At 47.3% G+C, this 70726-nt stretch overlaps 3 protein-coding genes, 1 long non-coding RNA gene and 1 other non-coding gene across 8 annotated transcripts; 1 reads left to right on the forward strand and 4 right to left on the reverse strand.

The window, feature by feature from the left end:
* Positions 1-4875: 4875 nt before the first annotated feature.
* LOC139831628 (uncharacterized) lies at positions 4876-14876 on the reverse strand. The gene is made up of 6 exons (XM_071820940.1): positions 14770-14876; positions 5784-6426; positions 5612-5684; positions 5250-5513; positions 4923-5173; positions 4876-4890 (listed from the first exon to the last, which is right to left on the reverse strand). The coding sequence occupies exons 1-6, from the start codon at positions 14874-14876 to the stop codon at positions 4876-4878; spliced, it is 1353 nt and encodes a 450-aa protein (XP_071677041.1).
* Positions 14877-37298: 22422 nt separating this feature from the next.
* LOC127303666 (uncharacterized) lies at positions 37299-38422 on the reverse strand. Of its 2 annotated transcripts, XR_011745114.1 has the most exons (4): positions 38378-38422; positions 38074-38192; positions 37832-37921; positions 37299-37708 (listed from the first exon to the last, which is right to left on the reverse strand). It is a non-coding gene; the product is annotated as an uncharacterized protein (transcript). The 2 variants fall into 2 exon arrangements; XR_011745113.1 differs by having other exon boundaries at positions 38074-38416.
* A 29-nt stretch (positions 38423-38451) lies between these two features.
* On the reverse strand, positions 38452-39476 carry LOC127300264 (protein DETOXIFICATION 16-like). Of its 2 annotated transcripts, none has more exons than XM_051330360.2 (4): positions 39208-39476; positions 39024-39112; positions 38819-38875; positions 38452-38614 (listed from the first exon to the last, which is right to left on the reverse strand). In XM_051330360.2, the coding sequence occupies exons 1-3, from the start codon at positions 39459-39461 to the stop codon at positions 38871-38873; spliced, it is 348 nt and encodes a 115-aa protein (XP_051186320.2). In that variant the 5' UTR covers positions 39462-39476; the 3' UTR covers positions 38452-38614; positions 38819-38870. The 2 variants fall into 2 exon arrangements, with proteins under 2 accessions (XP_051186320.2, XP_051186321.2); XM_051330361.2 differs by lacking the exon at positions 38452-38614 and adding an exon at positions 38621-38739.
* Positions 39477-42208: 2732 nt separating this feature from the next.
* Positions 42209-43874, reverse strand: LOC127300265 (uncharacterized). Of its 2 annotated transcripts, XR_011745112.1 has the most exons (4): positions 43303-43874; positions 43017-43074; positions 42818-42907; positions 42209-42653 (listed from the first exon to the last, which is right to left on the reverse strand). It is a non-coding gene; the product is annotated as an uncharacterized lncRNA (long non-coding RNA). The 2 variants fall into 2 exon arrangements; XR_007851037.2 differs by lacking the exon at positions 43303-43874 and having other exon boundaries at positions 43017-43156.
* Positions 43875-50212: 6338 nt separating this feature from the next.
* Positions 50213-51213, forward strand: LOC139831307 (uncharacterized). Its single transcript, XM_071820608.1, has 3 exons — positions 50213-50322; positions 50423-50686; positions 50766-51213. Exons 1-3 carry the CDS (start codon positions 50253-50255, stop codon positions 51209-51211), a joined length of 780 nt encoding a protein of 259 aa, XP_071676709.1. The 5' UTR covers positions 50213-50252; the 3' UTR covers positions 51212-51213.
* The last annotated feature ends 19513 nt before the right edge of the window (positions 51214-70726 follow it).

The raw sequence follows: 70726 nt of genomic DNA on the forward strand, positions 1-70726 counted from the left end.
GCTAACCCAGTGATGGTGCCGAAGAAACACACGACAGTCCTTCGCATGTGCGTCGACTTTACGTGTCTCAATAAACATTGTCCAAAGGATCACTTTTCCCTCCCGAGGATCGATCAAATTATCGACTCCACGGCTGGATGCGAACGTCTTTCCTTCCTGGACGCATATTCTGGTTATAACCAGATCAGATTGAAAGAAGAAGATGAAGTAAAGACCGCGTTTATTACACCATACGGCGTGTTTTGCTACAGAACAATGCCCTTTGGTCAAAAAAATGCGGGAGCAACATATCAGAGGATGATGCAGAAGTGTTTGGCGACACAGATTGGGAAAAACGTGCAAGTGTACATCGATGATGTCGTCATAACGTCAAAAAAGGGGGCGACGCTGATCGAGGATCTCAAGGAAACTTTTGACAACCTCGAGAAATTCTGCCTCAAGCTGAACCCGACGAAGTGTTCTTTTGGCATCCCAGCAGGAGAACTTCTGGGGTTTTTAGTTTCAGCAAGAGGGATTGAAGCAAATCCCGACAAAATACAAGCTATAGTAACAATGAGAAAGCCAACAAAGTTGAAAGAGATACAGCAGCTAACTGGGCGAGTCGCAGCTTTGAGCAGATTCGTCGCCAGGCTGGGAGAAAAAGCGTTACCATTTTACGCTCTGATAAAACAAGGAGATAAATTCCAGTGGAACGAAGAGGCCGACAGAGCTTTCGAGGATTTGAAGCGCACAATTTCGACACCACCAATTTTGGTGGCGCCGAAGGAAAAGGAACCTCTCCTGCTGTATATCGCAGCCACCCCTCAAGTGGTTAGTACGGTGCTAGTCGTTGAAAGAGAAGAAGAAGGAAAAATCCATGGAGTACAGAGGCCAGTATATTTCGTTAGCGAAGTTTTATCACCCTCAAAACAAATGTACCCTCAGTACCAAAAGCTAGCATATGGAGTGTTCACAACGGCACGAAAATTGCGCCACTATTTTTCGGCACACCCGATCATAGTGGTCAATGAAGCTCCCTTGTCAAATATACTAAACAATCCAGAAGCTACGGGTCGTGTCTCCCTTTGGGGAATCGAACTTTCCCCTCGGGACATCACGTATGAAAAAAGAAAAGCAATCAAGTCGCAAGTTCTCGCTGACTTCATCGCAGAGTGGATGGAGCTGCAAAACACAGGACCCCAGCACTTGTCGAGAACATGGACTATGAACTTTGATGGGTCCAAGAGACTTGAAGGAGCTGGCGCAGGAGTAGTACTTATATCACCTGAAGGCGACAAGTTAAAATACGTCCTTCGGATGACGTTCCCTAACGCATCCAATAACGAAGCAGAATATGAAGCTCTCATACACGGGATGAAGATGGCGAAAGCTTGCGGTGCAACTCGACTAAAAATTTTCGGCGATTCACAATTGGTGGCTCAGCAAGTTATGAACCAATGCGACGCAGTCAATGATAGCATGATGGCATACAAGGAAGTGTACAACGAGCTCGAGAAGTTGTTCGATGGATGCGAAGTAAATCATATTAGTAGATTGAGCAACGACGAAGCTGACGTTCTTGCAAACATCGGGTCGCAATGCCTTGCAGTTCCGCCGGGTGTATTTTGGGAAGAGATAATAGAGAGATCTACTAAATCGACAAAATCAAAAAAGAAGGAGAAGAAACCCTCGGGGGCTACCAAGGAAGAGCAAGAAGAAGAAGAAGAAGATCAGGACCTGGTCATGATGATACAGATACCATGGATGCAGACGTACATATCATACATCCTCAGGAAAGAAATACCCGACGATCCAGTTGAGGCAAGGCGAGTAATTCGACGCTCCAAAGCTTTCACGGTGGTCAAAGGAGAATTGTACAAACGAAGTATTTCAGGCGTCCTGCAAAGGTGTGTCACACCCGAAGAAGGAAGAATAATTCTGAAGGATGTACACGAAGGAATATGTGGCCACCACGCAAGTAGTCGAGCTATTGCAGCCAAGGTTTTTCGGGCAGGATTCTACTGGTTGACAGCAATCGAGGACGCCAAGGAAATAGTAAGAACGTGCGACGCGTGTCAAAGGTTCGCCGCAAAACCTCACTCTCCAGCAGCAGAACTAACACCAATACCATTGTCGTGGCCTTTTGCCCAATGGGGACTTGATATGGTGGGCAAGTTACACAAATCCTGGCCAGGAGGAAAGGAGTACATGCTAGTAGCTGTCGACAAATTTACAAAGTGGATAGAAGCGAAGCCGATAAATTCACCAGACGGAGCATCCGCAGTAAAATTCATAAAAGGCCTCGTTTTTAGATTTGGAGTGCCCCACAGCATCGTCACAGACAATGGCAGTAACTTCACATCCCACGAATTCAAAGATTATTGCAAAGAAGTGGGTATCAAATTGCACTTTGCGTCAGTTGCACATCCTCAAACCAATGGGCAAGTCGAGAAAGCCAATGGCATCATCTGCAATGGCATCAAGAAACGCCTGTTAGGACCACTGGAAAAAGCTCGACATACCTGGCCAGAAGAACTACCAAGTGTGTTGTGGAGCATCCGAACAACACCAAATACGGCGACACAGGAGACCCCGTTTTTCCTGGTCCATGGAGCAGAGGCAGTACTGCCAATAGAAATAGAGCACGACTCCCCCAGAGTCACAGAGTATAATGAAGAAACTTCCAAGATAGCATTGGAAGACGACGTCGACGCACTCGATGAAGCTCGAGACGAAGTACTATCAAGGGTAACCAAATACCAACAGGACTTGAAGAATTACCACAGTCAACGTTTACGGCCAAGATCTTTTCAGGTGGGAGACCTAGTTCTTCGGCTCACGCAAAAAAATCATGAAAAACTCGAGCCACCATGGTTTGGCCCTTACATTGTCACGGAAGTAATCGGAGGAGGAGCATACAGGATAAAGGACAAGAAGACAGGGGTGGAGGAGCAAAACCCTTGGAACGTGGCGCAACTCAGGCGGTTCTACGCCTAGAGTCGAAATATAGTCCTTGTAAAACTTCAATGTACTGAAACGCCCACGAGTTTTCAGACGCACTCTTTTCCTTTTTCGGGGCACCGAGTGGGGCCGGGAAAGGTTTTTAATGAGGCGGGCTCGTGGTGCTGCAATATAATAAAGATAGCGTCAATATAACTTTTCTTCATCGACACGTTCAAAAGTCTCCGACCCGACGAATTTCAATATAGTTCCTCGAAAAAAGAAAAAACTTCGCCTTGGTATCAAAATACCTCGCGAGTCAATAAAGATACAAAATAGTACTCAACAAAAAGCCCGGAGGCTGAGTCTCGGCAAAACTACATATTGAATAAACGCCTTGGTATCAAAATACCTCGCGAGTCAATAAAGATACAAAATAGTACTCAACAAAAAGCCCGGAGGCTGAGTCTCGGCAAAACTACATATTGAATAAACGCCTTGGTTCAAAACCTCGCGACACACAAATACAGAAAACAGCCACCGAAACACTCGGGGCTATACAAATATAGAAATCTAATGATTGCTTCACAATATAATCACAATCATGGGTTACAAAGAAGAGTTATTTACCAAAGGAAAATAATCAGTCATGATTCAATATGTTATCAAGGGTAATTCTGTTTTCTTCAGGAGCAGCGCCAAGAAAATCAGCATAATGACCATCTGCAAAAAAGTCGGCATCCATCCGAAGAAGGTCTTCAATCATTTCTTCGGCTATAGGCGAAACCTTCGTGTTAATTCGGTCGACACCAACTCTTCGGCGCTTTACCTTCTCATGAACTTTCGCAACGACTTGGGTCAGGTCAAGTTTCGAGTGGCAAATCTGAAGCATGATAAGGGCAAATCTGGCGCCAGCTACCAGTTGAGCTCTGACAAAGTCATGGATCCTATGGGCATCCTTAAATTTCTCCATTAGCTCGGGAAGAGTTTTTGGTTGAACGTTCCGAGGAAACATGGAGTTATAAACCATAGACAGGGTCTTGGTACAGAAGTCAAGGAAGTCGCGAGTTTGAGAGGTGCGATCCTGAAATCTGACAATCTGGCGGGTCCTCTCCGGGGTAGCCCAAAACAAAGAACCATGGTCAAGGGAAAGGTTAACAAGGAGGTTCGTCCTAGTATTTACCCTCTCTTCCTCGGCAGCAGCATCAGCAAAGGAACCTATTAGAAACAACGGAGTAGAAAATTTTAAGAGACATAGCATGAAGACGAAAGATATCGGAGGATGAAACAAGCATACCCGACATATCCTCACTGGCCTCATTCATTAACTCGAGCATGAAATTTTCTCGAGTAGTCGCCTTTTCAGCCTCGGAAGCAGCAATTTCCTTAGCAGCCACGGCCTCGCGAGCTTGCTGAAGTGCAACTTTTTCGGCTTCAGATGACTTACGAGATTTTTCCATCATCACAAGAGTTTGCTTCTTTGCATACTGAAGTTGCTGCCGAAGTTCATCCAATTCTCGTGGCAAAGAATCTTCGACAGGTGTGGCATCAGCAAGAGTTCTCTTCAAGCAAGAGGAAGAAGGCGAAACATTGGAAGGAGCGGAAGATGGAGTATAGTTATCAAATACCAACTGAAATATAATAAAACAAGACAACATCAATCAACAAGCAAAAAATAGAGTCTTCATTAATCTTCCGGAATAATTACAAAGGCCTTACAATGGAGCTAACGAAGTACGTGTCGCCAAATAACTACTTTGGCGACAAGAGCAAAAGAAACAGAGAAAGAAAAACGAAGAGGCATGCAACTAGACCTCCGGCCTTGATGAGCTAGGAGTCGAAGCTGGTTTGATCCCGAGATAAGCCAAGATTTTCTTCGTGTTGGGCTTGGCTGCCTTAATCAGGGACCTCCACCTTGATTGCTCTATCTGATCGGTGTCGCCAACTTTTGTCCAATCAACAAATTGTTGGCTGTCGCAACTGTGAGCAACAGTGCCTTCGACAGCAATCTTCATATTTTCTTGGCGCATTTTCAGTCCAAGGTCTTCTGGTGAATTGAACATCTTGGCAAGGGTAAGGAAAGTCGGGGGCTCCTCTTTCTTCGGGAAGAAGTAGGGGAACAGCGCCGACAAACATGCATTAGCATTTGCCACGCCTTCACGAATTTCGGACCCATGAAGCTCCAGATAGGAAAGTGCGTCAAGGAGAGGGTCATCGACAGGATTCTCCAGATCAAAATCTTGGTTTGTTTGGTCTGCCAAGGAAACAAACGTTGGTCAACAACAAGAAACAGCGGTTCTCATAAAAATAGAAGGGATCAATAATATTACTGTGAGTGCGTCGACTTTGTGATTTCAGGCGCTTGAGGATCCCCTGTTCACGAGAAGCTTGTGCAGCTTTGTGCTCGTTTAAGGCAGATGCAGCATCCTCAAGTCTTTTCTGCAGTTCCTCGACACTAGCAGCTTTTGCTTTGGCTTCATCAGCCTCGGCTTTGGCTTCGCTAGCAACAAGTTCGGCTTTCAAGCGAGCCGCCTCACTCTGTTCAAGTTTTTGAGCAAGTGCGTCGGCACGTTTGTTGGCCTCTGCAAGTTTCTCTGTCGAGATATAAAAAAAAAAAAAAAAAGATCAAAAATCGCGACAAGCAACAGGAGCAAAAAGTCAAGAAAAAATGGCAAGTATAAAAGTTGATTACCTTCGGCTCTGCTAGCATACTCACGATACCCAATAAATTGGGATCCGATGCGGAGAAGCTCTTTGATCATAGGCTGTTAAAGAAGAACACAGCAAGAGAAACATCGGCATGAAAAAGATAGTGAAGGCGTGAAAAAGCAAAATAAAGGAAATAAAGATATCGACAAACTTACATCATCTAAGAGCAGAGTCGACGAGCTGCCCAATTGAGGAACAGGTTCAACAATTGTTTCAATCCTTGTCCTTTTTGGTGAAGGAGCAAGGGGGCTTGCTGGCGGAGTTGTGGTGACGACGTTTTGTTGAGGAGGCGAGGATTCTTCTCCTTCAACTAGCGTATCTGAGGCAAGTACAGTATGTGACGTGCTTGTCCGAGGAGCCACGTCAACAGTTGGTACTTCTTCCTCGTCATCACTGTTGATCAAAAATCGGCAGCATAAAAAGCAAGACAAGATAAACTCCTCGAGTACAGAAAAAGGGAGAAATAAAGGTGACTTACGAGCTGACGAGGGATTCAATATAAGGATCATAAGCTGCCTTCGGATGAGAAGGAACAACTTTTTCAGCCTTAGAAGTGCCAGAATCCTCGGCATCATTCCTTTTCCTTTTGTTCCTTGGGGAAACAGCAGGAGGAAGGGATTGCGTCGACTCGCTGGCTTCAGATTCAACTTCTTTTTCATGGGAAGCCGCAGATTTGTGAGAACCTGCGACTTCACTTTCAGGAATAGAAGAACCTTGGGTGTCTTCGGCAACGATAGCCTGTTCTTTGACTTCTCCATCCTCAGGAAGAGGAGGAAGGGAAGCCATAGTAGGATGGTTCTGCAAGAAAATAGCGACAAAAGAAAAATTAGAGAGATATCAATACAATGAGAGGCAGGGAAAGTTCGGAACAAGACAGAAACTCGAGAAGACAAAATACCTCGGGGAGAGGATTGGCGGAGCTGTATGGTTCCACGCGACAAGAGGAGGGAATAGGATCCTTCTTGGCCAAGCGGGAAACTCTTCGAATCAACTTCTCCAAGTCCTTTGCAGAAAGATCACTGGAGATTCTATTGGCGTCGTTTTCACCAGAATACGTCCAAAGGGGATTTTTGCGAGCCTGAAGAGGCTGCACTCTAATCCTAAGGAAGTAGGCAGTGATTTGAACACCAGACAGTTCTTTGCCTCGAGTATTTTGAAGCTGATGAATACGAGACATAAGTGCTTCTGTCGCCTTTCTCTCTTCTTCGGAAGCTTCAGCATCCCAGGAGCGGCGGCGCTGAATTTTGGCACTTCCATCGAAAGGGATTATGTTGTGTTCCACAGAGTTGGCACTTTCTTCGTGTATATAGAGCCACCTTTTGCGCCACCCTTGGACAGAATCAGGAAATTTGACGTCGAAGTAATCAACGTCAGTTCGGACACAGATAACAACGCCGCCTATGTTATAGGTGGCATTGTGGGAGCCATTGCGGCGGAGGCAGAAAATGCGTTTCCACAGAACCCAGTTAGGAGGGATTCCAAGGAAGCATTCGCACAGCGTGATAAAAATGGAAATATGGAGGATGGAATTGGGGGTCAACTGGTGCAGTTGAATCCCATAAACAAAAAGAAGGCCGCGGCGGAAATCGTGAATAGGGGCAGAAAGGCCGCGAATGAGGTGATCAACGAAACTAACCCGGTACTCCATTGGAGGGTTTGGGTAGCTTTCTTCGCTGGGAAAGCGGATGACGTCCTCTTTCTTCATCAGGCCAAGCCTCTTCAGCGTGTTGACATCTTGGTTGGAGATTTTAGATCTCTCCCACTCAAGGTCTTCAGCGGCCATCTTGGATTCTGGAGTGCTGTGGCGAGTGAGTCGCGTGCGCGGTGGCATCAACGGCACTGGAAAAGCAATGTTCGTGCGTGCGGAAGATCAAAGAAAGTTGGGCGCAGGGGAAGTTTTTGCAAAGAGGAATAGATGTGCGGCGCAAGCGAAGGAGTGAACGAAGGTTGAAGAAAGGTTTATATAAGAATCGGGCGAAGCAATGCACCGTTGGATAAAGAAATCGTGTGGTGAAAAAAGATCTTCTAGATAAAGGGTAAAAAGGTATTTTTACTGAGATAGGCGTTACCGTACGTGCGCCAGGAAAAGCGGAGGACGTGTGTCCCCCACTTGCATGACGTGTCAACGTGGTGGAAACAATGGACCCACAAGGCAGAAAAATCCCGATTATTAACAGATATGAAGTGAATTTGAATAAGGGAAGCGTGCCGACAAGAAAAATAAAAGAAGATTGGCGACAGGAGAAGTTATTTGAATACTTCGGGAGCCTTTGGTCAAATACAAGTTTTTGCCCAAATGCTCGGGGGCTACTTCGACAAAAGTAAAATTTCGAGTATGGCAATATAGAAATTGGGGGAGCCTACAACCAAGCACAAGTCTTTGGCTGTAGCCTCGGGGGCTACTCCCATCGGGAGCGCTGTTCGCGCACCCGAGAGATAAAAAGAAGATCATATCGGGAAATAATGACAATATAGCGACAAGGTGGACTAAAATGTTGAGCCTACAACCAAGCACAAGTTCTTGGCTGTAGCCTCGGGGGCTACTCCCATCGGGAACGCTGTTCGCGTGCCCGATGAAATTAAAAAAGAAAAATAGAAGAGCAAAAGAGTATATTTCAAGTTATAATTAACTCTACATATACTCCCATCGGGAGAGCAATATAAGTCATATTTGACTCGATAAAATGTGCCATTCCAACAGCCGGAAAAGCACTCGACAATATATTCTCAGAACGCCAAAGTTGCGATCAATTTCTGAATGCCGCAAATTTGCGAAGGTAAGACCCCAGATCCGTTCTGCTGGGCGTAGCATCGCCGAAGACTGCGCTCTGCTACTTTTATCCGTATCAACAGATACGAAGAAAAATCCTAACGGACGCGTTAGGTACTCGATAAATTTGACTGGGACTCGACAGAATGGTAAGACCTTAAGCGGCACCTGTCGAAGTTTACACCAGTATCCCGAGATCATGTCCAGGGACGTGGTCTTGAAGTAGGTTTTTGCGGATTGCCACTAGAGCAGTTAACTAGTACCTGATCCGTCAGATGAACTAGCCCCAACTACCAGTATCCCTGTACAATATAGAATTTTATGTGAAGAAATATAGAAAAGTTAAAGCTGTCGATTAAAAATAAAACAGTGGAGATTTTCCCTGACTCTACGATTCAAGCAAAATCTCGGGGGCTACTGACATAGGCATCCCAAATGGGCCTGCCGAAGATAGTACCCGGGGTTTACTGAAGGCCCACTACCCGAAGAATAAGAAGATTCGGGAGCCCAAGATATATTAAGGAAAGCTAGAGTTGTAATAGGAAGTGTTATTTGTAATCTGGCGGGATGAGTTAGAAACTGTCCCGGACTCTGTAACTTGTACAGCACGAATCCCTCGGCTCCACCTCCTATATAAAGGGGGAGTCGAGGGACGAAAAGGTCATCGAATCATTATTACAAACCCTAGTTTTCACAATTGTCGAGTACTTTTCGGCTGAAACCTTCGAGATCTACTTACCCTCTACTTCCAACTAAACCCTAGCCTATAATCCATAGGCATTGACAAGTTGATACCTTGTCACTGGGCACAGCCTATCATCTTCTTCCTGTGTGTCGATCCCTTCCATTTTTGTAAGCTTTTGAAACCCTAGCCTTAGATCGATACGAACTTGTAGGTACACAGAGAGATCTGAGAGCCTCCATTGTAGGTCATTCATTCGTCGCCGGTCCCCGTGACAGGATCTCCGTCTCACACTTCCACGGTTGTCGTGATTCGATCTGACTCTAGCACGGGGATGGATGTGCTGCCTGCTTCTGCGCCTGACCTCGGTGCTGGGTGTGGATCCTCTGACTATAAGAAGGCCCCTTATTTTGTGGTTGTAGCTTATGGTGGTTCATTGATGTGCAAATGCTTACGGATGTACATGCGATAGTTTCTTTGTGTCAACGTTTTATGTATTTTCTGGTGGTACTTCTTTGATGTGCAAATGCTTATGGATGTTCATGTGGTAGTTCATTCATGTGATAATGCTTAGCTATGTTCGTCTAATACTTGTCCATCTGTCAATGCTTATGATTCCTTGTTTGCACACAAACGTGCCATGGTTTGGCAACCAAGCATGCCTAAGTTTGTGCCGAACCGCTTGGTTTAGCTCGTCAATATAGGCGTCTTCTTAAACATGTGATTCAAAGAGGCAAAAATGAAGGTAGCTGATGATGTTCTTGCATTCACTGGCATACATGTGAGCACTCTTCAGGTCTACAACCACGACAGAAAGTAGAGGATCAAGTGGAGCGTCATAAGCAAGATCAAATCCGATCAATATCTAGTGGAGAGAACATGGTTGTTGCTTCTATCCCGGAGATGAAGAGAGGCTGTAAAAGTACATGAAGGCAATAAGCTTCATGGAGTTCCTTTCTTGATCTTACCGTAGCTCATTGTCACCCGTCCTGACACTTGCTCCTTGGGAAAGTGCTACCCGAGGCATCGTGAGTATGTCAACAAACCGATCACGAAGTATGCTCAGATGAAGACGATCTTCACGTCTCGGTTTGTCTGCAAGGTGCAGCTGAACCAACCTCACATGCTGGTCATGGCACTCAACTTCATTGCAGACAGCATAGAAGAGTATGCCGAGTACGGTGAGCTGCAACCATCGGAGATGAGGACCTAGCATAGGTGCAACCATCGGAGATGAGGACCTAGCATAGGACCTGACTACGCAAGCAGTTTGGTGCTTAGTGCTTCGGCTTCGTTCTTCATCATCCTCTCGACGATGGTCATGATCTGCTGAAGAGATCATGCATATTTTGGGAGGTGGTCTCATATCCCTCTATTAGTTGGACTTGCTTGAGCCTAATCCCCGGTCTATTTTGATGAATTTGTTCGAGGTGGTATATTTATTAACCCCTCGTGTGATGAACCTATGATGCATCACAAAATAAAGTTGCTTTACTCGTGATGCATCGTCCAGTAAGGTAACTACTTGCTGTATATTACCAGCACTTTTTGATGAACTGAATGTTGTTGAATGTGTTGCTATTCAGGGGTAACCTCACCATTCAAATGGAAGGGGTTACCACATCACGCTCATGTCTGCAACCAAACAAGGTGTGCGTTGCACCACCAGGATAGAAAGACGTCTGGACATGCACCCAAATAATCGGGGTGCCTTCCCTCTCTAGTGCAGAAAATGCCTTCGCAGACAACCAAACGACACTGCTTTTATAGCATGTGGCCCGTTTGCAATGCTCAGGGACTTTCATTTTCCTGCGTTAGGCATACCCAAATCGAGACTAGGATACCAAACACGCCCTTATACACTTCTCTCTTATGCGAATTCGCCTTATGTACAGTTAGAAACCAGAGAAGTGGCTTAGCATAATGCTCATGAATTCATTTCTCTCGTTTTCTTCTCTCTCTGCACCATCTTCATTCACCTCCGATTAGCTTCCTTGAACGAAATCTCTTCATCATCAGACATCATGGAGGAATGGCTCTAGTTGCTGTTAATTTCAGCATCGTACTTCACAGTGTTAGCCGCCAATTTCACCCCCATATATACTTTACCGTGTTAGACGCCAACCCTGACAATGAGTTTTCAGTTTTGTGCTCTTTTGTCTGGTTTCCCGAACCAAACTCCTATGGATTGGATGTAGATTACAATGAGGTTAAGTGTGCAGCCGTAGATCATGGGAACCAACGGCGATGCCACCACCAGCTGGGGTTATGAGAAAGTCGCCTTAGATCACCTGGTCGGTTCCCCCACCCTCCACCCATTCGCCGTTGGTTCCCCTGCTCTACAGGAACCGAACCTCGAATGGGATGACCGGTTCCTCTAGGTCATTGAGTTCTTTCTCTTGGTGTAGGGGCATCGGCGGTGGTGAGAGAATGAAGGTCCTTCAACCCACCCAAAATCGGTGTTTTTCCTCGAAAGAGCATCGACGGGTTGGAGTTTGGAGTTGATCATCAGGCATTAGGCCTTGCGTGATAAGGGTTTATCTACGGCGGCGTGTTCAGTTGAGCGGAGGATGTCACAATGTATTGGTGTCATCATGTTCCACCACCACCCAATGAGGTCAGCCAGGTATGAGTTTGTCGGGGAACTTGCTAGTTTGGTGTCCTCCATCTCCGTTTGTCCGGAATTGGGATTATCTCCTAGTCCTTATCGGTACTAGCTTCTCTAGGCCGGTGATCTCTGGAGATCGTGGTTGCCAACATCTTCCGGTGTACGTCGATGACTTCCCGGCCGATGCTTCTACAAGCGCCTAGTTTTTTTTCAAGTTTTATCGACACGGGTTTTGCTACGCTGAAGGCCTCGAGGCTACATCTCACGACGTGTTGTCGAGAGACGCAGAAGGAAAATGGTGCTAAACTTTTCATGAACTTATATTTAATTTCGTTTTGTTGTAAGATTATTCTTGTAAATGCTTGTTTTCATATAATCTTTTATCTGGCCTTAGGCCTTTTCGGCAGTAAAAAAATGACAAGCGAAATTGAATAAAGTCCAGCCATAGAATGGTAGCCAACAAGGCAGCACGCGATCAAATGGCTTGGCTGTGTAGACATAGGAAACGTGAGTTCACGCAGAGGTCGCCGGGATGGGACCTGAAAACGCGAAACGGCGATAGCAGTCTCAAACCAGTACTAGTCGAAAAGTGTGTCCACGAGAAACAGTGACAGTCTCAAACCAGATGGCGGTCAGACGCTGGAGGTCCTTTTCGGCGCAGGTCTTGTGCATCTTCTCTCCGTGGCTCGTCGTCAGAATCGGAGCTACCGATTTTTTCTTGGGGAGCCATCTGTTTGGCATAGACCAACTCGAGCTTCGCATTTGTGTAACTTATGTAGGTAGCCAGGGTGGCTCGGTGTGCCTTCGCGGCGGCGTGTGGGTGGGCGTGGGCTTGACCCTGTCTTTGTAGGTTTTTGCCCGGTTTTCTTTAAAAAACCGGACACCTTGTGCTTAATTAATGGATGAGGTAAAGCTTTTGTCTCCGTTTCAAAAAAAAAAGAAACAGTGACAGGGCGAAAATCGTTTCCCTGGCCACGAGGTAAATACGAAAGCAGTCTACGAACCATGTACTTATACATCAGAGAAGCTTCACAGTCAGAGATGTCACAGATCAGACCATAAATGCTACGCGGACAGGTTTGACATGGTTCAGCAGGGGAAATGCACTTACGAGTGTCCTTTCGCTCGACTTCAGTTTCGTCACGGAATGGACTGATCGAAAGAAAGACCATTTTTTTTCGATAAAGAGCATATATTAATATCGTGGAGATACCAATTATATCCAGCCTCTGCAATAACGCGCTGTCCTATCTACATTACGGATGCACACAACCAAAAAAAGAAAGAAGAATTACTAAAAAAGAAAAAAATCCCGCTACAGTGATCTAATCCTTTAAAACAGCAGCACTAACACCACCAAGACAACACCAGAAGTTCAGCTTCTCCAAAAGCGACGCCTCCAAAAAGGTAACAGTGCACAAGCGCTGTCGTCGCCCGAAAATAGATCTTAGGTTTTCACATGAAGAAAGTCCTCACTCTCAAAACAATGTCTTCAACAAGGACATTGACAGGCACAACCAATTAAGGGCAGACCTTGGATTTTCATCCTGAAAGATAAGACTTTGAACTTCTCATGTACAGTCGCCCCCACTCGCATGTTGTTGCTCCAAGTCACAAATCACCAAGCCAATTCCTCCTCGGCACCAAGACTCGAGTCACCATTGCAAGACCTCAGATCTCGGCTTCCATGTCATTCTCCGCCAGCACCACGGAACGAGAACATGCTCCATGATAATAACCGCCAGCAGAGCTTCGAAGCGCTTCCTCTGTAACCAAACGGCCAGAGAAAAACATGGGTGCGCATGACCGAATTCCTCCCGATCCGGCAATCTTCGGGCATGATTCGCCTAATGGAGCGCCGACGGGGCCTTCCGGAACACGACTCATCCGCCAGATCGATGAGGACAGGCATCGGCAGATCTGCATCTTAGCGCGAGAAGAAATCTTAGGACAACTTTCTTTATTCAAGCCGAGGTAGTAGCCCCACTACACCATCCGGTGCCATGCTTGATCTGCCACACCGATGCAGCGCGCCGGCTGGCCAGTCAGCTGCCGATCTTGGTTGCGTAGAGCCCCGGTGTGGCCGATCCAAAGCAGCACGGCCAGATCAGGAGACCAGGAAGCCGATGCGGCCGATCAAGAGCACAGCTGCGAGATCGGGAGCCCGGGAAACGGGTGCAACCGATCTAGAGAACAGGTGCCAGATCGGGAGACCAGCGAACGAGCAATCCAGATTGCTATGCCGCTGACGCAGGCTGGCCGCCGCCGGTGGCCGGATCGGGGATGACGTGCAGGGCAATGAAGGAGGAAGACTACCGGGCTGGAGACAGGAAAAAACATGTGGAGACATCCCGCCGCCGCCGTCCGTCGTCGAACAGCTTCCTCCGGCGGCGGCGAGGTAAACGGGGCGGCTGGGGAGGGCCTCCTAAGGCGCGACGGCGGGCGCCCGCCTGAAGCTAGAAAGAAAGACCATGCATGTGAGGAAAAAAGATGAGATACATCAGTGGCGCAGGGTATACAGTCATGCCGATCGAAAGAAAAACCAGTAAGTTGAATACAGTTCGATCGATATGTTCCTTTTGCGGGGATGTTCTTTCTTCAACCTCGTTGCCAACAAGAACCCTTCGTCCTATAGCTATTCATGTTTTGATCGAGAAGCACAATCACGATGGTTTCTACTCGTTTCTGAGAGATTCAGCGCACAAATAACCCAGTCCATCCAATCTAACCTACCCACATTTCAGATTCGTGAGGGCTAAGATCATCTCCACCGGCGCACCTTAAATAGTCACTGGACGCCGGCACTATCGTATGGGGGGCGTCGGCACGGCATCCTCTATTTGGGGAGCTGCTCTCACACACAATGCCCCAAACGTCAGCCCCGATAGATGATTTAAATTAAAAACTCAAACAAAAGCATAGATATTCGAATAGGTTTTTGAATATAAAGTTTGAACCAGCACACAGCCACTAAATTTGAATAGGTTTTTAAATATGAAATTTTGGGCCAACATACGGCCACCGAATCGCCGTCTAGTCCGGCTGCAAAAAACAACTTCTGGATCTAGGCCAAATGATCACATGAACGGGGTCATGAGCTTCTCCTTCAGCGCCACGATGCGCAGCTTCGGCGGCGCCTTCGTCGGCGCCTTCGCTACCTTCGCCGGAGCCTTTCTCTTCAGCGCCATGGCGGTGACGAGGTTTTTTTTGGGGTTGGAGCCTGGATGAGAGATTAAGCGGCAGGCGGGAGAAATGAGCGGCGGAGGAGAAGGGATTTTGGTGGAAATGATGTATATTTTTTGGATATGTGGCTGACATGCGGCTCCCACGTCTAAATTTTTTTGTGCCGCGAGGCACCGGCTCGCCCTTCGCCAAGAAGCTGGCACAAGTTGTCGGCACTTCTATTAGGCTCGAAATTATGCCGGCGCTTTTTAGAGAGCCCTAATGTGAGCTCATTTTCAATGTCGCCCACAAAATACTATCAGGATGCCGGTGGACATGCTCTAACAGGCGGTTCTAAAATAGAGTACTCGTGAAGTGACTGATAAGGGACATCGCACGTGGTTGTTTAACCTCCAGTCCTGACTCCTGACTCATGACCTGTCTATTTCCCTATTCACACCGATCATGAACAGAACGAGCATCAAATGGATTTTTTCCCTTCATTTTTCTGAGGGAATAGCATCAGCTTTTTTTTCAGAATCGGAAGAGCATCAGATGAATGAGGAGTTCTCGGTGAAGTGAACTAGTAGGGAAGCATCAGTAGGGCCCGGAGTTTGTGATCAGCCTTCGGATTGACTACACACAATGGGCCATCGTCCCGTACCAGCCCATACGGTTTGATGTGGATGTGGCCTCTGGTGAGTTAAGAGCATCTTCACTCGTCTCCCCGACAAGGCCCCCGAGCCACGTTTTTTTCATCCGGACGGCAAAATTCGGTTCAGTCGTGCCCCCGGTTCCCCGTTTTCGTCTGGATTTGGCCCTTTATCGATCCGGTGAGCCCACGCCATCCCCGGTCCCCCGGGGAGCTATCGGGGAGTCCGGACGAGTGAAAAGCGGGGAAGGCCCGATCTGTCGGCGACTGGACACACGAACTCCACCACCACCTCGCTCAAAATTCCCCCTGCACCCTTCGTATCTCTCTCGCCGCCGGCACCACCCCGTCGGCTTGTTGCCAAGATTCCGCCGTCCCTCCTTCTCACCTGCCTATATTCCGCCGCCTTTCGACGACGGCCTATCTGCATGCTCCTCCGCCTGCCTGTTTTTCGATGGCGACCTACTCCTCGTCGGTCGCGTCTCAGCTAGCCTCGATCACGCCCGTCAGGTGTTCGTCCATTTGCCTCGCCGGCCAAGGACTCGGACGAAGAGGAGGAGCAGATGTTTGTCGAGCTTATGCGAGAAGAGATGGCACCCGCCGTCCAAGACGAGGAGCACATGATGATCCTCGGTTGCTTATCAAGCATGTACGCCGGGGTGGCAACTTGTCGACGTGGTGGGTCAAGCATGGAGGGCTACTGCATGTTGTACGCCGACTACTTCGCCGACAATCCATTGCACGGTGAGACTGTTTTCAGGCGTCGTTTCAGGATGAGCAGAAAGCTATTTCTGCAAATTGTGTATGCCATCCGAGACTTTGACCCCTACTTCAGATGCAAGGCGGATTGCACTGGCTTGGTTGGATTTTCGTCACTGCAGAAGTGCACAGTGGCTATGAGGATGCTGGCGTATGGAGCTCCCGGTGATGGTGCAGATGACTATATTCGGATGGCGGAGTCCACCGCCCTTGATTGTTTCTACCGGTTCTGCAGGGCCGTCATAGCAGTGTTCGGGGACTTTTACTTGAGATCACCCACTGTCGAAGACACTCAGAAGATCCTTGCAACAAATGAAGCTAGGGGTTTTCCAGGGATGCTTGAAAGCATTGACTGCATGCACTGGAAATGGAAGAACTGTCCGTTTGCGTGGCAGGGAATGTACAAGGGTCACAAAAAAGGCTGCACTGTGATACTTGAAGCAGTGGCTACCCATGATCTCTGGATTTGGCACTCTTTCTTTGGTATGCCTGGATCCAACAATGACATCAACGTCCTAAAATGCTCCCCGATCTTTTCCAAGCTTGTGGAGGGTCATGCTCCCCCGGTGAACTATGTGATCAATGGTCGGCACTACAACAAAGGATACTACCTTGCAGACGGTATCTATCCAAAGTGGGCAACATTTGTGAAGACTATTTCGAGACCCAGCACCCCCAAACATTGCGAGTTTGTCAAGAAACAAGATGCTGATCTCGATGGCACGCTCAGAATCATCGACTTCATCGGCAGCAAGCAACATCATGGATAGAGGTAAACAGATCAAAACTGGTCTCGTTGATTTTGTACCTCACCCGCCCTCCCGTTTGGATGCATATACCTATCCGGAGGAGCCCATGGAGATGACGTTCGGGAGGTTCCACTTTCGCGTCGGGAAGGAAGGAAGTTATCGTCTCGAAATTCCAACCTTCCCGAGGTTTCCTGTGGAGCATACTGAATCTTCAAGCTCGGCATCATCGATCGAGTCAGGCGATGAAGAAATCTCTTCGCCACGCTTCGTCAGCACCAAGGGAAGCAAAAAACTCGCCAAGATCTTCAGCGACGTGTCTTTCGAGTCGTCTGCGGACTCCTATATAAGCAGCGATTCCGAAAGTGTCGACAGCTTCGAATTCATCGACAAATCTACTACCATTGGAAAGGTCTTCACCAATCTCTATGATGGTGTCACCGAATCCAGCAAGGCGCAGAATTCTAAATATCATCAAATCTACGTCATCGGAGAAGCAAGTCGTGATCAGGATGAAACGTCGGAGGCTTTCGACGATCTGGGAAATCCATACGTCGATCCCTCCGACTTAAGGCGAGGATTGGGCAACAAATACGCTGGGCCTACACCACGTATGAGAGTTCAGTTGTCACAAGCAGCATGGGATAGAGCCGCAAGAGCTATGGATGGTTCAGAACCAATGGCGACAACCGCCACGGTCGAGGAATTACAGGCATACCAATATAGACTCGCTCGAGCTGGAAGAGAATTGGAAAAACAAACAGAGGTTCTGAACAAAAGAAGGGAGGCAGCTTCCGCGTCAAGCAGGCGAAGGGCAGACCTCAGTCGACATTCAGGAACTTCGGGAGATAGTCACAGAGAAGCTCGGAACAGGGGACGGTCAAGGTTGCAAAACATGCCTGAAGCAGAAAGAGAGAATCTAGTTCAAAACCTCGACATGTCTTTTATGTCGATAGACACGAGAGGAAACATTATTCCCAAAACACCGGAAGCTGGGTACATGGCGACACAAGCCTTTATCCTCGCATCTAGACCACCTCCTGGAGATCCAAGGGAAGCATTGTATAATATGGCCATGGCAGGCGTGGGAGCCATGGGAACAGCGTTCGCATCAACGCCTCCCGAAGGATCAGCAAGGCAAAATAGTCCACGACCCGCGGTTGCAGCAGCAGCTCCCGAAAGAACAGGCGAAGCAAGGGACGCAGAAACCCAGGCAAGGGTAGACAGGGCACGACAACATAGAAGGGAACATCGACATTCTCCAGACTTAGCCGAAGAGGACATGTGCGGGCTACCATGTTTCACGAGGAGGGTCCGAAAAACTCGGGTGCCCTCAGGGTTTAAACTACCCGATAATTTCAAAAAATTCGACGGATTGCAGGATCCTGAGGATTGGCTGATAGATTACCTCGAGACAGTGAAATTAATCGGCGGCACAAGGGCAACGGCAATGCAGAGCATTCAAGTGCACTTGAGTGGAGCCGCAAGATCTTGGATAAAGAAGCTTCCAGTAGGTTCCATCGACAGCTGGACTGATTTTGAGGACATATTCATCAAAAAAAATCGGTCCACTTGCAACAAACCTGCGACACTCGAGGAGCTAAGATCATGTCGACAGAAACATGATGAATCAATGAGGAAGTACATCCAAAGGTGGAATATCATCAAAAACTCGGCAGAAAACATATCTGACGAGAGAGCCATAGATGCATTTGTGGCAGGAGTCCGACGAGGAGATTTCGTGGAGGACCTGGGGAGAACTAACCCAAAAATAGTATCAGCATTGATGGAGATAGCAAACAAATGGGCAGATGGCGAGGATGCTGTGCACAATAAGCGACACAGGTCGCCAGAGGAGGACCGCACTCGAAATTACCAGGGCAGGCGACGATTCTCTCGATTTTCGAGTTATGATCCACCTGGCCAAATTTCGGCTGGCTTTCGATCAAGCACTGGAGGAAACAACAGAGATAATTATCAGCGCAGCAGCGAGCTGCGAAGTGACAATAGAGATGACTCGCGAAATAGCAGGCCAAACAACGGTCCTAGGTTTCAGAGGCCCTTTGTGACCCCCGAGGATATGATGAACGGTCCATGCCAGATGCACTTTTTCGTCGACAACAATGGGGTAAGACAGTCAGGACATCTACAGAAAGATTGTCGGAACTTTCAAGCAATGATGAGGGTTGCCGCACAAGCCCACGCCCAGGCAGCAAGTCGAAATCCCCAAGGACCTAGGAGTGAGATCCATCTACCACCTCCTCCCGCAATTACGGAAGAAAATCAACACCAGCTCAGGATAGCGGCAGCACCAGCACCACCACCATACGTCGATCCCAACTCCCATGGAGCGGTCTCGATGATTCAGAAAGGCAGGCCATCCAATAGAGCTCAGAAAGTAATCTCGCGGCAGGTGTTCATGGCAGAAAAGATGCCTCCACCAAAAGTCGAGTATCTCAATTGGTCGGGACAAGATATTGGTTTCACAATTGCGGATCACCCGCAGCAAGTTCCTCGACCAGGGCAATCAGCACTTATTTTGCCCGCAGTAATCGCAGGATTCGACGTGTCTCGAGTTTTCATCGACGGGGGAAGCAGTCTAAACCTTATGTATGCAGATACACTAAGGAAAATGAACATATCTTTGGCAAACCTCAAACCAACGGATACGCGATTTCATGGCATCACACCAGATAAACCAAGTTACCCATTGGGAAGGATTAATCTCGACGTTCAGTTCGGCACCCGAGAGAATTACAGGATCGAAAGGTTGGAGTTGGAAGTCGTGGATTTCCCATCACAGTATCATGCTTTGTTGGGGCGCCCAGCATACGCTAGGTTTATGGCAGTACCACATTACACATACTTGTTGTGGAGGATGCCTGGACCAAAGGGGCCAATCACGATTAAAGGAAGCTTTTCGCTTGCCGATAAATGTGATAAGGATTTTCATCGGCTCTCAGAAACCTTCGGGATGCAAGCAGAATATATGGAGTCAAAGCTCACGACAGATTACGATGTATTACCAGATGTGGGGAGGCCTAGCAAGGAATCAACCTTCAACACAGCAAAAGATTCCAAGGAAGTACAGATTCACCCGACAGACCCGAAGAAAACGACGTCCATCGCAAATAACATGGACCTCGCATAGGAAAGCGCGCTCGTCAAGTTCCTCTGTGAGCACTGGAAAATCTTCGCATGGTGTCCAGCTGACATGCCAGGAGTACCCAGGGAACTTGCCGAGCACCACCTACACTTGGATCCAATCGCGAAACCAATCAAACAACCTCTGCGACGTTTTTCGGAGCCAAACCGCAAGGCTATGCTATCGGAAATTAACATACTCAGAGAAGCAGGTTTCATCAAAAAAATACATACAGAGGCCACATGGGTAGCTAACCCAGTGCTGGTGCCGAAGAAAAACACGAAGGTCCTTCGCATGTGCGTCGACTTTACGTGTCTTAATAAACATTGCCCAAAGGATCACTTTCCCCTCCCAAGGATCGATCAAATTATCGACTCTACGGCAGGATGTGAACGTCTTTCCTTCCTGGATGCCTATTCCGGTTATAACCAGATTAGATTGAAAGAAGATGATGAGGTGAAAACAGCGTTCATCACCCCTTACGGCGTATTCTGCTATCGAACAATGCCCTTCGGGTTGAAAAACGCGGGAGCAACATATCAGCGGATGATGCAGAAGTGCCTAGCAGAGCAGATCGGAAAAAATATACAAGTATACATCGACGATGTAGTCATAACATCTAAAAAAGGCGACACTCTAATTGAGGATCTGAAGGAAACTTTCGACAACCTCGACAAGTTCTGCCTCAAGCTGAACCCGACAAAGTGCTCTTTTGGAGTCCCCGCAGGAGAACTTCTTGGGTTCCTAGTATCAGCAAGAGGGATCGAAGCAAACCCCGAAAAAATACAGGCCATCGTAACGATGAGGAAGCCAACTAAGTTGAAAGAAGTACAGCAATTAACCAGGCGAGTCGCAGCTTTAAGCAGATTCGTCGCCAGGCTAGGAGAAAAGGCGTTACCATTCTACGCCTTGATCAAACAGGGAGACAAGTTCCAATGGAACGAAGAAGCGGACAGAGCTTTTGAGGACCTCAAACGCAAAATCTCGACACCCCCCATCTTGGTGGCGCCAAAAGAGAAGGAGCCTCTGTTGCTGTATATTGCGGCCACACCCCAGGTAGTAAGCACAGTCCTTGTCGTCGAAAGGGAGGAAGAAGGAAAACTCCACGGAGTGCAGAGGCCAGTATACTTCGTCAGTGAAGGAAAACAAAGGTACCCTCAGTACCAAAAGCTAGCATATGGAGTGTTCACAACAGCACGAAAATTGCGCCACTATTTTTCGGCACACCCGATCATAGTGGTCAACGAAGCTCCCTTGTCAAATATACTAAACAATCCAGAAGCTACGGGTCGTGTCTCCCTTTGGGGAATAGAACTTTCCCCTCGGGACATCACGTATGAAAAAAGAAAAGCAATCAAGTCACAGGTTTTGCCAGACTTCATCGCAGAGTGGATGGAGCTGCAAAACACAGGACCGCCAGATTTATCGAGAACCTGGACCATGAACTTCGACGGATCCAAGAGATTAGAAGGAGCTGGTGCAGGTGTAATACTAATATCACCAGAAGGCGACAAGCTGAAGTACGTCCTGAGGATGACGTTCCAAAACGCTTCTAACAATGAGGCAGAATACGAAGCCCTCATACATGGGATGAAGATGGCAAAAGCTTGCGGTGCAACTCGACTAAAAATCTTTGGCGACTCGCAGTTGGTGGCTCAGCAAGTCATGAACCAATGCGACGCAGTCCACGATAGTATGATAGCATACAAAGAAGTTTACAACGAGCTCGAAAAGTTGTTCGATGGATGCGAAGTAAATCATATTAGCAGATTGAGCAACGACGAAGCCGACGTTCTTGCAAACATCGGGTCGCAATGCCTTGCAGTCCCGCCAGGTGTATTTTGGAAAGAGATAGCAGAAAGATCTACGAAGTCGACAAAACCAAAAAAGAAGGAGAAGAAACCCTCGGGGGCTACCAAGGAAGAGCAAGAGGAAGAAGAAGAAGATCAGGACCTGGTCATGATGATACAGATACCATGGATGCAGACGTACATATCATACATCCTGAAGAAGGAAATACCCGACGATCCAGTTGAAGCAAGGCGAGTTATTAGACGATCAAAGGCTTTTACTGTGGTCAAAGGGGAGCTATACAAACGAAGTATTTCGGGAGTACTACAGAGGTGCGTCACACCCGAAGAAGGAAGGACGATCCTCAAGGACGTACACGAAGGAATTTGCGGTCACCACGCGAGTAGCCGAGCTATTGCTGCCAAAGTCTTTCGAGCCGGATTTTACTGGTTGACAGCAATAGAGGACGCAAAGGAGATAGTATGAACCTGTGATGCGTGCCAGAGGTTTGCCGCAAAACCTCACTCCCCGGCAGCAGAGCTGATGCCAATACCTTTGTCGTGGCCCTTTGCTCAATGGGGCCTCAATATGGTGGGAAAGTTACACAAATCCTGGCCAGGAGGAAAGGAGTACATGCTAGTAGCTGTCGACAAATTTACAAAGTGGATAGAAGCGAAGCCGATAAATTCACCAGACGGAGCATCCGCAGTAAAATTCATAAAAAGCCTCGTCTTCAGATTTGGGGTGCCCCACAGCATCGTCACAGACAATGGCAGTAACTTCACATCCCACGAGTTCAAAGATTATTGCGAAGAAGTGGGTATCAAGTTACACTTTGCGTCAGTTGCGCACCCACAGACCAACGGCCAAGTCGAGAAAGCTAATGGAATCATCTGCAACGGCATCAAGAAACGCTTATTAGCACCACTGGAGAAAGCTCGACACACCTGGCCAAAGGAGCTGCCCAGTGTATTATGGAGCATACGAACAACACCAAACACAGCAACACAGGAAACTCCGTTCTTCTTGGTTCATTGAGCAGAAGCAGTACTACCAATCGAGATAGAGCATGATTCTCCACGAGTCGTGGAATATGATGAAGAGGTGTCGAGAAAAGCGCTAGAAGACGACGTCGATGCACTCGACGAGGCTAGAGACGAAGTACTGTCTCGGGTAACCAAATACCAACAGGACTTGAAGAATTACCACAGTCAACGTTTGCGGCCAAGATCCTTTCAGGTGGGAGACCTAGTTCTTCGGCTCACGCAAAAAAGTCATGAAAAGCTCGAGTCACCATGGCTTGGCCCTTACATTGTCACGGAAGTAATCGAAGGAGGAGCATACAGGATAAAGGACAAGAAGACAGGGGTGGAGGAGCAAAACCCCTGGAACGTGGCGCAACTCAGGCGGTTCTACGCCTAGAGCTGAAATATAGTCCTTGTAAAACTTCAATGTACTGAAACGCCCGCGAGTTTTCAGACGCACTCTTTTCCTTTTTCGGGGCACCGAGTGGGGCCGGGAAAGGTTTTTAATGAGGCGGGCTCGCGGTGCTGCAATATAATAAAGATAGTGTCAATATAGCTTTTCTTCATCGACACGCTCAAAGGCTCCGACCCGACGAACTTCAATATAGTTCTTCGAAAAAAGAAAGCCTCGCCTTGGTATTAAAATACCTCGCGAGTCAATAAAAATACAAAATAGTACTCGACAAAGAAGCTCGGGGGCTGATACTCGCCAAAACTACATATTGAATAAATGCCTTGGTTCAAAACCTCGCAATACACAAATACAGAAAATAGCCACCGAAACACTCGGGGGCTAGACAAACATAGAAATATGATGATTGCTTCACAGTATAATCACAATCGTGGTTCACAAAGAAGAGTCATCTACCAAAGGAAAATAATTAGTCATGATTCAATATGTTATCAAGGGTAATTCTGTTTTCTTCGGGAGCAGCGCCAAGAAAATCAGCATAATGACCATCTGCAAAAAAGTCGGCATCCATCCGAAGAAGGTCTTCAATCATTTTTTCGGCTATAGGCGAAACCTTCGTGTTAATTCGGTCGACACCAACTCTTCGGCGCCTTACCTTCTCATGAACTTTCGCAACAACTTGGGTCAGGTCAAGCTTCGAGTGGCAGATCTGAAGCATGATAAGAGCAAACCTGGCGCCAGCTACCAGTTGAGCTCTGACAAAACCATGGATCTTGTGGGAATCCTTAAATTTCCCCATTAGCTCGGGAAGAGTTTGTGGCTGAACGTTCCGAGGAAACATGGAGTTATAAACCATAGACAGGGTCCTGGTACAGAAGTCAAGGAAGTCGCGAGTTTGAGAGGTGCGATCCTGAAATCTGACAATCTGTCGGGTCCTCTCCGGGTAGCCTGCACGTAGAACCATGGTCAAGGGCAAGGTTAACAAGGAGGTTCGTCCTAGTATTTACCCTCTCTTCTTCGGCAGCAGCATCAATAAAGGAACCTATCAAACAAACAGAGCAGACAATTTTACGAGACGTGGCATGAAGACGGAAGGTATCGTGGTCTCATAAAAAAAAGAGAGGGGGGAAGCGACAAGCGTACCCGACATATCCGCGCTGGCTTCATTCATTAACTCGAGCATGAAATTTTCTCGAGTAGTTGCCTTTTCAGCCTCGGCAGCAGCGATTTCCTTAGCAGCCACGGCCTCGCGAGCTTGCTGAAGCGCAATTTTTTCGGCTTCAGATGACTTACGAGACTGTTCCATCATCACAAGTGTTTGCTTCTTTGCATACTGAAGTTGCTGCCGAAGTTCATCCAATTCTTGCGGCAAGGAATCTTCGACAGGTGTAGTATTAGCAAGAGTTCTCCTTGAGCGAGAAGGAGAAGGCGAAGCATTGGAAGGAGCGGAAGACGGAGTATAGTTATCAAATACCAACTGAAATTTAACAACAAAAGTCGACATCAATCAACAAGCAAGATAGAGTTTTCATTAATCTTTCGGAATAATTACAAAGGCGTTACAGTGGAGCTAATGGAGTACGTGTCGTCAAAAAACTACTTTGGCGACATCATTAAAAACAAAAGAAAGAAGAAGACAAGGCGTTCAACTAGACCTCCGGCTTTGAGGAGCTGGGAGTCGAAGCTGGCTTGATCCCGAGATAGGCCAAGATTTTCTTCGTGTTGGGCTTAGCTGCCTTGATCAACGAACGCCACTTCGTTTGTTCTATCTGCTCGGTGGCACCAACTTTCGTCCAGTCGACAGTTTGTTGGCTGTCCGCGACCAAGGCAATAGTGCTTTCGAAAGCAACTTTCATGTTCTCCTGGCGCATATTCAGTCCAAGATCTTCTGACGAATTAAATTCCTTAGCAAGGGCAAGGAAAGTCTTGGGCTCCTCTTTCTTGGGGAAGAAGTAGGGGAACAACTTGGATAAACCCGCGTCAGCATGATCCATGCCCTCGCGAACTTCAGTTCCATGAAATTCCAAGAAAGAGAGTGCGTCTAGAAGAGGATCATTGTCGGGATCTTCAAGCTCAAATTCTTGGTTTGTTTTGGCTGCCGAGGAAAATACACGTTGGTTGCCAGCAGGAGGGACAATTAATATTAAAAAAAGAAAGGATAGAAGGGTACGATAAAATTACCGACAAAGCGCCGGTTCTGCGAGGTCAAGCGTTTGGTGATTGCCTTTTCACGAGCAGCTTGGGAGGCCTTATGTTCATCCAAAGCAGTTTCGGCGTCAGCCAATCTCCTCTGCAGATCTTCGACACCAGCAGCTTTGGCTGTGGCTTCTTCAGCCTCTGTTTTAGCTCGGCTAACATCAAGATCAGCCTTCTTGCGAGCCATTTCACTCTGCTCTAGTTTCTGAGTGAGAGTGTCGACAAGCTTGCTGGCTTCTGCAAGTTTCTCTGCAACAATAATCAAGAAGTTTTTAAAAAATACAAGCAAAGCAGGAGCAGGAAATCGTAAAGCGGGTGTCATAAAAAATTAGTACCTTCAGCTTTGCTAGCACATTCACGGTACCCAACAAATTGGGCACCGATGCGAAGAAGCTCTTTGACCATAGGCTGTCAAAGGAAAAAGAAAGCAAAACTGTCGATATGGGAAAATTATGAAGGCATGCAGAAGAAAACAAGAGGAAATTTAGACAGTAATAAGCAGATTAAGAGCTTACGTCATCCAAGAAGGAATTGGAGGAGTTACCCAATTCAAGGGTAGGTTCCACGATTGGCTCCACCCTTGTCCTTTTTGGGGAAGGAACAAGAGAGCTCGAAGGAGGAGTGGTAGCACCAACATTCAGTTGAGGAGGCGAGGATTTCTCTCCTTCAGCTGGTGTCTCTGAAACAACTAGAGTACGCGACGAGCTCGTTCGAGCAGCCACGTCAAGAGTTGGTGGTTCTTCCTCATCATCACTGCGAACAAAAGACGACAGCATAAAAAACAAGATAGACAAAAGAACTTCGAGTACAACGATAAGAAGAAGTAAAGACAACTTACGAGCTGATGAGGGATTCAAGATATGGATCATAAGCCGCCTTTTGGCGTGAAGGATCGACTTCTTCGGCTTTGGAGGTGCCGGAATCCTCGGCGTCATTCCTTTTCCTTTTGTTCCTTGGGGAAACAGCAGGAGGAAGGGATTGCGTCGACTCGCTGGCATCAGATTCAACTTCTTTTTCATAGGAAGCCGCAGATTTGTGAGAACCCGCGACTTCACTTTCAGGGAGAGAAGAACCCTGGTTGTCTTCCGCGACGACAGCTCGCTCTTCGACTTCTCCACCCTCAGGAAGAGGAGGAAGGGAAGCCACAGTAGGATGGTTCTGCAGGAAAATAGCGACAAAAGAAAAATTATAGAGATATCAATACAATGTGATGCAGGAAAAGTTCGGAACAAGACAAAAATTCGAGAAGACAAAATACCTGAGGGAGAGGATTGGCGAAACTGTATGGTTCCACGCGGCAAGAGGAGGGAATAGGATCCTTCTTGTTGAGCGAGGAAATTCTTCGAATCAGCTTCTCCAAGTCCTTCACAGAAAGATCATTGGAGAGCCTATTGGCGTCATTTGCACCAGCATACGTCCAAAGGGGATTTTTGCGAGCCTGAAGAGGCTGCACCCTAATCCTAAGGAAGTAGGCGGTGATTTGAACACCAGACAGCTCCTTGCCTCGAGTATTTTGAAGTTGATGAATACGAGACATAAGTGCTTCTGTCGCCGTTTTCTCTTCTTCGGAAGCTTCAGCATCCCAGGAGCGGCGGCGCAGAATTTTGGCACTTCCGTCAAAAGGGACTATGTTGTGCTCAACAGAATTGGCACTTTCTTCGTGTATGTAGAGCCACCGCTTGCGCCACCCTTGGACAGAATCAGGAAATTTGACGTCGAAGTAATCAACGTCAGTTCGGACACAGATAACAACGCCGCCTATGTTATAGGTGGCGTTGTGGGAGCCATTGCGGCGGAGGCAGAAAATGCGCTTCCACAGAGCCCAGTTAGGAGGGACTCCGAGGAAGCACTCGCAAAGAGTGATAAAAATGGCGACATGGAGGATGGAATTAGGGGTCAGCTGGTGCAGCTGAATCCCATAAACAAAAAGAAGACCGCGGAGGAAATCGTGAATTGGGGCAGAAAGGCCGCGGATGAGGTGATCAACGAAACTAACCCGGTACTCCATTGGAGGGGTTGGGTAGCTTTCTTCGCTGGGAAAGCGGATGGCGTCCTCCTTCTTCATCAGGCCTAGCCTCTTCAGCATGTTGACATCTTGGTTGGAGATTTTAGATCACTCCCACTCAAGATCTTCAGCAGCCATCTTGGACTCTGGAGTACTGTGGCGAGTGAGTCGCGCGCGCGGTGGCATCAACGGCACTGGAAAAGCAAAGTTCGTGCGTGCGTAAGATCAAAGAGAGTTGGGCGCAGTGGAAGTTTTTGCAAAGAGGAACAGAGGTGCGGCGCAAACGAAGGTGCGAACGGAGGTTGAAGAAAGGTTTATATAGGAATTGGGCGAAGCAATGCACCATTGGATGAAGAAATCGTGCGGTGAAAAAAGATCTTGTAGATGAAGGGTAAAAAGGTATTTTTACTGAGATGGAATAGAACAGGCATTACAGTACGTGCGCCAGGAAAAGCGGAGGACGTGTGTCCCCCACTTGCACGACGTGTCAACGTGGTGGAAACAATGGACCCACAAGGCAGAAAAATTACGACTATTAACAGAGATGAAGTAAATTTGACTAAGGGAAACATGTCGACAAGAAAAATAAAAGAAGATTGGCGACATGAGAAGTTATTGAATACTTCGGGAGCCTTTGATCAAATACAAGTTTTTGCCCAAATGCTCGGGGGCTACTTCGACAAAAATAAATTTCGAGTATGACAATATAGAAATTGTGGGAGCCTACAACCAAGCACAAGTCCTTGGCTGTAGCCTCGGGGGCTACTCCCATCGGGAACGCTGTTCACGCACCCGAGAGATGAAAAGAAGATAATATCGAGAAATAATATCAATATAGCGACAAGGTGGACTAAAATGTTGAGCCTACAACCAAGCACAAGTCCTTGGTTGTAGCCTCGGGGGCTACTCCCATCGGGAACGCTGTTCGCGTGCCCGATGAAAATTATCAAGAAGAACAATAGAAAAGAAAAAGTAAAGGACGGAAGAAGGAGCATATTTCGAGTTATAAAGATAACTCTACATATACTCCCATCGGGAGAGCAATATAAGTCAAAAATTGACTCGATGAAATGTGCTATTCCAACAGCCGAATAAGCACTCGACAATATATTCTCAGAACGCCAAAAGTTGCGAATAAATTCTGAATGCCGCAAAACACTGCGAAGGTAAGACCCCAGATCCGTTCTGTGCGGCGTGGCCCCATCTCTGACGATGGTTTGCTACTTTTATCCGTATCAACAGATACGAAGAAAAATCCTAACGGACGCGTTAGGTACCCGATAAATTTAACTGGGACTCGACAGAATGGTAAGACCTTAAGCGGCACCTGTTGAAGTTTACACCAGTATCCCGAGATCATGTCCAGGGACGTGATCTTGAAGTAGGTTTTTGCGGATTGCCACTAGAGCAGTTAACTAGTACCTGATCCGTCAGATGAACTAGCCCCAACTACCAGTATCCCTGTACAATATAGAATTTTATGTGAAGAAATATAGAAAAGTTAAAGCTGTCGATTAAAAATAAAACAGTGGAGATTTTCCCTGACTCTACGATTCAAGCAAAATCTCGGGGGCTACTGACATAGGCATCCCCAGTGGGCCTGCCAAAGAGAGTACCCGGGGTTTACTGAAGGCCCATTACCCGAAGAATAAGAAGACTCGGAAGCCCAAAGATATTATTAAGGAAAGTTAGAGTTGTAATAGGAAGTGTTGTTTGTAATATTACGGGGAGAGTTAGAAACCTTCCCGGACTCTGTAACGTGTACAATATGAGTCCCTTGGCTCCGCCTCATATATAAGGGGGAGTCGAGGGACGAGGAGATCATCGAATCATTGTTGAGTAAACCCTAGTTTGTATTTCGTCGAGTACTTTTCGGCTGAAAACCTTCGAGATCTACTTGCCCTCTACATCCAACGAAACCCTAGTCTACTACTTGTAGGCATTGACAAGTTAATACCTTGTCACATGCCGAAAATACGTCGAGCGTGCATTTGGTGTCCTCCAGCAGAGATTTGCTGTCGTCCGGTTCCCCGCTATGACTTGGTCCAAAGATCAGATGTGGGAGGTGATGAACTGTTGTGTGTGCTTACACAATATGATTATTGAAAATGAGCGAAGACATCCGGTTCCTCTGGCTGAGCAAGAAGCACCATATGAGAGAGAGGGTCCTCTTGCACAGCCTAATCACCAGGTGCCGACATCATGGGCCGCCTTCATTGCTATGCGCCAGGAGATTCGAGACTCTACAATGCATCAACAGCTGCAAGATGATCTGGTGGAGCACATATGGACACTCCGAGGCAACGCCAACGCCGACGCCAACTAGTCTGTCTTTATTAATTTGTTTCAAAACTTGTGAAATTGTGTGTTTCATTTGTTTCAGCACTTGTTAAACATTGTACTGATTTTCGCCGAATTTGTTTCCGCAATTTTCTGAATCTTGTTTGCCGAACTTGTTAAATTTTATGTCGAATTTGTTTGAAATATGTCAAATGGCCGAAGTTGGGGGTGTCCTGCCGGGGGGACGGCTGGAACTTCGGCGCTCCCTCCAAATTTTCCTCCAATCCGGAGGAAAATTTCGCCGGATTTGGGCGTGGGGAGCGCCAACGAGTGGAGATGCTCTTACACCAAGGTCTTTCTACTCCCTATATCCATAATAAGTGTCCAACCTATAGTTCAAATTTAGATAATTTAAATTATAGGCTGACACTTATTATGGAGCGGAGGGAGTATAAATTTGACCAAACTAATTTGGCTGCTCGATATTTCAAGGACAAATTAATCTAAGTGTGTGGTTAAATTATTGACTGGCAGCATTGTATTTGGATTTTGTTGTTTAGTTCTAAGTACAGGTATTTGGATTGGTTCAGAGATAAAATGCAGAGCTAAAGATCACTTGACGAAGACAAGTATTGCCTGGGACGTGCGTGTGGATTGCGGTAGCTCAATGACCAAAGCGTATTTGAATTGATTAGGTATATCTCATATTTTATTAGATGCTGTCGTTTAAGTTTAGGAATATTTTATTTAACTAGCATGTAAAGATATGACGTGAGGAACCTGATTTGTTTGCCAAAGTCCGGGGGATGTATATAAATACGGGGTGACACAACTGCTGAGAGCCTCCCGTAACTCCCCAGCCTCCCGTAACTCCCCAGCCCTAAACGCAGCCGCCGCCTTTAGCGCCGTCGGGGCAAAGACCCTCGGGGCGTGGCGGCGGCGGAGGCCCTTCCTCGTCGACGCCTGGTGGACGGCGGCCGGATCCCCTTCCTCGACGCATGGCGGGCGCGCGGATGGGTAGGGCGGCGGCGGCCTGCGCTGCGCCCCCTTCTCCCGTCGGCTCTCCCTCGGCCGGCGCGGTTGGGATGGGCGGCGGCGGCCAGCGCTGCGGCCTCCCTCCTCCCGTCGGCTCTCCGCAGCACTCCGACAGGGGCTGGTGGTGGGCGGCGGCCAGGCTCATGGCCTGCGCCAATTTCCCCCCGCCTCTCGCCGGTGAGTGGAGGCGATCTCGGGCTTCACCCGCGACACGAGGTCGCCCGGGGCAGCAGCCTTGGGTAAGACGGTGGAGGTGGCCCTCTTCTTCGCCGGAGAGGGTTGGCCTGCGGTTGGTGGTGGTGGATCTATCGATCTATCACCGCGTTCCGGCGGCGAGATGGAGATGCTTGGAAGCCGGCGACGTAGTCGCCGGTGGAGGGTTGGAGTGGCCAGCCCGGGATGGTCGCCGACGTGGGGGTCCGACCTGAATAAAGGCGGTGGTCCTAGGGTCTCTCTTGCGTGAAGAGGAAGACCTACCGAAGGCCTGGACTCGTGATCTAGCTGGAGTGTTGAGTTCCGGAAGGCTCCGCCGGCGAATGTAACAGTGCTTTTTGCCTGGAGTTTGCTGGATCGGTGGTATTCGGTCGTGCGCACCCATGCTTTTATTCCGATCGATTGGTTCTGGAGGGAGCGGCGCGAAGCTCTTTTTCTGTGTTGACATCAAGTGACTATGGATCCATGATGAAAGTCGGAAGAAGGGAAGTTCATGAAGGCCGGAGGGGAGGACTAGCTAAGGGAGGTTCAAGTCTCCGCGTTGTTGAGGGACTTGCTTGGTGTTCCAGGCTTCACAGCAGCGGTATGAAAGTGGGGGCGACAACACAGGTGAAGTTCAGAGTCCTACCTTTCAGGGTGAAAACCCAAGGTCTGGCCTTAACTGGTTGTGCCTGGCAATGACCTTGTTGGAGGCATTGTTTTGAGAGCGGGGACTATCTTCAGGGTGAAAACCTAAGATGGTTGATCGGGCGACGATGGTGTTCGCGCACTGTTCCCTTCTTGGGAGGCGTCGTTTTTGGAGATTCTGTATTTCAGGTGTTGTCTTTGCGGTGGATGTATTGCTGTTGTTAGGCTCGAGATACTATAGCGGGACTTTTGTTTCTTAATTTACTTTTCTTTTTTTTGGCTGTGTGCATCCGTAGTGCCATTAGGGTGGTGCGTTGTTGCAGAGGCTGGGTGTAATTGGTATCGTTTTGATATTAATATATTCCCTTTATCGAAAAAATATAAATACGGGTATGGCTGATCGAAAGGACCCCAATTGATCTATTCACAAAATACAATTTACTTTTTTTCACGTACTTTTTTACTCCGTTCGCAAAGGTTTAGTTGAATCTTTACCGTTTTGTCCTGAAAAATGGTCAGTTCTCCTCCACGAAAACGAGGTATCTTTGTTGATTTCGCTCGGAAAATCAATCGTTGGTCATCGCGAAAGTACGACAGTTACCTTGTGTTGTGTGGCAACATAATTGTCGACTCCGCTGGGGACGAAGAAGCAAGATACACGATGAACAGCGATCCCAAGGACGCAAGCAATCTTAACCCGGGCAACATTATCATCCCCGTCACTATCAACGATCTGTCCTAGGATGATTGCCAAGCACTTGAACGAGAGCTTGAAGAAGCAAAGGCAGAGAAATTGAAGCAATACCTCAAGACGAGGAACGAGGCTCGTCAAGAAGGTAATGGCGCCAAGCCCTTCTTCGGCATTGGACGCTAAGGTAAGTAACCCGAACCAAGAAATTGCTCATCTAATTGATGTTTTTGTAGTTAGCAAGTACGGTTCTGATATGGTAAATGGGGCACGCACAATTACTCAATTACAATTACTCAATTAGTTAGTAAGTTCGAGAAATTTGAAACTAGTTTACCCCATAAAGTTGGTTCTTTTATTGCTGCAAAAAATGATGACATATAATGTTTACCCCATAAAGCCGGTTGCCTAGTAATATGCATACTCCTGGTGCATTAGTTAATGTTACACAACTTGCCATAAATTATAATCAAGGTGGCCAATATTATGCTAGCAGTTCGGTTAATAATTTTTACCTAGTGTTGCTGCTCCTATTGTTTCGACTTCAGTTTCACAAAATTACAACAACAATAACGGTTGGCTTCAATTATAATATTCAGCAACCAAGTTATCAAACGATGGCATATAATACATCACCGCTGCCATCCATTGGTACCGGGGTTCGTTACGGGCCGGTACCGGATTTATTTTAATGGTTCACTGCAACAAACTAGGTATGCTCAATTTTTTTTTTGCCGGAGATGCCGCAGTGCACTTGTGTTCCATCCGCTTTGCAATTTAGTTCTCCACAACACACTGATACTTTAAGGATCAACTTGCTAGTATACTTAGAGATTTTGGTTTGGAACCTAAGGGTAGAGCACGGGTGTATCAAAAATCATACCTTGAATATTTTGACTTGACACCATATGCTTGTAGTTTCACAAAATTACAACAACAATAACGGTTGGCTTCAATTAACATGGTAGATCCACTTTTGAGCATGTAGGGCAGTTTTTAGCGCAATGTAGTGAGATTGGTATATCAGATATTTATAGGGTTAAATTATTCCCTTTATCTTTGTCTGGTACTGCATTTATTTGGTTTACATCGATTGCTCCTAATTCTATTTCAACGTGAGCACAATTGGAGGAAAATTTTCATGAGTAATTTTATAGCGGCGAAACTAAACTTTGACATTCAGATTTAACAACGGTTAGGCAAAAAATACAATGATCATCTTCATGATCACATAAGGAGTTTTAGAGATGTCAAAACACGTTGTTTTAGTTTGAACATAGCCGAAAATGATTTAGCTGATCTTGCTTTTTCGGGTTTGCTTACTCATATTAAAGATAAATTAGAAGGGCAACAATTTAATATGTTAATCAAGTTTTGCAAAAGGATTTCGCAGAGGAGAACCGAGCTAAAGAAGTTAAACAATTTATCGAATTTAAGGATAATAGAAATAAGGAGAAGGAAACCACATGGTTAATGCTTTAGATTATGATGATGATTTGGCTAGTGAAGATGAAGTTGATATTTGTGTATCCGAATGGGTTCAATCACCTAAGTCCAAACCTTTTGCATGTTCTCCTTTGAAACCTACACCTTTTATAAAATATTTGATATGTTGATGCAAGGAAATTTAAGAGTTAAAGCAAGCCATGTAATACCATCTGCGGAAAAATTGGGTAAAAAAGCTTATTGTAAGTGGCATAATTCTTTTACACATGCTACTAACGATTGTACATGTGCAATCTACCATTGATGATGGACGATTGACATTTACATAAAGTTCTAAGATGAAGCTCAATACTTCCAGTAAACATGATTGATTTTGAGAACAAGAATATGCTTATTCGGCCATATCAGACCGAGTCTACAAGAGGAAATAATGTTGTGGTTGATAGTGATGCTCCTCCAAGGATGATCAAGGCAGGGGTACAAAAGGATTGATTCATTTATGCTTGCACATGACTTTCTGAGATCTCAGTATGTAGTTGTATTTAGATCAAGTTTGTTAATGGGTCACATATATAGTTGTTGTTATATATTGATGATATGTTGATTGTAGTCAAGAGCAAGGTTGGAAAAAGCGCTAGGCGTAAGCGAGGCCATTGGCATTTGCCTAGTGCCTAGGCGGTGCTTAAGCGTCGAAGGCGCAGCCTAGGCGGGCATATAGTTTGTACTATAAAGTGTGTAAACAGGTTATCATATGTGAATATACATTAATCTAGAGCATGTTAATGAGTAAATTACTATCAACTACCATTAGAATATGGCCCATATGTCTCGACAGTGAAATATGTCATGATTTCTTCATGGGAAAGACAATTTCATGATTGCCCTGCCTAGACTTTCTCTTATGTCCTAGGCGAGGCGTTTGTCCATCGCCTAGTGCTTAAGCGCGAGTAAGCGTCTCCTAGGCATCGCCTTTTCCAACACTGGTCAAGAGCAAGAAAGAGATCACTACATTACAGTCTCAAGTAAGTAGCGAGTTTGAGATTAAGGATCTTGGTGCGGCTAAGAAAATACTTGTGACATCCTGGCCTAGCGCTTAATAGGATTGATAGGATACTCATATTAACAAGTTGCAACTTCTTTTCCAAAAGCTCATCAGCAAAGAACTCCGAGGTTAAGAGTGCTTGGTCCGGAGTAATTTGAGGATGGGTGACCGACCGGGAAGTAGTTCCCGGGTGCGCACGAGTGAGGACAAAGTGCGCAGAAAAGACATGTGTTGATCTGTGGGGCTAGTCTAGAGATCCTAGAGGGCTGCCAGGGTTAACAGGTCCGACCGGGGGTTGGTCGGGGTGTTACATTTGGTATCAGAGCCGACCTTCGGGCGGGGTTACACGGGTGTGTGCGGGTCAGGGTTCGAGCATGTGGCGCATGGCTGGTGTGACCCGTCATGGCACACGGCATGGCACATGTGCCGGCACCGGACGGATATATGTGTGCCAAGATGGGACGTTCCTGGCCTGGGGCTGATCGACGAGGGCGCCGATCTTCTAAGGGGGGATGAGTGTGACATCCTGGCCCAGGGCTCAATAGGATTGATAGGATACTCATATTAACAAGTTGCAACTTGTTTTCCGGATGCTCGTTAGCAAAGAACTCCGAGGTTAAGTGTGCTTGGCCCAGAGTAATTTGAGGATGGGTGACCGACCGGGAAGTAGTTCCCGAGTGCGCACGAGTGAGGACAAAGTGCGCAGAAAAGACATGTGTTGGTCTGTGGGGCTAGTCTAGAGATCCTAGAGAGCTACCAGGGTAACAGGTCCGACCGGGGGTTGGTTGGGGTGTTACAATACTAGGTATGAAAATTACAAGGAACGGAAAATCTAGTGTGTTATTTCTTAGTCAGCAAAAATTACATTAAGAAAGTTCTTCATCGTTGAATGTGCATGAGGCAAGGTCTGTTAGTACTCCTATTGCTCCTCACTTCAAGTTGTCCTCATTGCAATGTCCTAGTACCGATGAAGATATTGAGTACATGTCACAAGTTCCATATTCTAGTGCTATTGGTCCCTTGATGTATGCCATGATTTGTTCTTGTCCTGATTTATCATATGCTATGAGTTTGATCAGTTGATACATGGATAATCATGGTAAAGAACATTGGAAAGTTCTTTAGTGGATTTTCAGGTACCTTCGTGGCACATCCAAAGCTTGCTTGAAGTTTGGCAAGACCGGTGCCGGAGATTCGTGTCCGCGAAGGAACACGGGTATCACCGAACCCGAGAGGTTCGAACACAGGGGACTCAAGATCACGTCGTCGAACTCACGACGTTGACACTGCGGAGAGAGACACAACAATTACGCAGGTTCAGGGTCCTCGGAGAGGTAAAACCCCTACGTCCTGCTTTGGTGGATGTATTGTAGGTCACAATGGATAAGATGACCGTACAGATGTCTAGGATTTGTGATCACTCTGGATCGCCCCCCCCCCCCCTATGCTAGCAAGGCTAGTCCTTTTATAGAGTAGCTGGTCCTCTTCCCCTGAAATATCTTGAGGGGGAAGGGTTGCCACATCTCCAAACCATGGGCGGGAAACTTTCCCACCCTTTACAGGATGGACATAGTCCATGATCGATTAAAGTGCTGGTCCATGGCAGGCGATGAGGTCGTCGATGATGCATCCGGTGGCCGTTTGTGCCTTCCACCCAGTCTTGCACCAAAGTGGCAAGGACTGGTCCTTGTCGAGCCTGCTTTAATCACTAAAGAGGCAATGTCACCTCTCCTCCTCGGGATGGAGCTTTTGAGCTCGGCCACGACGTATGCCGTGCCTTCTTGGTTTGTCCGGTGGTCCGGAAAGGTAGCCTTATATGCCCTTCTGGGGCGGGACACGTGTGATGGTTATCTGAGGCTCCTTTGGCTCGACGCCTCTCTCGGCTTCTCTTGGAGAGGTGCTTGATGTCCCACATGGTCTCGACCATCGCGGAGCCTCACTCCGGAGTTTCCTCCCGGAGCGATTGTTAACTCTATGCTCCCAACAACTTAAGGGACGTGGCACCCTGGTTGCCGGTAGTCCCACAACCGGTGAGGGACTCGCTGGCTACGTTGATTCATCTTTTGCCACCGATTTGCATGAGAGGAGGTCCTCACAGGTTATGTGTTCACTATTGGTGGATGTGTTGTGAGTTGAAAAGCTACGTTAGGACATGTTGTTTCTAAATCTACAATCGAGGCAGAATACATGGCTATTGCTAAAGCTTGCAAAGAGCCTATTTGGTAGAAAGTTTTGTATGATGGGCTTTGTATAGATGATTCTGGGTTAATTTTTTGTGACAGTCAAAATATTATATACCTTACTAAAGATGAAATGTTTCATGAGAGGACAAAACACATTGATGTCAAGTACCATTAAGTTCGTGATATCGTTGCACAAGGTAAACTAGTACTCATGATAATCATGTTGATATGATGACGAAACCAGTTTTTGTTGCCAAGCTTGAGCTTTGCTCGAATTTGGTTGGTATAACTTCTTATTCCAAGTGGTTGTTGACGTCAACACGTGTTTTCTTTGTTGTTCGGGAGATTGTTGAAATTCATGCTACAAGAATGAATGTGTCTCAAGGAGGAGTTAAACCCTATATTGAACACGTTGTGGGCTAACTTTGGACCCCGCTCCGTTTTGGCCTAAGCCTATCGTCGACGGGTCTCACTCCGCTCGTCAGAAGTTAGCCTTCTTATGAATTTGGATCACACAATATAACACACGTGAAGTCTTGCGGATGTTATGTGATGTCTTTGATCATGGCTCTGTTGGCGATGAAGTGAAAATTCTGTCCTTTGCATCGATTGCCTTAGCACCACCATAATTGAACACATATACATTTTTAGCAATCAGAAGCATATATGGGTGAGGAAGAAGAGATTGAATTTGGTGTGCAAAATTGAAGACTAAACCATATATAACTACGCTTACTTGTTTTTCCCAATTGTTGGTGCCAAAGGAAATGACGAGAAGCAACAACATCTGTGCGACCATTCCGATGATTATTCCCAACCAAAGCCCCTAGACATGGATCCACATATGTTTAGATCAAAGGAGATGGAAATGATTATTAAACATTAGGCTGGTTTAGCATTTTCAAAACCAGTTAGTTACAAAATATTACTGTTATTAGTTAAATATATATAAGGTGGTGAGGAGGGAATATAGAATACCAGTACGCCCAGATGACAGACGAAGGTGAAAACAAGCGCTGCAGGAATACCAAGGAGATAGTATGCAACGAAGTTGACGAGAGCACCAATCTTTTGTCGTCCGCAGCCCCTAACAATGCCTGTAAATCCCTACCAATTTGTGTCACATGTAGGATCTCTGAGACAACAAAATGTCGGCCTGTGCAAACGGAGAGACCAGGACTTGGACTTGTACTATCCAAAGACGAAACTGTTTATGGAGTCAACGTGTACTTTCCAAGAATATACTTATCATATATGCATGGTCTCTGCATGCAGTACTTACCTGACAGAACGTACTGGAGGCCGTCAAACAGGACCGAGGGTGCCATGTGCCAAGATGAACATCTTCTTGGCAACAACCTCCTGGTCTTTGCTGTAGGCAAGACCCAACAGGTTTCGCACTAGGATCAAGAGAATGCCTTCCGAAGTTCCTACCAGAAATGCCAACAGCATGACAACACGGGCGGCCAGAAGGGCTGCGCGAGGTCGCCCCGCTCCGAGCTCGTTGGACACGCGCGTGCTGCAGATGCATAATGGGGTGGTACATTTAGTCTTTCATCATGCTAGGCAAAGTTTCTCTTAATTTTCCGTGTGTTTCTTTGTTCTCTTTGCCGTGTTCCGCACGAATATACACTCGGCAAACAACTGTGTACACAACAATGACAAATTTTCCGGTAGTGAGGATTGTGAGTGGATCTTGAAAAACTGAAAAGAAGAGGCTGACCTTATGGAGGAAGAGAGTCCGTTCGGGACCGTACACACTATGGAATTGGTGTTCAAGCTGCAGGTGTCGGATAGGATAGAGATTCAGCAAGGAGCGATCGAGATCAATCAATCACACGAAGAAAAGAGCATCTATGAACGAACGTTATTTGATTTAGCAAAAAAAAAAACAGACAACTAGCTAGTAGGGAGTATATTGTACTTACCAGATGGAGAGCACGGCCGTGGAGAGTTTGGGATTAGGTAGAGAAGGCCACCAAGTAGCACCATGACCTCGAACGACCACCACTCCATGCTGCAAATCGAAGCAGGCTTATTCAGAGAATTGCAGGCGTCGTTGATGAAGCAGCTCGATCGATCAGTAGCACCACTAGAGTAGTGCTCACTCACCAGACCATCATCGCAGATGGGACAGCGAGCTTCAAGAAGGCTGGGATGTCGTGGAACGCCTCGCAGGAGAACCCCGTCCAGGTGGTCTTGCAGGACGGTGAGAGCCTGACGTAGAGGGCGAGTATGGATACGTTGACGAGGAAGGAGATGGCATTGGCCACCGCCGCTCCCTTGATCCCCATGCCCAGCTTGTAGACCAGCGCCCAGCACACGAGCACGTGGTTGGCGGCGGTGACGCCGGAGCTGACCATCATCGGCACCACGATCTTCTGTGTTAGCACTAATCTTGAGATAGTTTGTATTTTTGTATAATGCTGCGGCAGCTGCAGCTCCGTCCGTGCGGAGAGGCGCGAGTAGAGTCCGGGTCATGTGAATCGATCCATTAGTCTAGTAGTTAGCTGCATGCTAGGTGTGGCAGCCGTGCGTATGTGTGCATGTGCTGGCCTGGTCAAGTAGTTAGTGGCCTAGATTAGCGTTTAGTGGAGTGGAAATAGGATCAGAGAGGTGCGCGTGTGAGCGCGTCGTGGGCGAGCGGCCAGACGTGGGGTGCGACATCGTGTGTGCGGCTGCGTATAAAAGCCTGCCCTGTGTACTTGTGGAATGAGCCAGCTGAAAGCAGAAAATACTAGGGCGTTGGTGCGCCCGTGGCGGCGTTCGTCGCCAGCAAAAATTCTGTGTTGCCTCCCTTCTTCCACCTTCGTTCGTGCGAGTGAAAGAGCCACAAAGGGCTGCGGAGACGCAGCTCCAACATTCTGCGTCTGCAGGAACCGGACGTGGCACTGCAGCCACCCGTAGAAGAGCAGCGACCGGAGCATCCACCGGATGTACTCCCTCCGTCTACAAATAAGTATACACTAGATGACCCGTTGCGCTATCGCGCAATGACGGAGGCTAACCATAGGGTTTCGCTTATTTTAGTACCGAAGGTTGGAGCAGAGATCTTCCATCGAGTACAATAGTATCCGACGTGCGTGTTATCGCATTGCTCGACGACCCTTATACTTTCATGTGGGTAATGCTCTCGATATCTCTTCCACTTTCCTTTGCGTAATCCAGTTGCTATCACGGGAATATTATGGTTAAGTGGCTGCGATTTCTTATTTCATCACTTGCACATTTGTCTTTCATCGCAATGTTTAAGTGTACCTATGCACGGCGTTTTAATAACTTTCAAATAATACCCGTTGCGCTATCGCGCAAATGGCGGAGGCTAACCATAGGGTTTGGCTTATTTTTTGTACCGAGGGTTGGAGCAGAGCTCTTGCATCGAGTACAATAGTATCCGACGGGGCGTGTTACCGCGTTGCTCATCGTAACCGTTGGTTTATTTCAATACTGGAGGCTCGGGAGCGTGTAGCTCTTTCGATGGCCGTCCCATGGTGAGCTATAGTAGTATTCAGCGTGTTTCGTTGGAGGAAACGCCCTCGACGGCCCTTGTACTCTCATTTGGGTAATGCTCTCGGTGTCTCTTCCACTTTCCTTTGGGCAATGCAGTTGCCATCACCGGAAAGTGGCTGCGATTTCTTATTTCGTTACTTGCACATTTGTCTCTCATCGCAATGTTTAAGTGTACCTATGCACGGCGTTTTAATAAGTTTGAAATAATTTCTAGAAAGACGCCGCTTTAACAAGTTGCCCAACTAATAAGTTGCCCACGTACTCTCGGAAAAAAAATTCGCTTACGCGCACGCAGTTTGGTGTCACTATTCACTCCCTCTAGACAGATAACGGTTCCGAGTTCCTTAACAAGACTGTTGATAATCTCCTCACCACCCACGGCACCGCCCTGCGACTATTATGCCCATGCACTTCCCAGCAGAACGGTAAAGCCGAGCGTGCCATTCGTACCATTAATGATACTATGCACACCATTATGTTCCAGGCTCACATTCCAGCTCCTCTCTGGGCTGACGCTCTGGCTACTGCCACATACCTGCTTAATCGTTGTCCTAGTACAACCATAAAGTCCCAGGTTCCGTACACATGCCTCCACGGTCGTCCTCCCTCATACATTGATCTTCGTGTCTTCGGTTGTCTTTGTTATCCTAAAATCGCGTCCACCGCTCCACATAAGCTTAGTGCTCGTTCCATGGCATGTGTCTTTCTTGGGTATCCCTCTAACCATCGGAGTTACCGCTGCTTTAACCCTGTCATTGGAAGAATACTCGTCTCGCGACATGCTGTCTTCGATGAGAAGGTTTTTCCTGTTCAGCATGCAGCTTCGTCATCCGCGCTTGCGCCTCCTGCGCCGCGCGGACTCGACGACCTCTTCGGCACGCCGCCCGTGCCGCCAACGCGAGCTCTTGCACCGGCCCCGCGCACCCTAGCGCCAGCCCAAGTGCGCCCGCCCCGGCCTCGAGCGCCCCCGCCTCGACACCGCCTCGCCCAGCCGGGTCCTCTACCGCGGCAGAGAATTCGGCGTTTTCTCTGCCGCGGCAGGCTGCCACGGCAGGAATTCCGGCAGTTTGTCTGCCGCGGCAGGCAGCCACAACAGGAACTCCTGTCGCACCTCGCGCTCGGCCCGCCGCCGCATGCCCTGCCCCTGCTACAGCAATTTTGAACTGGTAGTAGTTACACCGGATCGGTTCAACTGACCAACCAACACATAATTGGAATGTAACGTACTGTGAGACTCACACTCACAGGGCACCAAAATGTTGTGAAGGCCATGAAAGATCTCTTACAATATTATATGCATGGTGTGGATTAATGAGCTTGAGTGGTTACTGGGATGACATGCATATGATAATCACATTACCTTACGGGTTATAGTTTCGATGGCGAAAAAACCACGGAAGTGTATCTCATACCTCTTCAGGACACTGAAAACTACTATATATTCCCCTTAATTGTGCACCCTAGAGGTGCTAATTAAGTTCTAACAACAAATTGGAGCAGCAGCCACTGCTGTCCAAAATGTAAGGCCAAGACAGCATGATTTATCACAATTACCACAGAAGACAAAATAAGCAATATCACGACTGCGAAGGAGAAACAGACGGAAAGTGTATCAACAAAAATTCTTCCTGGGCAACAGTTCGTGTCATGCATAGGAGTAGTTAAAGAGCATATAAAGCTAAGCCCGTATTCTCAACATAGGGTCTGGATGAAGGATTGTCTTACAAGCCTCCCAATCAGCCAGAGGATGTACTGCACTTACACAAAATAACTTTTACATAGCCCTATCTACGTAGCTACCACAGCAGGTCAATGCCGCAGCATAGAAGACACATCCAGCGGAAGCATATAGGCAAATAATAAGGGCATCACATTAGCTTGATGCTGTCAAGGCGGTGAGCCCATCTCGCTAGCTTGATGATGTATGGAAGTCGCACCAAGTACCAGTGGACGCCGAGGTAGTGAGCATTACTAACATATACTGATGAGCTCTCACCTAGCCCCTGCAGCCGAGCCCGTCATGAAGATATGGCTGTACAGAACATGACCTGGTAAACAGAGAAAAGAACAAAGAACAAAGAACCATTATAGTGTACTGGTACTCGGAAGCAAAAGAGTCCCGTGAAAAAAGGAACGACATAGAAACAGAACTATTTCAAGATAGCAGTATCAAAGATCATAAAAGTGTATACACAAAGTAAGTAGGTTCTACCTTATACACATACACCATTTGCAGATACATCAGACCAACTTCTGGTTTGGTTTGTTGCCCGTTCCACATGAGCTAGCAGCAGTGTCGGTCCTAAGACATAAGAATGAGTGCACGATAAGGAATTTTTTCAACCTAGGCGACACATCGGGAAGAACCAAATAAGCCAAGAAAGTTCAATAAGAGAAATAGAAGTGTTCACCCTAACTTTGGCCTAGCTTCATATATTCTCTTCCTTATCAAGTATGGCAAACTCATGCCTACATTTTCACAATAGTAACATAAGAAAGCAGACACAACCTTGACTCTATTCAAAGAAACATATGTCAGTCTCAAAAAGATCATAGTGATACAAAGCAAAATGTAAAAGCATGGACAAATGCTATTAAAATAGAATGACGGGCAAAAAGTAGATTTAGCTATATATGCCAATCTAAATTCACAAATACTATAGTTAACACCAAGCCTGTTATTTTTCATTCAGCTACCTCATTATCTACTCTGCTGTGTTTCCGCTTTAACTACAAAAAAAAATATCATTCTTAGATTGTGAAGGCATCACAATATCTCAGGGGCACTTCAAAATGGTGCATCCAGAAATGGAGGATCGAGAAAGGGAGATAAAACAACTATGATACCTCGCTACGGCCAGACCATATTGATCTAGCATGTAACAGTCATACATATTTTTGTAACACAGACTGGAGCATGATCTGAACATATATATTAAGCAAAGAAAATGGAGAATCGGGATGACATAACTGCACATGTAAGTGATATGCTGGGTCTTAAATGCAAAAACTACAGAACTGCATTTCCTAGTAGAAGATACAAATCAAATATATCAATTAGTTAGAAGTAAATAGTCAAACAGAAAAGAGGGCTCAGAACGGCATATGGAATACGTGATACAGTTGCTCTTGAAAATTATAACGATCACACAACAGTTAAGCTAAAGAATTCGCCAAGAAAACCTACCACAACCCAAAGATATCATGCGGGCCGTATTGTCTATACTGACCAAAAATTTGAAATGAGTGCTCGTAATTGTAATAGTTCTATTAATTTGAAGTGAAATGTCCTTTGACAAATTATTTTGGCTCTATGGCTTGTACCATTCTCTAGAAGTGAACAAATAAATCAATTCGGAAAATATAGCCTGTAGACACCATTGGATTATCCAGTTGGCAAATTCATTCCCATAATATTTTTACACAACTTATGAAAAAGCTCTCTTCTTAAAAAAAAACTTGTACGTAAGTGTTGGTCAGTAGCACCAACATTAAATGATGAAAGTGATTATATAATAATAGAAAGCAAATTATCCCAATTGCAAAACAAAACGAACAGATCAGTTAGAGAACTTCAATGTCATGCATCCACAAGCACCAAGCACATATCTTCAAAACATAGTTAGAAATTATATCATTGCAATACTAACTTTTGAATAATAAAGCACCTTTTATCGAATATAGCTTGAAAATGTAGCAGATAATTAAATGTGCAATATCCTTTGTCCATGTACATTTTTAATTCAAAGCTGGTGCATTGCAAAATAAAAAAAAAGCTCATGAGACTTGTCTCACAATCCCATGTAAAATATGTGAATTATGGTAGCCAGTAGTTAGGACCTTGTAAATTCCATACGGAAAATTTTCCACTGCACTACAATATCAAGAACCTGTGAAATAGTGCCCTTTCTAGTAACCCTTCAGGCCCTCATCCTCCTCCCCTATCTCTGCAATTTGCAAATGCCAGACAGAAAATAAATGATGGGTCCATCAGATTATATGTGATTAATTACACAAGTCAAAAATCTAAGAACTTTACCGTAACACAATTCGGACAAATACAGTTAGAAAGCATAAAATAAATTCATGATGGCAGTTAAAAGTGGAAAACAAACTGAAACGTGAAGATGCAGAATTGAACTAAAAAGTACTTACATATATACATGAACCAAGTGATTCCATAGTGGATCGAAAGAAGCGTTATTACATGAGTATCAACGATTTCATAACTTTCAAATCAAATGCCTAGTGCTCCAAATTTAATGTCTCAGAATAAATATGCCTTGAAATTTATCCAAACCGTAAATTTGAAAAGGAATTTGTTGCCATGAAACAGCCAATTTGGTAGCTGTATTCAAAAGAACAATTCGTTCCACTTCATGGCTTAAAACAAATCGTGAACAAAAACCACAAATGAAAGGAGCTGCATTCAAGCAAATCTGAATATCTACACCGTCATTATCATAGGCAGAGACGATGCATTTGAGAAGTCATGTAATGTCAGTTTTTCTATTGAGCCATCTCATTTCTTGACAACATTTTAGCGAAATTTACATATGGCAAGAAATAGAGTGGCTGGCCTCTTAGCCAAATTTTACGAATACACAAAAAGGCTTGCAGTTTATGAAGAAAATAAACACGTCTCTATTCCTCCCACTTTGACTATTTACATAAATTATTTCCAGTGAAAATTACAGCATGATCAAAAAAAGTCTGAACTTTCTAAACTAATTTTATAAATTTCTTAGATGGTGTTGCAATAGTTGTTGAAATCCCTTCTTAAGGACGACAGTTCTAGCACTTCCGTGTTCAGAAGCCACAATTGTGTATCCATACCATTGTGTAATGTCAACTACCGACTACTTGCAACATGACAATTGCTGACCTATCAATAATGCTAAATCTAGTTCTTACCCTCTTTAATGAATCTATTTTATTGGTGGTAATGTGGAGAGGATGTTCACATCTAGTGGTGTGGATATATCCCTACAGTAATAAGCAGTTAAAGATATACTCAGACTTGAACTTGCACAATGCATGCTATTATGGATTTGAGTAGCGCTGAAAACTAATCGTTTGACCCTATAATAGAATCTAGCAAATATAGTTGTTCAGTCCTACACAGATATGAGTGAGCCCAAGATCACGAGATCAAATGAATGATCTGGATATCAAAATCCCAAAAAAGTTGCCAAATCCTAAAAAAAGTTCTAATGTACCAATCTGCAAGGACAATCAAATGATTCAGAATGATCTCACAGAAAATCCTAGTCAGCAAATAATCTACGAGAAAATCCAACTAACCGAATGAAATAACTCAGAACCACCGGAAGTAGCAGAAACACTAAATGTTGAAGCTCACCAAAAGTTGGAACTGTTAATTCCAAGTAACTCGTTAGTGTTGGAGTGCTGGTAATTCAGGTAAAACGAAAGTGAACAGATAAAGCAAAATTATAAGTGACAGAAGAACTGTAGCGACTTTACATGGAAAGTTCGGAACACTTGAATGCATGCACATATGGAGTATATGAAATGGTAACATGGTTCGGTACATACCTGCATTGTTTTATGAGAGCTTCCTCCCTAGTGACATTCATCTTGAACTTCTTGACCTTGTAATTTGACCTACTATAGGCAAGAGAAATTATCAACGGTTGAGCCTTTTCTTCCCCAAGAAGTATTTTCCAATAAACATCAGGAGTGTTTACTCATGAAGTAATGAGCCAGCAGCACAAATGTTAGACCTATCTAGATAAAACATGAGACTTTTGTTAATGGGATCGGACGAGTGTTCACCAATGGGAGCACCTGTGTTCCAAGTGTGAATCATATCTTCATGATTTACTTTCATGCTCACCAGCGGAATAGCATCACACATCCATGACCAGCTGCAAGAGTGACACAATAAGGTTACATGTTACAACATAATATTTTCATGCATAGTTTGGATTAGCAAGTAAAGACTAATGCTTGGATTAGGAAGTAATCAACCACATTGCACACCACCTAGCATAAACCAAAGAGTCGGTTGCATAGAAAAATGACATGTTGGAGCTGTTGTAAGCCTATGGATGGGATGGAGATGGCGAGGTCGCCGGAAAGGACATGTAGCCTCCGGCCCAGTTGTAAAAGGGGTCGATGACTGACAAGGGATTAACTTGTCAATGCCTATGGATTGTAGGCTAGGGTTTAGTTAGAAGTAGAGGGCAAGTAGATCTCGAAGGTTTCAGCCGAAAAGTACTCGACGACTATGAAAACTAGGGTTTGCAGATAATGATTCGATTGATTCTTTTGTCCCTCGACTCCCCCTTATATATGAGGTGAAGCCGAGGGATTCGTGCTATACAAGTTTACAGAGTCCGGGACGTTTTCTAACTCGTCCCGCCAGATTACAAACAACACTTCCTATTACAACTCTATCTTTCCTTAGTAAATCTTGGGCTCCCGAATCTTCTTATTCTTCGGGTATTGGGCCTCCAGTAAACCCCGGGTACCATCTTCGGCAGGCCCATTTGGGATGCCTATGTCAGTAGCCCCCGAGATTTTGCTTGAATCGTAGAGTCAGGGAAAATCTCCATTGTTTATTTTTACTCGAAAGCTTTAACCTTTTATATTTCCTCACATAAAATTCTATATTGTACAGGGATACTGGTAATTGGGGCTAGTTCATCTGACGGATCAGGTACTAGTTAACTGCTCTAGTGGCAATCCGCAAAAACCTACTTCAAAATCACGTCCCCGGACATGATCTCGGGATACTGGTGTAAACGTCGACAGTGCCGCTTAAGGTCTTACCATTCGTCGAGTCCCGCCAAATTTATCGGGTACCAAACGCGTCCGTTAGGATTTTTCTTCGTATCTGTTGATACGGATAAAAGTAGCAGAGCGCAGTCTTTGGCGATGCCACGCCCAGCAGAACGGATCTGGGGTCTTACCTTCGCAAATTTGCGGCATTCAGAAATTGATCGCAACTTCGGCGTTCTGAGAATATATTGTCGAGTGCTTTTCCGGCTGTTGGAATGGCACATTTTATCGAGTCATATATGACTTATATTGTTCTCCCGATGGGAGTATATGTAGAGTTAATTATAACTCGAAATATACTCTCTTGTTTTTCTATTTTTGTTAATTTCATCGGGCACGCGAACAGCGTTCCCGATGGGAGTAGCCCCCGAGGCTACAACCAAGAACTTGTGCTTGGTTGTAGGCTCAACATTTTAGTCCACCTTGTCGCTATATTTTCATTACTTCCCAATATGATCTCTTTCTTCTTCTCTCTTTTTTTTTTATCTCTCGGGTGCGCGAACAGCGTTCTCGATGGGAGTAGCCCCCGAGGCTACAGCCAAGGACTTGTGCTTGGTTGTAGGCTCCCGCAATTTCTATATTTATCATACTCGAAAATTTACTTTTTCTGAAGTAGCCCCGAGCATTTGGGCAAAAACTTGTATTTGACCAAAGGTTCCCGAGGTATTGAATAATTCTTTCTGTCGCCGTTTTTCTTGTCGACATACTTCCCTTAATCAAATTTACTTCATCCTCCTCGAATAGTCGTGATTTTTCTGCCCTGTGGGTCCATTGCTTCGACTACGTTGACACGTCGTGCAAGTAGTGGACACACGTCCTCCGCTTTTCCTGGCGCACGTACGGTAACGCCTATTTCAGTAAAAATACTCTTTTGCCCTTGTGTCTAGAAGATCCATCCTCACCACATGATTTCTTCATCCAACGGCACACCGCTTTCACCCGAATCTTATATAAACCCTTCTTCAACCTTCGTTCATCCCTCGCTTGCGCCGCTCACCTGTTCCTCTTCGCAAAACTTCCCCGCGCCCAACTCTCTCCAATCTTCCGTACGCACATACATTGCTCGCCCACCGCCGTTGATGCCACCGCGCACGCGTCCGACTCGCCACAAGACGCCGGAATCCAAGATGGCCGCCGAGGATCTTGAGTGGGAGAGATCCAAAATCTCCAATCAAGACATCAACACGCTGAAGAGGCTCGGCCTCATGACGAAGGAGGACGCCATCCGCTTTCCTAGCGAAGAAAGCTACCCCAAGCCTCCAATGGAGTATCGGGTTAGTTTTGTTGATCACCCGATCCGCGGCCTTTCAACCCCAATCCACGATTTCCTCCGCGGCCTTCTTTTTGTTTATGGGATTCAACCGCACCCGCTTGACTCCCAATTCCATCCTTCACATTTCTATTTTTATCACACTTTGCGAATGCTTCCTCGGAATCACTCCCAATTGGGCTCTGTGGAAGCGCATTTTCTGTCTCCGCCGTAATGGCTCCCACAACGTCACTTATAACATAGGTGGCGTTGTTATCTGTGTTCGGACTGATGTCGATTATTTCGACGTCAAGTTTCCTGATTCTGTCCAAGGATGGCGCAAAAAGTGGCTCTACATCCACGAAGAAAGCGCCAATTCCGTGGAGCACAACATAGTTCCTTTCGACGGAAGTGCCGTGGATTCAGCGTCGCCGTTCCTCGGGATGCCGAAGCTTCGAAGAAGAGAAAAAGCGACAGAGGCGCTCATGGCTCGTATCCGTCATCTTCAAAACACTCGAGGCAAAGAGCTATCTGGTGTTCAAATTATCGCCTACTTCCTTAGGATTAGAGTGCAGCCTCTTCAGTGCTCGCAAAAATCCCCTTTGGACGTATTCTCGGTGAAAATGACGCCAACAGTAATCTCCATGATCTTTCTCGTAAAGGACTTGGAAAAATTGGTTCGAAGAATTTCTCGATTAGGCAAGAAGGATCCTATTCCCTCCTCCCGTCGAGTGGAACCATACAAGGCTTCCAATCCTCTTCCCGAGGTATTTTGTCTTCTCGAAGTTTTATCTTGTTTTGAACTGTTCCTCGTATCTTATTTGCAGTGGTATCTCACTTATTCTCTTTTGTCACTATTTCTTTGTAGAATCATCCTACTATGGCTTCCCTTCCTCCTCTTCCTGAGGATGGAGAGGTCGAAGAAAGAGCCGTTGTCGATGATGTCAACCAGAGACCCCTCTTTTAGGAATGAACCCGCAGATTCTCGAAAATCTGCGGGATCTACTGAGAAGGATGCTGCCTCTGAAGATACAACATCAGCACAATCTCCTCCTCCTGCTGTTTCTCCGAAGAGCAAAAGGAAAAGGAGCAATGCCGAAGATTCCGGGACCTCGAAACCCGAAGAAACTGCTCCTGCACCTCGAAAAGCAGCTTATGATCCATACATCGAGAGTATCATCAGCTCGTAGGTTCCTTGCTCTTTTCCTTTTTTATTTGAAGAATTTTATTTTGCCTTGCTTTTTATTCTGCCACTATTTTGTCACAGTTGATGATGAAGAAACTCCAACTTTAGATGTGGCTGCTCGAACGAGCACATCACATACTTTAGTAATTTTAAAAACCAGTTGAAGGGGAGGAATCGTCGCCTCCTCAACAAAATGTTGATACATCTACTCCTTTCGAGCCCCCGTGCCCCTCCACCAAAAAGGGCACGGGTTGAAAAGATTGTTGATCCCGCCCCTCGCTTGGGCAGTTCGTCGCCCCGCTCCTAGATGATGTAAGTTTGTCGACATCTATATTTTCTTTATTTTATTTCTTCCCATCTCTTTTTTTATGCCGATGTTTCTCTTACTGTGTTCACGTTGAACAGCCTATGATCAAGGATCTTCTCCGCATCGGTTCCCAATTTATTGGGTACCGTGAATATGCTAATAGAGCCGAAGGTAACGACTGTCATACTTGTCGTTTTTCCTTAATTTGTCACTCCTGTTGCTTGCCGCGATTTTTTGATCTTTCTTCTCTCTTTTTTCCATATCTCGACAGAGAAATTTGCAGAGGCTAACGAACGCGCCGACGCACTGGCTCAAAAACTTGAGCAAAGTGAGGCGGCTCGCAAGAAAGCCGAACTCGCTGCTAGCAAAGCCAAGGTCGAAGCTGATGAAGCTAAGGCGAAAGCTGCTGGTGTCGAGGAACTGCAGAAGAAACTTGAGGATGCGACAACTGCCTTGGATGAGCTCAAAGCTGCACAAGCTTCTCGTGACGAAGGAATCCTCAAGCGTTTGAAGTCGCAAAGTCGACGTACTCTGAGTAATATTATCAATCCCTTTTATTTTACTGCACTTCCTGTTTCTTGGTTGTTTGACTGATGTCTTGTCTCGTGTGGCAGCCCAAACAAACCAGGATTTTGATCTGGATAATCCTGTCAACGATCCTCTCCTTGACGCACTTTCTCTTCTGGAGTTTCACGGGCGCGAAATTCGTGAAGGCGTGGCAAATGCTAATGCAGGATTGTCAGCGTTGTTCCCTTATTTCTTTCCGAAGAAAGAAGAACCCGCAACTTTCCTTAACCTCGCCAAGATGTTTAATGCTTCGGAAGACCTGGGATTGAAGATGCGTCAGGAGAATATGAAGGTTGCTGTCGAGAGTACTGTTGCCCTGGTTGCTGACAGCCAACAAACGCTTGATTGGATGAAGGTTGGCGACACCAGTCAGATAGAGCAGTCAAGATGGAGGTCGCTGATCAAGGCGGCCAAGCCCAACACGAAGAAGATCTTGGCGTATCTGGGGATCAAGCCAGCTTCAACTCCTAGCTCCTCGAGGCCGGAGGTCTAGTTGCATGCCTCTCGTTTTTCTTCTTCTGTTTCTTCGTCGCCAAAGTAGTCATTTGGCGACACGTACTTTCTTAACTCCACTGTAATGCCCTTGTAATTATTCCAAGAGATTAATGAAGACTTCTATCTTTGCTTGTTATTTGATGTTGTCTTGTTTATTTTTCAGTTGATATTTGATAACTATACTCCATCTTCTGCTCCTTCCAATGTTTCGCCTTCTTCTTCCCGCGCGAGGAAAGCTTTTGGTGATACCGCTCCTGTCGACGATACCTTGTCGCAAGAACTGGATGAACTTCGGCAACAACTTCAGTATGCGAAGAAGCAAACACTTGTGATGATGGAGCAATCTCGTAAGTCATCTGAAGCCGAAAAAATTGCTCTTCAACAAGCTCGCGAGGCCGTAGCTGCTAAGGAAATTGCTGCTTCCGAGGCTGAAAAGGCGACTATTCGAGAAAATTTCATGCTCGAATTAATGAATGAAGCTAGTGCAGATATGTCGGGTATGCCTGTTTCATCCGCTGATATCCTTTATTTGCATACTATTGTTTCTTTGAAGGTTTCCGCTTTTTTGTTTTGATAGGTGCCTTTACTGATGCTGCTGCCGAGGAAGAAAGGGTGAATGCTAGGACAACCCTCCTTGTTAATCTCTCCTTGGACCATGGTTCTTTGTTTTGGGCTACCCCGGAAAGGACCCGCCAAATTGTCAGATTTCAAGATCGCGCCTCTCAAACTCGCGATTTCCTCGACTTCTGTACCAAGACCTTGTCCATGGTTTACAACTCCATGTTTCCTCGCAACGTCCAACCAAAAACTCTTCCTGAATTGATGGAAAGGTTCAAGGATGCTCGCAGTATCCATGATTTTGTCAAAGCTCAACTAGTAGCCGGCGCTGATTTGCTCTTATCATGCTCCAAATCTGCCACTCGAAGCTTGACCTTACCCAGGTTGTCGAGAAGGTTCACCAAAAAGTAAAACGGCGGAGAGTTGGTGTTGACAGGATTAACACGAAGGTTACGCCTATAGCCGAAGAAATGATTGAGGACCTACTTCGGATGGATGCCGACTTTTTGCCGATGGCCATTATGCCGATTTTCTTGGTGCTGCTCTGAGGAAAACAGGGTTACTCTTGATGACATATTGAATCAAGACTAGTTAGTTTCTTCTTGTAGATATTTCTTCTTTGTAATCCATGACTATATTGTAAAGCAATCATTATATTTCTCTGTTTGTTTAGCCCCCGAGTGTTTCGGTGACTCTTTACTATATTTGTATACTTGCGAGGTTTTGAACCAAGGCATTTATATATTTAAGGCGAATATGAGCCCCCAAGCTTTTTATTGAGCACTATTTTGTATTTTTGTTGACTCACGAGGTATTTGAATACCAAGGCAAGCTTTTCCTTTTGTCGATGAACTATATTGAAATTCGTCGGAGCGAAGACTTTGGTTATGTCGATAAAGAAGAAAAGTTATATTGTCACTATCTTTATTATATTGCAGCACCGCGAGCCCGCCTCATTAAAAACCTTCTCCGGCCCCACTCGGTGCCCCGAAAAAGGAAAAGAGTGCGTCTGAAAACTCGCGGGCGTTTCAGTACATTGAAGCTTTACAAAGACTATATTTTGACTCTAGGCGTAAAAACGCCTAAGTTGCGCCACGTTCCAGGGGTTTGGCTCCTCCACCCCTGTCTTCTTGTCCTTTATTCTGTATGCTCCTCCTCCAATTACTTCCGTGACAATGTAAGGGCCAAGCCATGGTGACTCGAGTTTTTCATGACTTTTTTGCGTGAGCCGAAGAACTAGGTCTCCCACCTGAAAAGATCTTGGCCGCAAACGTCGACTGTGGTAATTTTTCAAGTCCTGTTGATATTTGGTTACCCGAGATAATACTTCATCTCGAGCTTCATCAAGTGCGTCGACGTCGTCTTCTAGCACTCTTCTCGACGTTTCTTCATCATATTCAGCGACACGTGGAGAGTTGTGCTCTATCTCGATTGGTAGTACCGCTCTGCTCCATGAACCAGGAAAAACGGAGTTTCCTGCGTTGCTGTGTTTGGTGTTGTTCGGATGCTCCACAACACGCTTGGTAGTTCTTCTGGCCAGGTATGTCGAGCTTTTTCCAGTGGTCCTAACAAGCGCTTCTTGATACCATTGCAGATGATGCCATTGGCTTTCTCGACTTGCCCATTGGTTTGAGGATGTGCAACTGACGCAAAGTTCAGCTTAATACCCACCTCTTCGCAATAATCTTTGAATTCATGGGATGTGAAGTTTCTGCCGTTGTCTGTGACTATGCTGTGGGGCACTCCAAATCTGAAGACGAGGCCTTTTACAAATTTTATCGCGGATGCTCCATCTCGGTGAATTTATCGGCTTCGCTTCTATCCACTTTGTAAACTTATCGACAGCTACTAGCATGTACTCCTTTCCTCCTGGCCAGGATTTGTGTAACTTACCCACCATATCAAGTCCCCATTGAGCAAAGGGCCAAGACAATGGTATTGGTGCTAGCTCTGCTGCTGGAGAGTGAGGTTTTGCGGCGCACCATTGACAAGCGTCGCAAGTTCTTACTATGTCCTTGGCGGCCTCGATTGCTGTCAACCACGAGAAACCTGCCCGAAAAACCTTGGCTGCGATAGCTCGACTACTTGCGTGGTGGCCACATATTCCTTCGTGTACATCCTTCAGGATTATTCTTCCTTCTTCGGGTGTAACGCACCTTTGCAAAACGCCTGAAATACTTCGCTTATACAATTCTCCCTTGACCACCGTAAAAGCTTTGGAGCGTCGAATTACTCGCCTTGCTTCAACCGGATCATCGGGTATTTCTTTCCTCATGATGTATGATATGTACGGCTGCATCCATGGTATCCGTATCACCATGACCAAGTCCTGATCCTCTTCTTCGTCCTCTTGCTTTTCCTTGGCAGCTCCCGAGGGTTTCTTCTCCTTCTTTTTGACTTTGTTGGCTTAGTGGATCTCTCTCGTTATCTCTTCCCAGAATACACTGGCGGGACTGGAAGGCACTGTGACCCGATGTTTGCAAGAACGTCGGCTTCGTCGTTGCTCAACCTGCTAATATGATTTACTTCGCATCCATCGAATAACTTCTCAAGCTCGTTGTACACCTCCTTGTATGCCATCATGCTATCATTGATTGCATCACATTGGTTCATAACTTGCCGAGCCACCAACTCGTGAGTCGCCAAAGATTTTTAATCGAGTTGCTCCGCAGGCTTTTGCCATCTTCATCCCGTGTATGAGAGCCTCATATTCTGCTTCATTGTTAGATGCGTTAAGGAACGTCATCCGGAGGATGTACTTCAATTTGTCGCCTTCAGGTGATATGAGTACTACTCCTGCGCCAGCTCCTTCTAGTCTCTTGGACCCATCAAAGTTCATGGTCCAAGTTCTCGATAAACTGGAGGTCCTGTATTTTGCAACTCCATCCATTCTGCGATGAAGTCCTGGCAGTATTTGCGACTTTATTGCTTTTCTTTTTCATACGTGATGTCCCGAGGGAAAGTTCTATTCCCCAAAGGGAGACACGACCCGTAGCTTCTGGGTTATTCAGTATATTTGATAAGGGAGCTTCATTGACCACTATGATCGGGTGTGCCGAAAAATAGTGGCGCAATTTTCGTGCTGTCGTGAACACTCCATATGCTAGTTTTTGGTACTGAGGGTACCTTTGTTTTGAAGGTGACAAGACTTCGCTCACGAAGTATACTGGCCGCTGCACTCCATGGATTTTCCCTTCTTCTTCTCTTTCGACAACTAATACCGTGCTAACCACTTGGGGCGTGGCTGCGATATATAACAGAGAGGTTCCTTTTCCTTTGGAGCCACCAGGATTGGTGGTGTCGAGATTTTTCGCTTCAGCATCCTCGAAAGCTCTGTCGGCCTCTTCGTTCCACCGGAATTTATCTCCTTGTTTTATCGCGCATAAAATGGTAATGCTTTTTCTCCTAACCTCGGCGACGAACCTGCTCAAAGCTGCGACTCGCCCGATTAGCTGCTGTATTTCTTTCAACTTTGTTGGCTTTCTCATTGTTACTATGGCTTGTATTTTTTCGGGATTTGCTTCAATCCCTCTTGCCGAAACTAGAAACCCTTAAGTTCTCCTCTTGGGACGCCAAAAGAACACTTCGTCGGGTTCAGCTTTGAGGCAGAATTTGTCGAGGTTGTCAAAAGTTTCTTTGAGATCCTCGATCAATGTTGTCCCCTTTTTTGATGTTATGACGACATCATCGATGTATACTTGCACGTTTTTCCCGATCTGTGTTGCTAAACACTTCTGCATCATCCTCTGATATGTTGCTCCCGCATTTTTTAGACCAAAGGGCATTGTCTTGTAGCAAAACACGCCGTAAGGTGTAATAAACGCTGTCTTGGCTTCATCATCTTCTTTTAATCTGATCTGGTTATAACCAGAGTATGCATCCAAGAAGGAAAGACGTTCGCAACCTGCCGTGGAGTCGATAATTTGATCGATCCTTGGGAGGGGAAAGTGATCCTTAGGACAATGTTTATTGAGGCACGTAAAGTCGACGCACATGCGAAGGACTGTCGTGTTTTTCTTCGGCCCCATCACCGGGTTAGCTACCCATGTGGCTTCGTAGATATTTCTCTCGATAAAACCAGCTTCTTCGAGTCGATTTATTTCTCGAAAGCATGGCTTTGCGGTTTGGTTCGAAAAACGCCGCAAAGGTTGTCTCGATTGGTTTCGCTGTTGGATCCATATTTAGGTGGTGCTCGGCAAGTTCCCTGGGTACTCCTGGCATGTCATCTGGACACCATGCATAGATTTTCCAGTTCTCACGGAGGAACTTGACGAGCGCGCTTTCCTATGCGATATCCATATCGTTTGCGATAGATGTCGTCTTTTTGGATCTGTCGGGTGAATCTGCACCTCCTTAGAATTTTTCTCCTGTGTTGAAAGTTGATTCTTTATTTGCCCTTCCAGCTACCTGGGCAAGACGTCGTAATCAGTCATGCTTTTTGACGCCAAGTACTCGGCTTGCATCCCAAAAGTTTCGCCAACCCGTGAAAATCCTTGTCGCACTTATCGGCTAAGGCAAAGCTTCCCTTGACTGTGATTGGTCCTCTTGGTCCGGCAACCTCCACAACAGGTATGTATAGTGTGGTACTGCCATAAATCTAGCATATGCTGGTCGTCCCAACAGAGCGTGGTATTGTGATGGAAAATCCGCGACTTCAAATTCGAGCTTCTCGATTCTATAATTTTCTCGGGTCCCAAATTGAACATCGAGATTGATTTTTCCCAATGGATAACTTGGTTTCTCTGGTGTGATGCCGTGGAATCTTGTGTCTGTTGGTTTCAAGTTTGCTAAGGATATGTTCATCTTCCTCAATGTATCTGCATACATGAGGTTCAAGCTGCTGCCGCCGTCTATGAACACTCGAGAGACATCAAATCCTGCGATAACCGCCGGCGTAATAAGTGCCGATCGCCCTGGTCGAGGAACTTGCTGCGGATGATCTGCTATTGTGAAGCCGATATCTTGTCCCGACCAATTAAGGTACTCAACTGTTGGTGGAGGCATTTTCTCTGCCATAAACACCGTCGTGAGATTACTTTTTGAGCTCTATTGGACGGCCTTCCCTTCTGAATCATCAACACTGCTCCGTTGGAGTTAGGATCAACATAGGGTGGTGGTGCAGGTGCTGCCGCTATTCTTAGCTGGTGTCGATTGTCCTCTGTAATCGCGGGAGGTGGCGGTAGATGAACCTCGCTCCTAGGCTCCCGAGGGTTTCTCTGTGCTGCTCGAGCGTGAGCATTTTCTGCGTATCTGAACATTGCCTGAAAATTTCGACAATCTTTCTGCAGGTGCCCTGACTGTCTTTTCCCGTTGCTGTCGAGGAAGAAGTGCATCTGGCACGGTCCGTTCAGCATTTCCTCGGGGGACACGAAAGGTCTTGGAAACCTCGGCCCACTATTTTGCCTGTTGCGTGAATCATCCCTATTATCACCTCGCTGTTCACTGCTTCTCCGGTAATCATCTCTCGTTGCCTCCTGTATTTGTCCGAAAACCTGCCGAAATTTGTCCCGGGGCGTCGTAGTTCTGGTACGTCCGAGGAAATCTTCGCCTCGGTTGATAGTTTCGACCACGGTCCTCCTCTCGGCGACCTGTGTCGTTTGTTGTGGACAGCGTCTTCTCCATCTCGCCCATTTATTTGCTATCTCCATCAACGCGGATACTGTCCTTGGATTGGTCCTTCCCAAATCCTCGACAAAGTCTCCACGCTCGACTCCCGCGACAAACGCATCTATTGCTCTCTCGTCAGATATGTTTTCTGCCGAGTTTTTGATGATATTCCACCTCTGGATGTACTTTCTCATTGGCTCATCTGGCTTTTGTCGACACGCTCTCAACTCCTCTAACGATGCGGGTTTTTTGCACGTGGATCTGAAGTTCTTGACGAACACGTCCTCGAAACTTTCCCAAACTGTCGATGGATCCCGGAGCGAGTTTCTTTATCCATGATCGTGCGGCACCACTCAGGTGCACCTGGATGCTTTGCATGGCTGTTGCCCTAGTTCCTCCCGTCGCCTTCACCGTCTCCAGATAGTCGACTAGCCAATCCTCTGGATCTTGAAGGCCGTCGAATTTCTTGAAATTATCGGGTAACTTGAATCCTGAGGGGACTCGCATTTTTCGGACTCTTCTCGTGAAGCATGGTAAGCCGCACATATCTTCGTCGTTAAGTTCTGGGGATTGCCGATGATCCCTTCGCTTTGCCGCGCTCCGTCGACTCTTGCTTGTGCTGCCGTGTCTCTTGCTCCACTTGGCCCTTCGTGCTGCCGCTGTTGCTGCCGCGGGTCGCGGACTATTTTGCCTTGCCACTCCTTCGGGAGGCGTTGATATAAACGCCGTCCCCATAGCTCCAACTCCTGCTACCGCCATATTGTACAGTTGTTTCCCTTGGGTCACCCGGGAGGTGGTTTAGATGCAAGGATAAAAGCGTGTGTCGCCATATACCCAGCCTCTGGTGTCTTAGGGATGATGTTTCCTCTTGTATCTATCGACATAAAGGACATGTCGAGGTTTTGAACCAAGTGTTCTCTTTCTGCCTCGGGTATGTGTTGCAGCCTTGATCTTGCTCTGTTCCGCGCCTCCCGATGGCTATCACCCGTAGTTCTAGATTGTCGACTTAAATCTGCCCTTCTCCTGCTGGATGCCGTATCTGCATCGTTTCTCCTGTTCAACTCAGCTGTCCTGTTTTTCCAATTCCCTGGCAGCTCGTGCGAGCCTATATTGATATGCTTGCAATTCTTCTGGTGTGGCTGTGGTAGCCATTGGTTCTGTGCCGTTCATAGCTCTCGCAGCTCTGTCCCACGCTGCTTGTGAAAGTTGAACTCTATCTCGCGGCTCTGGCCCGACGTATTTGTTGCCCAAGCCTTGTCGCAGATTGGAGGGATCGACGTATGGATTTCCCAAACTGTCGAAAGCCTCAGATGTCTCCTCTTGATTTTCAATGGCGTAAATCTGATGATACCTTGTACTCAGATCTATGTTGGGTTTGGTGACATCATCGTTGAGATTGATGAAGACCTTGCCCACTGTGAGAGATTTGTCGATGAAGTCATGACTGTCGACATCGCTTGAGCCATCGCTTATATACGAGTCCGCAGATGACTCAAACGATATGTCGTTGAAGATCTTGGCGAGTTTCTCTCTTGCTCTGATACTGACGTAGCGTGTCGCCGAGGTTTCTTCTTCTCCTGACTCGTTTGACGATGCATAGCTTGAAAAATCGGAATCGGCCACTGATGATCCCGACGAAATCGGAATCTCGACACGATACGATCCTTCCTTCTCGACGCGAAAGTGGAACCTTCCGAACGTCATCTCCATGGGCTCCGCCAGATACGCATATGCATCCAAACGGGAGGGTGGGTGAGGAACAAAATCGACAAGACCAGTAGCGATCTGTTTACCTCGATCCATTGTGTTGCTTGCGGTTGACGATGTCGAAGATCTTGAGCGTGCCATCGAGATCAGCTCCTTACGCCTCTAATTCCCACAGACGGCGCCAATTGACAAGGGATTAACTTGTCAATGCCTATGGATTGTAGGCTAGGGTTTAGTTAGAAGTAGAGGGCAAGTAGATCTCGAAGGTTTCAGCCGAAAAGTACTCGACGACTATGAAAACTAGGGTTTGCAGATAATGATTCGATTGATTCTTTTGTCCCTCGACTCCCCCTTATATATGAGGTGAAGCCGAGGGATTCGTGCTATACAAGTTTACAGAGTCCGGGACGTTTTCTAACTCGTCCCGCCAGATTACAAACAACACTTCCTATTACAACTCTATCTTTCCTTAGTAAATCTTGGGCTCCCGAATCTTCTTATTCTTCGGGTATTGGGCCTCCAGTAAACCCCGGGTACCATCTTCGGCAGGCCCATTTGGGATGCCTATGTCAATGACCTACAGCTGGCCACTGCTCTTGGTCAGGTCAGTGAATGAAATTTAGCTGAAATAAGTCCATTATTCAGTTGACACTTGACAATGCAATTCAAGCGAGCCATGTTTGAAACTGGCGCGTCAAAATGTTAATGCCATGCATGCTTCGTAGGGTTACCTTCATGTTCTTGCCTCTGATTTTCCTGTCAGATATGATGTTGGTTTGTCTCCTCGACCTAAAACAACAACAATAAAACTCAGGCATGTCAAAATTTCAAGAATATGCAACTACTAATAAACATTTTTGAAAAGAATGAAGGCAAAGGTTAACAATCTAGCATTTTGTGCATCCTTAAAATGTCATGAATATCCAAATACTAAACATAGTAGCAAGCTGATTATGATCAGAGCATAAAGCTTATAAAAAATAGAGAATTATCTCAAACAATGTACTGCATCGGGAATGGTACTGTAACTCGAGTTAACCTCCAGTACAACATTGCTATTGGCCGCTGCCATGGCACCCATCCAAATAGGAAAATTTAGGCATGTACCTGCTCAAGGTTGAATTGACATAAGGAGTGCTTTACCTCATGTGCATGCTCGTGGTAAACCTAAAAAACGTTGACCAACAGGGGAATGATACCTCCCTCTCTTGGCTATATGTTGTTAGTTAGATAGGATGAAACTCTCCTCGCGAATGGACGCTAGGATGATAATCCTGTTTAAAGTCTGCCCCTCCCAGGTAAAATACCGCTAGGTCGGGGTTCAAACCCAGGTGGGCTGGCTGCGCAATCGCTAGCCTTGCCACTCAGTAAACCTTGAAAATATCCGGAAAAAATGTCTGGTAATTGCAATCAAATCTGGGCAAAAGATACGCAATGCTCCAAAACCAAAACTCCGGATCTCAGCGAGGAATTTTTTACCAAGCACACACATATATAATGTATTCCCCAGATTTGACACCATGACATAAACAAATACCAAAAGAAGATTTATTCAATTCATAGATAAGAAATACGAGGCATACTTACCCAAGCTACCAGTGAGGGAACAAATCGAAATGTAACAAACAAACCAGTCATGGCGAGTTACATACTCGGTTGTTCCGCATCCAGCGCGTCGCAGGCTGCAACCATCCAAAGAACGTCTCTAGCCCACAAAGTAGATGTGATCTTAGTTATCTTGACGGGAATGGACAGATCAGGAGGGGTCACTACGGATCCGTCTAAAGAAAGGGTGGAGGTCACCCGCGCCACCGCAACGAGGATGGTGACGAAGAAGAAGGCCGCGGCGGTGCCGATCCACCGGAGGTAGTCCACCTTGTCGACGAGCAGGACGCGCGCGCGAGCTCGGATCTCAGTCCCGGCCTCCGCGCCGCGGCCGAGGCCCGGCGCCTCCGGGGCCGGCCGCCGCGGTTCCGTCACGCGCCGGACCGCTCTCGGCCGCGCCCGACGCCTCCGTTCGCCGCTGCCGAGGATCCGCCCCGCGCCAGCCTGTCTCCGCCCGCCGCCACCGATGTCGCCACCTGAATGGGCCGCCCAAGCTGCTCGGGCTGGCTGCTCCTTCTCCGGCGCCGCGGATTCGGGGGAGAGGCGGCGCGCCGCTGGCCTCCGCTGATTGGGGAGGAGGTGAGACGAGAGGAGGGGCGGGGATTGGGTCGCGGCTTTGGATGCCTCGATCTAGGTTTTCCCTGTCCCGCGGATGGAGACGGAAGGTGACCCGAACGAGTGTACGTGGCTGTCTCTAACCGTTGGCCCCCGCACGTAGCTGGCCCCAGGCGTCATAGACTCATCCAGAGAAGCAACTGGTGAGAAAAAATTCACCACATCGGACGGTTGAGGAAGAAAGTGGGAGGTGGGTTTCACAAACGTGCGACCAGGATTGATTTGCCCCTTTCAGATGGCCTGGTTGAGAGGGTAGTCTTTGAATATTTATAGAAGTAATTTGGGTTTTTAGATAAGTCAAACTTTATTAACTTTGACCAACTTTTTAGGGAAAAGTAACAACATTTATGACACTAAACTACCATCACTAGATTCATCTCAAAATACAGTCTCATAATATAGTAATTTAATGTCACACATGTTGCTACTTTTTGGTAAAAAAATGGTCAAAATTGTTAAAGTTTGACTTATCCAAAAACCCAAATGTACACTTATTTGTGGACAGAGGGAGTACAGCCCGGCGCCCGCCGCGATCTCCGGGTCCTGCCCCAGCCGGAGCAGGATCCTGCCCGTGTTCGCCCACACCACGGCGATCGGGACGCTCGCCAGGCCAAGCACCACCATTGCCCGCTGCGTGTACACCCCGAGCATGTGGTCATGGCTTGCCCGCACAGCGTCTCCAGGCTGCACGACATTCCAGTCTGCACACGCGCGCGTCAGTACAACAAAGTCGGAGCTAGCTCGCTCGCTCTAGTATCAGTAAACCAGTGTACCAGATGTTAGGCCTAATACTTCATGAGTAGCACAAGATCGCAAAAGCAGACACTAGAACACCTAATGATCATAAACAGAGAGAGTAGATGTGTTGCATTACTGGGCACTGACGATCCCATCGACGCCTGCGTGAGGCAGGCTTGGTGTGGCGGTGTTGATGACGAACTTGTGGTCGATGACGATCTGGAGATCCTCCTGATCCCCTCCGGGCGCCACCTGCACTGCCCTGGCACAGCACGGCGAGGTTCCAGTCTTCCCGTTGCTTCTGGCCACTCTAGATCGGTAGAGTTTCGGGATGTGGGGAAGCAGATGTTTAGATCGTTAACTCGGTATCGATCTCTGCCAGACTCCCCCCTTTATATGGCACAGCGCAACAGGGGACCAAAACTGAAAGATCGAGATGTCGCCTAGAGGGGGGGGGGGGGTGAATAGGCAATTACAAACTCTTGCGGATTTGTCTTGTATGAATGCGGAATTAAACTATCGTTTAGTTCACAAGCACAAACCCTAGATATGCTAAGCTCAATTAAGTGTAACAATGGCAACTGGAGCTAAGCAAGATAGGCACAAGATATATGTAGCACAAGTGATAGCAAGATATATATATATATATACTTCAAGCACGATGGCTATCACAAGGAAAGAGAGCTCGGGTATAGAAATAACCGAGGCACGCGGAGACGAGGATGTATTCCCGTGTTCCCTTGCTTTGCAACAAGGTACGTCACGTTTGGAGGAGTGGAGGTCCCACGAAGGATTCCCCGCGCCACGAAGGCTCACCCTATTCTCCGAACCACACCCACGAAGGATAATGGCCCTTTCCTTATGGTTAGCTTTTCCTCCGCTCCGGAGATGGCAAGCTCCACAACCACTTCACAAGCTCCACGAAGGAGAAGCCCGGGCCTCTTCACAATCTTCTTGAAGAGATCACCGGAGCACCAACCGCCAAGCCAACTAGGAGGTTTCCCTCCAAGAGTAACAAGCTCACGGTCTCTCACTCGAACTAATCGTGGTGGAGAGCTCAACACTATGCAATGATGCAAAGCAAGAACACTAGAGGTGTTCAAATCCTTCACTCTCAAATCCCACCCAAACAACAAATGCTAGGATGAGATTGGAGAGGAAGAACAATGGGGAAAGTCAACAAAAGACTCCAAGATCTAGATCCCAAGAGTTCCCCTCACTTAGAGAAGAAATGGATTGGTGGAAGTGTAGATCTAGATCTCCTCTCTTAGATCCCTCAAGAATTAGCAAGATTTATGGGAGGAATCAAAGGGGAGAGCAAGTTCTTCCAAGAGCAACAATGGAGGTTAAGAAAGGGGAAGAACTAACTAGCTCAAGGTGGAAGAAGAGCTATTTATAGCATGGGGGCAAATAAAACCGTTGGGGGAAAAAGACAAAAGAAATAGGCAGAAAAACGGGCCAAAAAGTGGCCCAGCCGGCCTGGCAGCCGGCTGACCGGGTGAGCTGCTGAGGAGGCCGGCCAGGCGTCCGGTCGGGCCGGCCCACCGACCGGACGGGGCGGCGAGCACGCACGGGCGGCAGATAGGCTTGGGAGGCGCGTGGGGCAGGTGGGCCACGCGGGGCGAGTGAGGCCCGGCCGGCCGGGAGGCCGGCCTGGCCGGCCGGGGCCAGCCGGGCGGCCCGGTAGGCAACCGGAGCCTGGGCCGGGTGAGGGTGGGAGCGCACAAGATGCCGCCCGGTCGGCGTCAGCGCCCGGGCCGGTTTCGGCCGGGTGGGCCGGCGTACAGGTCGGGCAGGCCTCGGTCGGCCGGGCAGCCCCTCCCCTTTTTCCTTTTCTTTTTCTTTATTCTTTTTATATGCTTTCTCCTTTTCTTTAATAGCTAATGCTCCCGAACTCCGATTCGCATGAAACCAATTTTGTTTGGAAGATAACAACGAATGCTATCTAATAGAAAGTGAAAACCCAAGAATCTGTAGGAGGGGATTTTATCATGAATATAAAAGGTAGAACCTTATATCATGAATAACCGGTAAAATCACCCAACCTCGAAAACGCAATAGAAGATGCATGTGAACTCTGTTTTCGATGAACTTGGGCTTGTTGTAAAGCTAGCAACAAGCTCAAGAACCTCACATAGAGAAACACCAAGAAGCAATAAGGATATGCAAAGTATGCAAAGGATTGAGCTCCCTAGGACGATGTGATTAAGTTACCCAACCGAAAGCCCCTCTGTTGACGTCCGAAACCCACCGGCGGGCAGCGACGGGCAACACCGTAGAGCCGGGAACAACCTAGAGCTGCGGCTGGCTGAGGTCCCTCCGAGCGACGGCCCGCAAAGCCTTCTGGTCACACGTCCGATGCTGATTGCAAGGGCGTGCCACCTGACCTATACCTGGCCAGGAAGGTGATGGAGATGCCTCGCTTAGTTTCCTGCATGGCATACACGTAAACATTAAATACGAGCCTCGATCGGCTCTCAGGTTATCCTGTGAATCGGCTCAAGGAGCCGATACACCCATGATTCGTACGGGGTGCACGAATATATGGTGGTCCTGCTTGATCAAGATAAAGCTAATTAGATCTACGACGATTTAGGGTTTTCACCGCATAATCGGATCATCCTACTCAGGATTGGGCCTCGCGGCCACGCACGGTGATCGTAAGTCGATCCTAGACAAGGCCTAAAAACCAACACGAGGTTGATCCCCGGAACATCCTGTCTAGGACTAACGAACGACACCCTACGTGCCGCTGGATCCTCCAGCCCCTTGTAAGGCCTAACTATTGCAGATATTAAACTAATCCTTGATGAACAAGGAGCAATCGTAACGGATCAAATCTACTAAATATCGATCAAGCGGGGTGCCGCCCCCACACCTAAGATAGGTATGAGGGCGGCTAGATATGCAAGGGTTGCACTACGATAGCATGTTACGCGAAGAACTATGCTAACCCTAACACATCTATGATAACTACGTTGCTCGCCATCAACAAGGCTTCAGTACGAGCAACGCATGAACAACGTGGAGCTTGTGCTGCCTAGATCGCAAGATGCGATCTAGGCAGCATGTTGCTTACCGGTAGAAACCCTCGAGACGAAGGAGTTGGCGATGCGCCGAGATTGATTTGGTTGGTTGAACGTTGGTTGTTGTTTATTCCATAAACCCTAGATACATATTTATAGTCCAGGGGACTTTCTAATTTAGGTGCGCACCTAACCGTGCACGGGTAAAACTCTAACTAACTGACACGTATCCTAATATGTTACAGATACACGGGCAAACTAGCCCAAACCTTGCATATAAAGGCCGATTCACGTATTTCTTCCTGTATATTCTTCAACTTCATCTTGATCGCGGCCCACCTCTGACTCGGTCAAATTCTGGTGATAACACATGCCCCCCTGGTTTTGGAATTGGTAATTCCAAAATCACTCTGCTTTTCTTCTTCGGGTCATGTCGTGGCAGAACCGTCGCAGTATCCGTCATCATGATGCCTTGCCTTCTCAACTTCTTCGCGTGACCTGGCAGTTTTTTTTCTTTTATGTACCACTTCCTCGGAAACTGCTGTGGCATTGAATTTCCACTATATCCCCTTTTATTTAACCGCTCCGCACAGTTTATTTCCGTATCTTCTTCACACTAGCACTCCAAAAGCCCTCCTGTGCCACCATGTCTTCTTCCTCCTCTGCTTCATCGGATCTCTCCACCCAGTCCTCTTCCTCTCGCGAGCCGACGCCGGAGCCGAATCCGGCGGAGGTCCACGCGGCCAACACCCGCCGCGCCATTGAGGCCGGGGAGGAGTCTAGCCACGACTTCTCCATCTGGTCGGAGGATGACCAGTCCCTGACCGACGGGGAGAGCGACCTCTGCTTCCCCGCCGACGGGGAAACAGAGGAGGAGAGCGACGACGATCGCTTCTCTTGTGACTTCTCCTCCCCCGAAGAGGAGGAGGAAGAGGAGGAGGAGGAGGACGACACCTCCTCCGACGAGCCGCCGGCCAAGCGGTTCTGCCCCTGGCCGGGCAACCTCAGCGACTTCGACAGCGACGACGACGACGCTGACGAAGAGGACGAGGATAATGAGGGCCCAGTCGGCGGCCATTGGAGCGACGACGAGCCCGCCGGGAGCAGCGCCGACAGCGGCGACGATGGCGACGACGAGGGCAGCGACGGCCCGTAGATAGGACCTCTAGTATAGGGCCAGTAGCAGTAGATGGGGCAATGTATCCCCTAGTACTTCCTTTTGAGAGCAATCAGCTCTTCATGTAAGAAATCTCGCCTATCAATGAAGAACGTTTCCCAATTTGATTTTGCCAATTTCCTCTGAGCTTAATTTAGCCGATTTCCTCTTCTACTGACCTTGCCGATTTGTCCCCTTTGCCAATGCGTAATGAGCCGATAGCAATGCATCAGCCCTTTAAAATTCACCCTTCGATTCTTCAACTGATGATCCTAAAATCTGGTGGATAATGTGGAATCTTCAAGAGAGCCCTTAAATTTCTCCCACCAGTTTCAGCGATCCTCTTCTGCCCGCACTCATCATTCTGTGAAGAAGGTTGCCACGAAGGATGAGCCGATGACATATCAATCGGCTCCTAAACAGAGCATCTACCGGGCCAGCTGCCCCCCGAGCCTTACTCGAGGCGAGAATGTCAGAGAGGATGCCCCAAAGCCGATCACCTTTCCTCTTTAGAAAGCCGCTATACCCCTTCTGTCAACACGGCTACAACTGAACTGGATTTGGTGGAGATCCGGTAAACCTCGTATAATTGCGCTAGAGTCGATGGCTGCGCATCGGCTTTGTTTAGTTCTAAGTCGATGCCCTCGCATCGGCTGTAAAAATTTTTTTTTACTGGCCGATCTTCTCCTATCGGTCCCAACATTTCACTGCACACATGTCCTCCTGCACCTGTTCCCATGTTCATCGTGTTTAGGTGCCCCCCGAGCCGAATCTGTCAGGGAATGGCAGATATCGGCTCTGTAATTCGTACGTCGGCTCCTGATAGGATTAAGGACGAACACAAGCAGAACATGTGGTGAGGATAATTTTGGCCGATTACTGGAATCGGCCTCCATATTGATTGAATCGCTGACTGAAGGTTCTGCAATGTCCCTTCACAGATTTTTGGGGCCGATCACAAGGATCAGCCTCGTCACGTTTGCTCATCGCTTCGCTTCAGCTACATGGTCAGGCTAGTGGATAAAACCAGCTTAACCCTTCCCTTCGTCACGTCGATGCGCTCGCAGTCGTCCAAATTGATACCTGAGAGGGGTTCTTGGCCTGCTGCTTCCCATGCGTTCATGCCAGCAGTCGAAATTTCGGCTGAGTCATCGGCCTGGACGACCTCTACCTCATCTCCATCCCACTGTATTATGCATTGGTGCATCGTGGAGGGAATGCAGCAGTTGGCGTGGATCCAATCCCTTCCTAGCAGAACAGCATAAGTGCGCGTGCTATCGACGATGAAGAACGTTGTAGGGATAGTTTTCCTTCCTACGGTCAGATCCACATTCAGAACACCTTGTGCGTCAGATGCTTGGCCGTTGAAATCGCTCAATGTCACGTTGGTCTTGATTAGATCTGAGCTAGAGCGTCCCAGCCGACGTAGCATAGAGTATGGCATGATGTTGACTGCCGCTCCAGTGTCCACCAGCATCTTGTTTACAGGCCTCCCATCGATGTAACCTCGCAAGTACAGGGCCTTCAGATGTCTGTAGCTTCTTTCTCGTGGCTTCTCAAAGATAACCGGCCGTGGGCCGCAGTCAAGTTGTGCCACAGGTGCCTCGTCTAATCCTGGAGCACTGAACTCCGAAGGGAGGATGAACACCATGTTTGTACCAGCCGATGTTTCATCATCGGCTTTCCTTTGCTTGGGGCGCCACTCCATTTTTTGTGGACGACCCTCTTCGTCCAGGGTTCGCTGAACTTTCGCAGCCAGATCCGGTCGTGCCTTCCTTAACGTATGCAAGTATACCCTTTCGGCTTCCTCCAGACCGCGCAAACGCTGAACCCTACGCTTTTGTGAACGGCTGAGTCCATCAGGGCACCACCTTGGCCGGTGGTACCTGTCTTCTTCTTCTTGTCCCTCGTCTTCTGAATCCTCGAGATCTGCCCACCGAGGGGACTCAGCGCGTTTGCTTTGTGGCAGGAGAGGCCCTAAGCGCCTGAACACGGACACATTGGCTGCCTCCTTCTTCTTCTGGTTGCATTCTGGGCAATTGCCGATTGTGGGCAATCGGCTCATTCCTGAATCCCAGCAGTGTCTGAAGAAGGGGCAGTCCCAGTGCCTGTCGTTGTCGTCTTGCTCCCTTGATTCTTCTTTGGCACGGCGCTCGTGCTCCTCCTCATCGTGATCGTGCCAACGATGTCTTCTGGCTTCTCTAGCCAGACGATTTCTTTCATCATCCTCGCTGGATCGTCGGCGTCGGTCATACTGACTCACATACTTGTTGAGGAGGTGATCAGAGAGGGGTCGCTGATATCTTATGTTCTTCACTTCTCCCTCTGTGACGTAGCGCTTGCCATCATGACGGAGCCGATCGCGTGGAGCGGCTTCCTCTGTGTCCTTGCTACGAGAGCAGCTGCCCTCGTCTTCATCTTTGCCAGAGTGGTGCCCAGGTCCTACCATGTTGATGCTGAACGAGGATCCTGGCTAGCAACCTTCAGGATAGGTGCATTCTACCATGTTAACAGCGGGGAAGGGCTGGGTGTCGACCTTCATGGCGTACTGGTTGAAAATTAGATGCCCCTTCTCTATCGCCGCTTGGATGTGCTGACGCCACACCCTGCAGTCGTTGGTGGCATGGGAGAGCGAGTTATGCCATTTGCAGTATGGCTTTCCGTTCAGCTCTTGCACCGTGGGGAATTTGAGACCTTCAGGAATCATCAACTGCTTCTCCTTGAGCAGGAGGTCGAAGATTTGCTCAGTCTTGGTCACATCAAAATCAAACCCCCTTGGCGGGCCTGGTGGCTTTACCCATTTGCAGGACACGGGGGTTCCTCCCCGAGTCCATTCAGCCACTGCTACCTCTTGATCTCCCGCAGGAACTCCGTCTTCCTCTGCATCTACCAGGACCACTGCACGCTTGAATTTATCTTGGTACAGGTCCGGGTGGCGCTGTTCATATGCCGACAGTTTCTGAACCATGTGCGCCAGTGAGGGATAGTCTGCTTGGGAGGCCATGTCCTTGAGCGGTGTTGCGAGGCCCGCTACTGCCAACTCGACTGCTTCTTTTTCAGTTATACGAACCGAATAACATCGGTTCCTAAGATTCCTGAAGAGCTGGATGTATTCTGTCACTGTTTCTCCACGCTTCTGACGTAATTGTGCTAGATCGGCAATACCAGACTCGGAAGCCTCTGAGTGGTACTGCATATGGAACTGCTCTTCCAACTGCTTCCAAGTCCGGATGGAGTCTGGTGGTAGCGAGGTGTACCATCCGAAAGCCGATCCCGTGAGGGACTGTGAGAAGAGCCTCACGCGTAGCTGATCCGACACTGAAGCCGGTCCTAGTTGTGCCAAATATCGGCCCACGTGCTCGATGGAGCTGGAACCATCTGATCCACTGAATTTGGAGAAATCAGGGAGCCGATATTTAGGTGGTAGCGGGATCATCTCGTAGTCGTCGGGGTACGGCTTGGAATAGCCGATTGCCCTCCTTTTCGGCACCATGCCGAACTGGTCTCTCAGTATGGTACTGATCTGATCCGCTGTGCTGGCTGCAGGAGTTGAACTCTGAAGATTCGCCGGGGTGGCGTACTTAGCCAGCCATGTTTGCTTTTCCAGCTCTGAGCCAACTGCAGGAGCTGAGCTCTGGAGGTTCGTCGGGGTGGCGTACCTAGTTAGCCACGTCTGCTTCTCAAGCTCTGTCGCTGACGTTCCTCCTGTTTTCCCAGAAGTCCCTGATGTTGTGGCCTGGTTTGTGAGTGCCCAGTTACCACAATCTGGCACATACGTGCACGTGTACCCGTGAGGGATCTCCTTAGGCGCCTCAGGCAAGAACTGGTAGTCGCTAGGGTCACCACCGATCTTGTAGACGACGAATGCCGGTGAAGCCGGCACTTCTGGTGCTGCCAACGCATATGGCAGCGGTGGACGGGACTGGAGTGGCAACTCTCATTGATGCGTCCCGAGAGCTGGTCCTGACGGCGAGTACTGGTGCCTCATGATCTCCTGGATCACGCGAAGGGCGACACGCTCCAACGTGTTGACCAGGTTCTCAGAGTGGTGGTGTAGCGAGTGAGCCACCAAGTAGTTGATCTCCTGCCGCAGGGACCTGGTGCGTTCTTCCGACGGGGCAGAGAGGTCTATCCCATCTAGTGCACCATTAGGCGAGAACCCCTTCCACCTGATGCCATGTGAACGGGTTCTGTGGAAAGAGCCGATGAGGTCGGCCTCGAGGATGACCTTAATCTCGTCATACTTCTTCTTGAGCTCATCGGTCAGGTCCTCGTACGTGACTGGCGTGCCGTCCGCCATCTCAGATGTAGATGGCGATGTGGTTGATGTAGAAGCTTGTCCCACCGGGCGTGCCAGAATGTGTTGACGTCCGAAACCCACCGGCGGGCAGCGACGGGCAACACCGTAGAGCCGGGAACAACCTAGAGCTGCGGCTGGCTGAGGTCCCTCCGAGCGACGGCCCGCAAAGCCTTCTGGTCACACGTCCGATGCTGATTGCAA

The sequence above is a fragment of the Lolium perenne genome, chromosome 5 (assembly GCF_019359855.2).
Source record: "Lolium perenne isolate Kyuss_39 chromosome 5, Kyuss_2.0, whole genome shotgun sequence".
Taxonomy (NCBI): domain Eukaryota; kingdom Viridiplantae; phylum Streptophyta; class Magnoliopsida; order Poales; family Poaceae; genus Lolium; species Lolium perenne.

Excerpts from the sequence above, each read along its gene's own strand:
- LOC139831628 (XM_071820940.1), bottom strand. The coding sequence starts at position 14,876 with ATGGCGCTGAAGAGAAAGGCTCCGGCGAAGGTAGCGAAGGCGCCGACG. Across the intron at positions 6,427-14,769 it reads AAGCTCATGACCCCGTTCAT|AACCATCCTACTATGGCTTC; the intron begins GTGATCATTTGG and ends ATTTTCTTGCAG. Across the intron at positions 5,514-5,611 it reads GTATGCTAGCAGAGCCGAAG|AGAAACTTGCAGAGGCCAAC; the intron begins GTAATCAACTTT and ends ATATCTCGACAG.
- LOC127300264 (XM_051330360.2), bottom strand. The coding sequence starts at position 39,461 with ATGATGGTCAGCTCCGGCGTCACCGCCGCCAACCACGTGCTCGTGTGC. Across the intron at positions 39,113-39,207 it reads CCATCTGCGATGATGGTCTG|CATGGAGTGGTGGTCGTTCG; the intron begins GTGAGTGAGCAC and ends TTCGATTTGCAG.
- LOC139831307 (XM_071820608.1), top strand. The coding sequence starts at position 50,253 with ATGATCAAGGATCTTCTCCGCATCGGTTCCCAATTTATTGGGTACCGT. Across the intron at positions 50,323-50,422 it reads ATATGCTAATAGAGCCGAAG|AGAAATTTGCAGAGGCTAAC; the intron begins GTAACGACTGTC and ends ATATCTCGACAG. Across the intron at positions 50,687-50,765 it reads GCAAAGTCGACGTACTCTGA|CCCAAACAAACCAGGATTTT; the intron begins GTAATATTATCA and ends CTCGTGTGGCAG.